At 42.9% G+C, this 60,736-nt stretch overlaps 1 protein-coding gene across 2 annotated transcripts; it reads left to right on the top strand.

Annotated features, from left to right (window-relative positions):
• The first annotated feature begins 20,296 nt into the window (after positions 1 to 20,296).
• CLK4 (CDC like kinase 4) lies at positions 20,297 to 49,026 on the top strand. 2 transcript variants are annotated; one of them, XM_077746360.1, is made up of 13 exons: positions 20,297 to 20,360; positions 29,281 to 29,441; positions 34,215 to 34,437; positions 35,528 to 35,618; positions 36,016 to 36,082; positions 39,004 to 39,120; positions 39,210 to 39,376; positions 39,574 to 39,668; positions 39,924 to 40,053; positions 43,347 to 43,429; positions 47,383 to 47,462; positions 48,182 to 48,272; positions 48,357 to 49,026. In XM_077746360.1, exons 2-13 carry the CDS (start codon positions 29,281 to 29,283, stop codon positions 48,495 to 48,497), a joined length of 1,446 nt encoding a protein of 481 aa, XP_077602486.1. In that variant the 5' UTR covers positions 20,297 to 20,360; the 3' UTR covers positions 48,498 to 49,026. The 2 variants fall into 2 exon arrangements, with proteins under 2 accessions (XP_077602486.1, XP_077602485.1); XM_077746359.1 differs by lacking the exon at positions 20,297 to 20,360 and adding an exon at positions 24,297 to 24,444.
• Positions 49,027 to 60,736: the final 11,710 nt, after the last annotated feature.

The following is a 60,736-nucleotide window of genomic DNA, read 5'->3' as shown; positions in this document are numbered from 1 at the left end:
AAACAGAACCAATATAGATGTAGATTTGTGGAAAAAGATTTACTAGAGAGATTGTCTCGCACAATTATAGAGGCTAAGGATTCCCGTACCAGCAAGCTGGAGCCCAGGAAAACTTGTGGGGTCTTTCTAGTCCAAATCCAAAGCCCTAAGAACCATGAGAGCCAAGAGCTTAAGTCCCAGTACAAGTCTGAAGACCCAAGAACCAGAAGTGCCAAAGTCCCAGGGCAAGAGAAAATGGATATCCCAGCCCTTACACAGAGAGAAAATTCAACCTTCTCTACCTTTCTGTTCTAGTCGGAGCCCCAATGAAATGGATGATGCCCAATCACACTGGGGAGGGTGATCTTTAATCAGGCTCCTGGTTAGAATGCAAATCTCTTGGGGCGCCTGGGTGGCTCAGCCAGTTAAGGGTCTGATTCTTCATTTCAGCCCAGGTCACGATCTCACGGGTCATGAGTTGGAGCCCCACATCGAGCTCTGCATTGACAGTGTGGAGACTGTTCAGGGATTCTCTCTCTTTCTCTCTGACTCTCTCTCTCTGCCTCTACTCCACTTGCTCTCTCTTTCAAAATAAATAAACTTTAAAAATGTTTAAAAAAGAAAGCAAATCTCTTCCAGAGACATTCTCACAGGCACACCAGTAGTAAAGTGTTACCAGCTATCTGGGCATCCCTCAGCCAGCCCAATTGACAAATAAAATTAACCGTCACATTCATTCATGACAGTATTGGCAGATGAGGACAGGAATATATATTCTTCAAAAGTATGCCTTAACATATGCAAAACAAAATTTGTGAACATTAAGAAGAATAGAAAAACCACAGTCACACTGGAAAACTTTAAACACGCTTCGGGGCGCCTGGGTGGCTTAGTTGGTTAAGCGTCCGACTTTCACTTAGGTCATGATCTCGTGGTTCGTGGGTTCGAGCCCCGCGTCGGGCTCTGTGCTGACTGCCAGCTCAGAGCCTGGAGCCTGTTTCAGTCTGTGACTCCCTCTCTCTCTGACCCTCCCCTGCTCACGCTGTCTCTCTCTCTCTCTCCTAGAAATTAAAAAGAAAAGAAAAGAAAAGAAAACTTTAAACACACTTCTTACAATAGCGGATAGAAAAAAAAAAAAGTCAGGATATAGAACATCCGAAACACAGGATTAATAAATTTAACCTATTTAACAAATATAGAACAACTCCCCCATATTATCATACTATTTTGTATATCAAATTTTATTTACCAGTATTGGCCTCATGATGCTAGGTCACACAGCAAGCTTCAAAATATTTCAAAGGCTTAAAACCATTCAGTAGACGTCCTTTGAAAGATAGAAACCATCAATAAAATATGAAAATATTGAACTGCTTGGGTATTAAGCAATATATCTCTCTATAAATTTTGAAATAGAGCAATAAACTTTCACTTGGGTTTAAGAAGTTATTACAGTAGAAATTAGAAAGTCTTCTGAACTGAATTACAGTACAGATATATCAACTATACAGTCTTAGAAGTCTGTACCACTCAATTTGTATGTTAGAAAAGGAGACAAGGTGAAAATAAAGGATTTGAGATTCATCTTGAGACATTAAGGAAAAAAGCTTAGCACAAACTCAAACACAGCCAGGTAGGAAGAAACAAAAGGATGAAGAAATAAAACACAAGAACAACTTTTCAATAAAGCCAAAGTGAACAGTTTCACTTTGTGAAAAACTTAGAGTTCTGCCCAGCAATACTAAGCAAGAAAAGAGAGAAGATACAATTTCCCAATGAAGATGAGGCTAGTGATCTGAAGACAAAGCGCGTAAGAAGAGGATTTATTCTTAGGAGAGGCAATCCCCTCGGGGCCCCAGTAGCCCCTGCATGCTGGGTGTGCCATGAACGCAAAGGTTGTAATTTCTCTTTAGTCTTGCCATTCTCCACAAGTGTGTTTACAGCAAGCATTCTTGGTGGCTGAGGTAACATCTACCCTTGCACATAGAAAAGGCTTGTTTCTGCTCACTCTAGAAGCAATGAATCCATCAAATCCAGTGTTCTTCTTGTAACAGAATCTACTATGAGTGCAGGCATCCATCATGAGCCCTCTGCATCACCCCAAGATGACGGGCAGGGTGTATGGGGATTCACCAAAGGCACCATGCTGACACTCTGGCTACTGTGGTTTCTATGTAGTCAATTGTCTCTGACCCAGGAGTCTTGTGTCTTCTGCTAGCATCCATGAACAGTAATTGGCCAACTCGTTATCTTACAAGTAGTTGAAATCCAAGACCCCTCTTAATTTTCGACAGTATTGTCAAAGGAGGACAAGATGCTGGCAGAGATCTGGCTTTCTAGAAACCAAGGGACAAAAGGCCCATGTGGACCACCTTAGGAGAGATCAGAGGATCCCTGGGATCGAGTAGTGCATGCTCTCAGCCAAGTCAAGGGGAGGAGTACGGGTCCTCCTTGGTCTTGATTCTTAAAGACTGTAGAGGCTGAGTGGCAAGAGGTAGGATTGACACAAGCCATCCAAATGGTGCTTTAGTTGTGCTTCCATTGGGGGTGGTGTAACAGGACTTAACTTGAAGCAAGTCAACACACTTCACACTTGCTGATCTAAGTCTCTGGATCCATAGCAGACTACCGGCCTTGAGGAGTGAAGGACCAGAACTTTCCCAGACCACAGAGGACAGCTGTCTGTTTGAAGCCACTTGGGCGTTTTGATTAGCCTAGCAATTTTTTTTAGCAAAATGCTTTTCTTTTTTAGGTCACACAAGGATTTTCACTACCCCCCACCCTGTGTATCTATAGACCTTGCCCTCTTGTGCAGAAGGAACAGGGGACTCCTGCACACAATGAAACAAGAACCGGACCCCCCGATCACTTAGAAAACCTTTATAGTTGGCACCATTGTGTCCATACGTAGTCCAGAAATGTTTCAGGCCAGTGCACTCCCTTTACTGATTACCCTAAACTACTTTAAAAACCCCTGGGCCAGGCAGAAGCCTCTGAGTTGGCTTTTAGACAAGAGTTTGCCTTGTCTTCAGATGGCTGGCCTCCTAAATAATGCTCAAATTCCTTTCCAATCAAAACTCATCTCTTGCGTAATGATCTTTCAACAGGGAGCCAAACTTGGGTTCCGTAACAGGAGGAGGAAGGAAAGTGATCATGGAAATGGGGTAGCAAGTCAGTGGGCTCAGCCAAAAGGTGACGTGGCCGTAGCTGACCACCAAAGTTGAAAAAAGTAGTCTCAGCAATATGGATTCCACAGCTTTGTGCAGATTGAACATGGAAGTTCATGTGTGAAGCCGAAGCAAACGGCACCAAAATGGGGTCAGTGCGAAGGTCTTGCCTGCTGGTACACAGTGGCTCTCATCCCTCCCTGAGGCTCCCTCCTCTGTGCCTGATCAAAGCTGCTTTAAGAAACGAGCCAAATATTACACTGGGGGAGGTCGGGGAAAGGCAGGACTCACAATTCTAGTGATACAGGCAGGCGAGGTCCGAGGACCCAGAGGTGGTCCCATGGGATCAGCCAACAGGGTCCTTGAGGTCTCACAGGTTAGAAATCAAACACAAGACAAGAGGAAGTGAGAGCAGAGTTTATTTAAGATATAGAGAGAGTTCAGGTACAGAGAGAGCATCTGGGAGACTCAGAAAGAAGAGGGAGTCTCATCTTTGTTTGGGGTCTGGGGTTTTTACAGATGATTGTGTTGGGTGTGTGCATCCTCTCAGGCATCTGGGAACTGGTTAGAACAAGGACAGGATCCAGGTGTCCTTCACGAGTCACTTATTCCCTGAAGCCAGGGGATCTAGGCAGCAAGATGTCTAGCACCAGTGCTCTGGAATATACACATGATGGCCTTGCCCAGTCATTTCCTGCCCCATTTCTCCTTAGATGTTACCTATTGTGCTAGAAGGCTCCAAAGAAAGTATTAACTTTCTTGTAAGAGACAAGGACGTACATTAAGGCACCTATATGGTCCTAACAAGAATAGAAGCAGGAAGGGCAGCTGGGTGGCTCAGTCAGTTAAGTGCTTTGGCTCAGGTCATGATTTCACAGTTTGTGAGTTCAACCCCCGCATCGGGCTCCGTGCTGATCGCTCAGAACCTGGAGCCTACTTGGACTCTGTGTCTCCTTCTCTATCCACCCTCCCCTACTCATGCTCAGTCTCTCTCTCTCAAAAATAAATAAAAATTAAAAAAAAAAAAACCAGAAGCAGGAAAAGGAGAGAAGAAAACAGTTTTTATCATGGAGTCCCTTCAGTTTCCCTGTCTCAGTAGCTCTGTTGCACACAGGTGCCCAAGTCACCATTCTCCCTGGTCCTGAGTGGGAGAGGGTGTCAGGTACAGGGGTGGTCAGGCAAGGTACCCAGGAGAACAGGTGGAATCAGGGTGGAATGTGACAGCACAGAGGAAAGAGGGTGGGGAGCCTAAAGGCCCACAGAAGAGGAGGTAGCATTGACCTTGGATTGAAGAACCAAATTGGGAAGAGAAACCAACCCCCATTCATGCTGTCCCCCTTGGGTCACCTCCCTTATCCCCTGCATTTCCTGGTCACCTGAGCTCTCTGAAACTCCTGACCAGCATGTGTTAAACCTCTTGGTCTCTGTTTCCATAAAGAAATAAACTTAAAACAAAGAGAATCCCAAGCAGGCTTTGCACTGTCAGCATAGAGCCCAACATGGGGCTCGAACCCACTAACCAAGAGATCATGACCTGAGCTGAAACCAAGAGTCAGTCACTTAACTCACTGAGTCACCCAGGTGCCCCCCACATCTTAATAAAATAATTTACTAATATTTAACACCCATGATTAATTTTAAAATACTTCTTAGAAAACTACAAATACAAGAAAATTTAATCAGACTCATCTACAAAAATGCACAGCAAGTGCTATCCCTAGGTGAACTGTTAAAAGCTTCTCAGGGCACCTGGGTGGCTCAGTCGGTTGCGCGTCCAACTTTGGGTCAGGTCATGATCTCACGGTTCGTGGGTTCGAGCCCCATGTCAGGTTCTGTGCTGACAGCTCAGAGCCTGGAGCCTGCTTCAGATTCTGTCTCCCTCCCTCTCTGACCCTCCCCTACTCATTCTGTCTCTCTCTCTCTCTCAGGAAAAAGAAAAAAAAAAAAAGCTTCTTAGCACTTGGTGGGGGCACCTGACCCAGGCACAGGGAGTTCAGCACAGCATGTGTTGACACCAGGGTGGGGTCCTTGGACCCAGCAACGATGGGAACAGGGCTGGACCCAAAATTTAAAGGCACAGGCAAGGCATTATTGGGGCAATAGGTGCAGTTGAAGGGAGATACAGTCGTGACAAAGGTGTCAGATGGGCTCCCCAACAATGGCCAGGGAAGATTTTAAAGGGGATGAAGTGGAAACTGAATAACGTCTAAGCATGTTGGGGGCAGGGAATCCCAGGAACCTGGGGTGCAGGTGAGGTTGACAGAAGTTACTGTGTAGATTTCCTTTGCATGTTAAGTCTCCACGTCTAGGGTGTGGTTTTTAGCAATAAAATGAGGGAAAGGTAGGTGAAAGGTCAGATTTGATTCTGTTGGTGTCTGGGATGGTCTATGCTCCTTGGCTGGTGCCTTGCTTTGCAAAGAAAGTGATACCAGCCAGCAGGGAGTGTCCCCTGTGCATAGGGACTTGTTCCCCAGGGCCCTGACTCGCTCAATGAGCCCTGACAAAGACTGGAGGTAGGGCAGGAGGAGTGTGGAGCCTGGGGTTGGACTTCCCTGAGACTGTGGACTCTGCAATATTCGGAGAGAGGGGACAGGGACGGCTTCGGTTTCTGGAACCTTCCAACTGCTTCCGCGCCCTGCTGAAAGTTGGCCAGGATGTTGGTCAGAGATGCCCTCAAAGGGCCTAAGGTTGGAGGAAGCCTCCTGGGCTTATCCCCAAGCCCCCAGGAGGAAACCTGGAGATCCCCACAAATGCTTCAAGAAGGCTCTAATGGGGTTCCAGGGTTGTTTCAGCTGGTGGGTGTTTAGGGCTCCCAACATCTGGGGAATTGAGGTGCTTCCTCTTTGTACTTTGAGGCCTGGAGCCAGCAGGGGAGAAGGAACCAAAGGCAATAGGGCCCAGCCGCCTCTCCTCAGACACGTCTGGAAAGCATCCTTCTAGGTAGCCCCAAAGCAGCGCTTCTCGACTGGGGTACTTCGTACCCCAGGGAACATTTAGCAATGTCTAGAGATGTATTTGGTTGTCACAATGGAGGGGGGCCTACTGAAGAGGGACCGGGTGCCGGCGAACATTCTAACATGACAGCCTCTACAGCAAGGAGGTGGCTGGCGCAAACACCAGTAGTGCGGAGACTGAGAAAACAGCCCTAAGGGAAGGGGCTTTATTTGGCAAGCCCAGCGCAGAGCTAGGAATCTGGAGGCGGGCCCTACCCATCTGTCCCCTTCCCGTCTGAGCTGTCCTGTCCTGGAGACAGCCATATCTTCTCTCCTGGCCTCTCTTCGCTACTTGTTTCCTATCACACGCACTCTCTACACAGCGGCTCTCGGGTATTTACTCCTGGCCACGGCCAGAGTGTTAACGGACCTCTGGCTAAGACAAGATCAGGGCAGTGACATGGACAGAGGGTCCATGATAACCTAAGGCATCTCCATGTGCCACCTCTATCCCCTCTGTTTTCCCTTCTCAGGTGCCTAGGCCTCCCTCTTCCCAAGCACCAGCTCCAAGATTGGGGCATCCGTGCTCCTCCCCCAGGGGCTGTGATGGGCCCTCCCCCTGAGGAGCTACACTGAGGACGCTCAGGCCCCAGGATGGGTGCTCTGGACTGTGAGTCCTCTGTGGTCACCTCCACACTTGTTTCCTGCATCTCTCCAGCCAGGCCGCTCTTCCTAGCAGCACTGGTTGGACCGCAGAACAGTGAACCAGATACAGAACCAACACACTGTTTTGACTTTGGTCCCCAAGTCCAGTTGAAAGAAAATGAAGGTCATGGTTCTAAATACTAATGACTTGTTCTCCTGTCCACAAACCCAGTAAATACAGTCATCACACACACACAAAAAAGTGTCAAAACCAGGTAGATGTGCATTACAGTGACCAGTGGTATTTTATTTCTTTTTAATGTTTGTTTATTTTTGAGAGAGAGAGAGACAGACAGACAGACAGGGTATGAGTGGGGGAGGGGCAGAGAGAGAGAGGAAGACACAGAATCTGAAGCAGGCTCCATCCAGGCTCTGAGCTGTCAGCACAGAGCCCGACATGAAGCTTGAACCCACAAACCGGAAGATAACGACCAGAGCCAAAGTCAGCTGCTTAACTGACTGAACCACCCAGGCGCCCCTTGCCAGGAGTATTTTAGTTATAAGCAACAGAAATGGGGGATCTTATTATCGCAAGAATCAAGGGGACCGCACTGACGGTCCCAGGGCCCTGCTGTGGAGCAGCAGGAAGAGGTGAACAACCCAGAAAGGAGGAGGTGGGGCCCTTCCCGGCTGCATTCCAGGGGCCCCACTTCAGTAGAGACTCCCCTGCAGGTGATGGCCTCCTTTCCTGGGGGGCACTGGGCCTCGGCTGTTGCACGAAGGGGAAGGTTTCTGCCACTAAGGTCTGGGGCTCCCGCTAGTTCAGGGATATTCGCTTCCTGTACTGGGAAATACAGCTAAAAACAAGATCTCCTACCAATCGGACAGTCTCTCCACAAAGGTAGAAATTAAACAAGTTTTATATTGTCATTTTTTAGAGGAGAACACGTGCATGTGAGGGGGGCACAAAGGGGGAAAGAAGGGGAGAGAGACAGAGAGAATCTACAGGAGGCTCTACGCTCAGCACAGAGCCCGACACAGGTCTCGATCCCATGACCCTGGGATTAAGACCTGAGCCGAAATTGGGAGTTGGACACTCAACCAACTGAGCCACCCAGGCGCCCTTAAACAAGTTTTTAAAAACTGAGTAAGCATTAAACCAGATCGTGGTACCCATCACAGACTATCCACTGATGAGATCACAGAGACAGAAGGAAACTCACCCTTTCCTACAGCCAGTCAGTGACAATGCAGAAAATCACATACTCCACATAAACCGCAACGAGTCCTCAAGAAGGCTTGACGGCACCATTTGTCACACATAGTCCACCTTCAGTTTACCTGGTCATTGGGGTTGCTACTTGTTTCCTAGTTGCCTTTACCCAAAGGAAAAACCTAGTATTACAAGAGGTTGGTTTGGAACTTAGAGCCACTCACCTGCTGAAGTCGCTTCCTACCTTCCTAGGGAGACTGGGGGTTAGAAGATCCACCTTCCTCCACGATCGCATTTCACAAAGAGGACTCGCAGGTCCTGGGGAAAGCACTCTTGCTCTTTGGAAAGCTAGCAGGAGAGTTATCAGCTTTTTAACTCTCCTCGCCCACAGAGCAGTTCTGACGATAGGCCTGTGACTCCATGTACCTGGCCCTCCGTCTTTGCCCAGAGTCCTGGTGACAGGAAGGAGAACAAGGCCCCTTCTGAAGGCAAATCACATTCCCCAAAACAAAGAGTGAGCCCTTCCAGGCCAGGAATGCTTAGCTAAAATCCTTTCGTTCTGGCAGTTTTCAGATTTCATTATTCGTTACTGAACTTGGACAATATCCAGACCCACAGAAGCTTCCCCAAACATGCCTCAGTACAGGGATCAGACGTTACTTCTGCCGGTGATGCTGGTTCCTGACCTTTCAAGGATTTAGCATCTCCCACCAGCTGCCATAAAGGTATGTGTGGGCCCCCCCAGTGCAGAAGGAGGGTCCCTGACAACCACTCAGATACACAGAGTCATGCCAAGGTGTGTCCACATTTCTCTGTCCCTTCCAGGCCAGTTCCTGGAAAGATCAGGAAATCGAGAGTTCCCTACACGAATGGGGAATCCTAGGAAGGGAGTTTCATCTGGAGTCAAGGAAGAGGAATCACATCCTGACAAAGACAATTCCTTTGCGCCCAGGACCATAAAGAAGAGCTGGCGACATTGTCCCCAAATGCTGAGGAGTTTGCAGGACTTATATTGGACTATATAGGAGGCCAACAAATGAATCCTGGCCCGCCTTTATGGGGAAGCCATGCAACAGACCCTGGGCCAGAACTGGGAGGAACTGATCTCCTCAGGTAGGGTTCTTCTGTGTTCTATTTTATGGCCCTTAAGGGACCAACACGGGCTGGCCCATTCCATCACTGTGCCCTAGCATAGTAGGGAATTAGGAGACAGGCCTCTGCCTTATTTACAGTGGTCATGGCAAGTCCAGAGGCAGTCACCCAAAGAGAAGGTCTGGGCCACCTAACCCACCCCTGAAGGGATCTGTTCCACTTGGCTCTTGCCTGCCTATGCACACCACCGCCTCTCACTTCCCAGAACCAGCTCCAAGCCTGGCCCATCCATGTTCTCAAGGGTCAAGCTCTGCCCCCACCCCCACCCCAGAGCCCAGTGAACCATACTGAGAACACCCAAGTGCTAGGATGGGTTCTGGGAACCTTGGGTCCTGCCTGATCATCTCTGTGCCCATTTTCTGTACTTCTGCTGGCAGACCTCAGGCCCCAGCAGTAGGATTGAACCTCTGCAGACTCTGAACCAGGCCTTGAACTTAGATAATCTGAATGTGATCCCTTTTGCACTTTAGACAGGGGACTACCACAGATCCAAATACTCTGAACTTTTCTTGCCCAAACCCAATGTCATGAAATAAAATGGACATTGAAGATGGTCCTACTCTCTTTCATCCTGGTGACAGTGGCTTGGATGGGACTCAGAAAATATAGAGGAAATGACAGGTCAAGGTGCTGGGTGGGAGCTTAGGTTCTAGGTGTCTGGAGATCTGCCATCCCTCCCCTCCCCACTCTCATGTTCATTCTTAGTGCCCAGGGGCCCCTTGACAAAAAGGAGAAAGCTTGTGCATTCAGAGAAGACAGGCATTCATCAACCCTACCTTCAGCATTTTCTAGCGTTGTCTAGTCATTGACCAGTACCACAACTCACCCTACTAAAACTAACCTGAAGTTTCTTAATAGTCAGACTTGGGGGAATATTTTCTGTGTAGTATATGCAGATGTATACCCATATACAGGGTCACTCAGCCATATCTTTCTCTACATTTCTTGGAAGTGTATGGATTTTTTTTCTCCCAGTATATAGATCCCAGCTTAGTCTTTGTCTTGAAAATCTTCCCTTACTTAACGGAGGACCGTGGGGGAGAAGAAGGGGAAAAATAGTGGAGGAGACGGATGGAGGCAAACCATGAGAGACTCTTGAATGCTGAGAACAAACTGAGAGCAGATGGGGTAGGGGAAGGGGGGAGATGGGCACGGAGGAAGGCACTTGTAGGGATGAGCACTGGGTGTTATATGGAAACCAACTTGACACTAAACTAAAAAAAAAAAAAAAAAAGAAAAAAGAAAATCTTTCCTTATTCTTACATACAATTCATCACTCTCCAATTACTAGTGAGAGTAGTCAAAATAGTTAGGATTTCAGTCTTTTGATGAATCTCACCTTCCATGGAGAGAATAGAAGCTTTAAGAGAACTGAGATGGGTAACTGGTCACTAGAGGCCACATTTCCAAAACTAAACCTCAGGGAGCAGACCCTCCGACTTGTACGTCAAAGCCCAGGTAGAGGGACTCTGCCAGGGAATGAGGGGGTGGGCAATCCACCCACAGATTAGCCAGAGACCTGTGTGGGCACAATCATCCTGTCTTGGAGCCCCCTCTCCCTCCTGGGGCATCTCATGCAGTTGGAGGCCTTCATACCTGAACTCGACTGGGCCTGGGTTCTAGGTCCTCGCCTTCTAAGTGCTCTCCTTCAAGGCACAGAAAAGCAGCAACACCCCCAGGCCCCCTAGGGCCCATGTTCCCCTCTCTTGGCTGATGAAGGATGTCTTGTAATGTGGCTGTAGACTGGATACACCCCAACGCAGCCACCCAGAGGCCTCCAGAGACAATGCGCTGCCCTCAGATTTCAGGAAGCATCCAAGGAGACAGGGCTGAACGTGAGGAGCGTCTGACCAGGCTCAGATCTAGATGACCCAGCAGTCAGGGCCACCTGGTCCCCACTCTCCCCTCTGGAACCCGCAGGAGGTACCAGTGACCACCAGGGGGCACCAGAGACACCAAAAGGCTGGAGGGTCTATAGCGGGGGAGGCAGCTCCCCTAAGTGGGGTGGGGGGTGGTTCCTGTCTGTGTCTGAGCCCCCTGTCCCAAGCCTGAGTCTTCATCTTAGCGACTTGTCGGCCTCTCATCATGCGCTTGGGTTAAAATGGCCTCTAACATCCCTTTAGTGTGTTCTCTGCTCCAGTCTCTTCTGTAGTCTCTCAAAATATAATTTTCTTCATGCCATCCAGGAACTCAGACACTCTACCTCTGCAAACACTTCTGACTCACCTCAGAAACTGTCCTGGCCTCACCCAGGCACCCACAGTTCTGACCTGTGAAGACCTCCCTGCAGGAAGACCTAGGATGTCCATCCACGTCAAGGACTTTTACCTGTAAGATATGAACACAGTGCCCCCCCTCCCCCCCATTTCTTACATTCAGCTGAACTACTTCAAATTTACCCAGGAAGTGTTTTTAGTTGAAATACTTTCACTGATTTCAATTTAACTGAAATTTCACTGATAAGCCTGCTTTACATTGAACTATGGAAACCATTTCCCTTACGTTGAGGATTTTTCTCTAAGCTTTGAAGCTGAACACCCCACTTCCTCACTCGTCCTCTAGAAGACAGATTGCCCTAAAGACATTTGAAAAAGATTCTCGAATCCACACAGCCCTCCAGAGTCAATCTCAAGGAGAGGTTCCAGGTCAGGCTCTGGTCCTCTGCCCCAAGCAGAAAACCCCCAGGGGTTTTCATACATCTCTCAAGTTCTCCAAGAAATAAACCAAACCTGGCCCATTCGGACTCTCTTCACGCTCAGTTTCTCCACCCTGCCTGTGCATCAGAACCACTTGGAACATTCTGAATCCCTGAGGTCCGGACCCACCTGGATCATTACATGAGAATTTCTGGAAAAAGGACTCTCACCATGTTGTGAATGCCTCTCTGGATAGCCTTTATTTTTATTTATTTTTTTTTTTGATGTGGACAGCGTTTTTTATTCATTCAAATAAATACCACAAAGTACAGTTGCTGGATTATAGTAAGTATGTTTAGTTTTGTAAAAAAAAAAAAACAAACCCAAAATGTCTTTCAAAGTGGCTGTACTACTTTGCATTCCCACCATGGATAGCCTTTAAAAAAAATTTTTTTTTGTTTTTAAATGGAGACAGAGCATGTGTGCGAGCAGGGGAGGGGCAGAGACAGAGGGAGACAGGGGGACACAATGAGCTCCACGCTCACCGCAGAGAGCCTGATCTGGGGCTTGAACCCATGAACCATGAGATCATGACCAGAGCTGAAAGCTTAACTGACTGAGCCACTTACGCTTCCTTCCCCATTTTAAATGTTTTTTTTGAGAAAGAGAGAGCATGAGCGAGGGAGGAGCAGAGAAGGAGACAGAGGATCTGAAGCAGGCTCGGTGCTGACAGCAGAGAGCCGATGGGGGGGCTCACAAGCTGGGAGATCATGACCTGAGCTGGCACCCCCTTCTGGGTAGTTTTTATTTTATTTTTGTATTTATTTTTGAGAGAGAGAGAGAGAGACTGCGAGTGGGAGAGAGGGCAGAGAGAGAGAGGGAGACACAGAATCCAGAGCAGCTCCAGCCGGTGAGATCATGACCTGAGCCAAAGTTGGACGCTTAATTGACTAAGCCACCCAGGCGCCCTTTCTGGTTAGTTCTAATATGCAGCCAGGGTGTGACTCCGTTACCAAAGTCTCCACCTCCCTGGAGCATGGGGAGGTGGGAAAGCGCCTAGGAGGCCCTGCTCTCAGGTGTAGCTGGTGGTCAAGTGCACGATGTTCCTCTGAGGGAGTAGGGCTCCACCCAGGCTGTATGTTTGAGTAAGCTAGACCACTTTACAAAGTTGTGGGCCTCAGCAGGTCTTCCCTGAGCGTAGAGACTAATGGGAAAGCTAGACTTGACCAAGGACTTAGATAAGCCATGCTAGTTGTCTAGTTTCAGGACTGAATAATGGGCAGGGCCTAGAAGCAGTCCAAGACCACCTCTGACTCAGATCCAAAGACTGAACCTTACATTTAGCCTGGTTCCCAGGCCTATTTGAGAGACAAGGGAGGTCAGGAGTCCTTCTCTTCCTCAAGCCCAATGGAATTGAAGTAAAATGTGGAATGAACTGGAGGATCCTCTAGCTTGGCCATGTGGCCAGGGCTTGGAGGGACCCAAGAAAGCAGGAAGAGCCAAGGGGCAGAGAGGGAGCTCAGTTTCTGGATATGTAAACCCTCTGGTTAAAAAAAATACTTTTTCAAGAATCAGGGGTGGGCATTCGAGAAGAGACAACTTAGTTTGCAGTTGAGAGTCTAAGGCCCAGAATCTTTTGAAATCACTGCCTTAGTCGAGGCCAGGCACACCCTCTCCCAGTTAGCCGAGCAAATGCTAGTTTAGGTGCAGAGATTTAGCAGGTGTTATCAATGTCCCAGTCCTTCAGGGAGTCACCAGGGCTGAACTCTGGAGGAGCCTGTCTCAATCACAGGGAAGACTTAAGTCCCCTCCTCCTCTCCCTTCTCAATGAAAGACACTAGGACTCCCAGAGAACGTAGGATGCACCCACGATCACAGAGGCAGTGGGAGTGCTGGGGCTCCGTACTTCCGTGGAAAACCAGGGCTTGGTACCTAGTTACTCACTGTGGGTGGAGGCCAGTTCCTGCCCGAGGGCCTCTGGGTTCCCTCCCCCACCTTGTCAATGACCCCTTTGCCCTCCACTCCCCCCTTCTTCCCTACTCCATCCACCACTTCCCTCAAGGTTTGGGTAATAGAGTCAAAATCTGTATTCTCTCTACTCATGATTCGGGTTTCCTGACATCTTGATGTCCTAATTGTTACTAAAGCCCTTCCACAACCCCGTTAGCTTCAGATGCAGCCCTTCTCCTTCCAGCCCAGAGCTCAGCAGAAACACCTGGTGCATCCCACGCACACCCACGGTTTCCAGCCTTTTCTCTAACCTTGTTGACAACCATTTCCTCCCAGGCACACGCGATCACTACTTATCTGCTGAAAGCCCAATTTTACTCACATCCCTCTCTATTCCTTCCAGGTTACTTAGAACTCCCAATTTTTGGCTGGGAGAGTTTAAGTTGTATTTCATGTTGGTATTGACAAAGAAGAATTTAATTGGGGACTGTGTCAGCTTACAAGTCCCCCTTTCCTTAAAGTTAGAAAAATCAGGGGCGCCTGGGTGGCTTCGTCGGTTAAGCGACCGACTTTCGCTTAGGTCATGATCTCGTAGTTTGTGGGTTTGAGCCCTGCGTCGGGCTCTGGGCTGACTGCCAGCTCAGAGCCTGGAGCCTATTTCAGAGTCTGTATCTCCCTCTCTCTCTGGCCCTCCCCTGCTCACGCTGTCTCGCTCTCCTAGAAATAAAAATATTTTTAAAAAAAGTTAGAAAAATCAGTTCTGGATCACAAGGAGATGCACTTCCCTTTATAAGACTCCTGTTGACTTTTAAGGGGGAAAAGTCAGGGGTCAGGGTGGGAATCTGTCCCATGTTTAGGGGGTAGCCCCACAGAGAATCCTGGGCTGTTAATGGAAGGTGCACAGCTCTTCCCGGTTTTCTCGATTTTGCAGGTCCTGATGGTTAAGGGAAGGACTTTAAGGTCAGCCTGGCCCATTGTGCCCTGAGCGGAGCAGAGGATTCGGAGCCAGGCCAGCCCATACGTTCCCTCTGCACGGCAGGAAGAGGTACTGGTCTTTCTGGCACAGCCCCTGCTTCTGTTTGCTCCTCAGTAACTGGTAGACACAGTAGTGCATTTGAGGGACACTGTCCTGGCCTCAAAGTGGACATGGCCTCTTCATGAAGACCGATGTCTCAGAGACATGATGCCCTCCTGAAATCTGTTCTCGATCTCCGCTCTCTGCTCACTCCCTCTCCACCCCACCCCAACTGGTCTCAATACCAGTGGGCATGGTGATGTGTAGGTGTCCCTCTTACCTCCTGTCTCCCTCTTACGTACTTCAGCTTCTCAGGACACCGTTAGGTAAGAATCAGCATAGATTCTCTCCCATGTTTTCCTTATTTGCTGAAGTTCCCTTATTTCATGAAGATTTGAGTTTTTTTCAGCATTTTTGACAGAGCACTAGCAGGGGAGGGGTAGAGAGGGGAAGACACAGAATCTGTAGCAGACTCCAGGCTCTGAGCTGTCAGCACAGAACCTGACGCAGCTTGAACCCACAAACCGTGAGATCATGACCTGAGCCGAAGTCGGACGCTTAACCAATTGAGCCACCCAGGTGCCCCTCATGTTTATTTTTAAGAGAAGGAATGGGCAGAGAGAGGGAGAGGGAGAATTCCAAGCAGGATCTGCACTGTCAGCACAGAACCTGGCTCAGGGTTCCATCCCATAAATGGGGAGATCATGATCTGAGCCAAAATCAAAAGTCAGACGCTCCACCCTATCAGGTGTTCTATGATGCAGCAACACCAACCATCTCTTTACACTCGCCTCACCTTCTTAGCTTAACTACCTTCCCTCCCATAGTCTGTCCCAACAAGAAGATGCCCTGCTTGGGCAAGAATTCACCCTAAAAACATCATTTTTTTAAACAGTGAAATCTAGAAACCGTTTCCCCTAAATTAGAAGATTTTTCTCCCAAGGCTTAGGACTCAGTACCTATGTTTCCACGTCCATGGGAAGGCAAGAAGCCCTAAAACAGGAGGCATAACTTCTTTGAAATCCACATGTCCCTCTGGGATAAGTTTCAAGTCTCAGGAAGGCTTCCTAGATCAAGCCCGAGTCTTCTGCCCCAAAGAGGTTCTGAGAGCGTCCATCTTTTCCTCCGAGAAAAAGCAGACTGTCTCAGCCCATCCGACTTTTTAAAGAGGAGCTTCTCTGCCCCGATTGTGCATGAGAACCACCTGAGACCTTACTAGAGCCTCGGCCCCACTTGGGGCCCTGGGAGGTGGGAAGGACCACGGAAGCCTTGCTCTCAGGTGCAGCTCATGGCCGAGTGCACCATGTTCCTCTAGGGGGCAGCAGATCTCAGCCCAGGTTGCGCCTTGAGACTCCCCCAGAGCGCTCTTCACAAACACGGTGCTGGGACCCAGCCCAGGATGATTAAGCTCTAACCACAGGGACTGACCTTTGAAATGCCTTCCAGCTGATTCCATTGCAGAATCAAGCCTGGGAAGCTGTTTTGCAGCTGCATTCACTTGCAGTCACGATCCATGATTTTGCTGAATTTATAGACTAGCGATGGAGCTAGACTTGACCAGGGAGTTGCGTAAACTGTACAGAGTGGGGGCGCCTAGGCGGCTGAGTCGGTTGAGCCTCTGAATCTTCATTTTGGCTCAGGTCATGATCTCGTGATTCCGGAGTTCGAACCCCGAGTCACGCTCTGCGCTGACAGTCCTTGGGATTTTCTCTTTCATTCTCTCTCTGCCTCCCCCCACAAATAAATAAATTAACTTTAAAGAATTGTACAGAGTGTTAGTCAAAGACAGAATAACAGAGAAGTTACGGGTGGGTGGAGCCTAGATATCAGGAGGAAATTCAGCCTGACCTGAAGCTGTCAAGTGAACATGGAGTGAAGCAGGTCCCGAACAGCCACAGAACACGCTGGCTGCACACTGAGAGAAATAGAAGCAGGATCGCCCTTTAGTCTGTTGTCCATGGAAATCCCCTTAGTGCCTGGATTATTTTAATTCCAATGTTGGGGAAAAAAACAACAGTTAATGGCACATATATTTAGAAGATAGGACCTGGATAATTTGTTTGAGAAGAGCTGTCGTTCTGGTGATAAAAGGAATCTAGGAACTGTTTCTGCATTTCCGCTGTGGAAACAGCCCGGAAGCAGCCACCATTTAGGCAAAGGGAGGGGCCCCAGACAGGGTTTACCTTGAGGGTGATGCTGGGAACAGACGTGAAGGGGTCCTGAAGCTTGTATTTATTTGCCTGCTGTATAACAAGGTGACCTGGAGAGGGAAACCTGGTTTTTATTAGCATCTGGGGAAAGGATAGGGGTGACACTGTTGGGTTTTTGTCTAACATGGTCCTTTAGGCAATCGGCTGGGGGTGGGAGGAGGGTATAGGACGGTAGGAACAGTGTCCCATTAGGGGATTCCCTGGGCATATGGGCGTCCGGAAATGGAGGCCTGAAATCTGTCCATGGAAATGAAGGGACTGTGATGTGTTTTTGTTTTGTTTGTTTTTTAATTTTAGAGAAAGAGAGAGTATGTGTGTGAGAGCAGGGGACAGAGGCAGAGAGAGAGAGAGAGAGAGAGAGAGAGAGAGAGAGAGAGAGAGAGAATCTTAAGCAGGCTCTACGCTCAGCATGGAGCCCAACTCAGGGCTCAATCCCAGAACCCTGGCGTCACGACCTGAGCTGAAATCAAGGGTCAGATGCTCAACTGGCTGACCCAGCCAGGTGCTCCAGGACTGTGGGGTTTTGTTTGTTTGTTTGCCTGTTTAAAGGATTCCTCCTGAGCCAACAGACACTGAGCCTGAGTTGACTGAAGAAGCTACCACTCACTGTAAAGCCCCCTTCCCTGCCTTCTCAGACACCATTGTGAAATGAATGCCATAAATCTGAAGGATTCAGTAGCATGGGGTGGATGGTCGCCAAGACTTGAGTTTTATTTTTACAGCCATTAAATACGAGCCCTGCAATTTTTCTCTGAACTTTTCAAATATTAAACTCATTCAATTCTCAAGGTGTGTGTTATGGAAGGTGTTACTATACTCATTCGGCAGTGCAGGGTGGTACGTGCCTGGACCAGCTGCACTTCTCAGAGCTGGGAACGGATACCCAACCCTGTGGCTCCATGCACATGACACCATTAATGCTGCTTCTGAAACATTTCCTGGAACAGTCCTTCAACATTTCTGATTTGAATGGGATGATGCGTCTACTTTGATTTTTTTTTTAAAGCTCATTTATTTATTTTGAAGGGTGAGGGGCAGAGACAGATTGGGGGAGAGAGAGAATCCCTAGCAAGCTCTAGCTGTCAGCGCAGCTATCCATGCAGGGCTCAAACTGTGAGATCATAACGTGGGCTAGAATTGGATGTTTAACCAACTGAGCCCCACCCAGGTGTCCCTGGCTAACTGTTGTAAAAGTCTTGAAGAAGGAACTTGGCAAGGTCAGTCAACTGTCAACTTAAGGCAGAGTGTAGAGTCAGGGTCCTCCTACAGCCACAGGGAAGAGAGTGTTGAAAAGAAGACTCATTTGGGGCGCTTGGGTGGCTCAGTTGGTTAAGCAGCCGACTTTGGCTCAGGTCATTATCTCCCGGTTCATGAGTTTGAGCCCCGTGTCAGGCTCTGGGCTGACAGCCTGGAGCCTGCTTCAGATTCTGTCTTCCTCTCTCTGTGCTCTTTCCTTGCTTGTTCTCTGTCTCTCTCAAAAATAAACAAACATTAAAAAAAATATAAGACTCAGGATCTAATTTTAGGGGGAGCAAAGCTGCAAAGCAAACTCACTGCAAAGCTGCAAAGCCTAAACTCACAGCTTCAATGCTCTCCAATGGTAAAGTTCAGAACTCTGAGAAGCAACTTCTCTAGCGCATTTAATATTGTCCTGGGGCTCCTGCGTGACTCTGACGGTTAAGTATCTGACTCTTGATCTCGGCTCAGGTCATGATCTCACAGTTTGTGAAATCAAGCCCTGTGTTGGACTCTGCACTGAGCAGGGAGCCTACTCGGGATTCTCCTCTCCTTAACTCTCTCTCTGCCCCTCCCCTGCTCACGTTAGCTCTCTCTCTCTCTCTCAAAATAAACTAAAAAGTTTTCAGTCTACCCCAAGTGAGCAAATAAGTCACTTATTTAAATATATGCATATCCTTGAAAACAGGTACCTTAGTTGTGGTTTTTTAAAAACGACAAAAATGACATTTTGTTATAAATCACATTTTCTCTTTTACTCAACTTAAGTTTTCAGGTCTATATTGCTATATGTCAAATTAGTTCATTGGTTTTAATGGATGTGTAGGCTACAGTTGACTCTTGAAAACGCTGGTCTGAACTTGCATAGGTCTATCTATACATGGATTTTTTTCAATAAATAAGTACTGTATACTGTATATACTGTACAGTATATACACGTGTTTTCCTTATGATTTTCTTGACATTTTTGTGCTACCTTATTTTATTGTAAGAATATAGTATATAATATAGATACAAGATATGTTAGTTGTTTATGTTATTGGTAAGGCATCTGGTCAACAGTAGGCTATTAGCAGTTAAATTCTGGAGGGAGTCAAAAGTCACACGCAGATTTTCAAATGTGCAGTGGAGGTTAGCACCCCTAACCCCTGCGTTGTTCAACCCCTGCATTTTACTTATCCGCTCCCCTAGTGGGAGTGGAACATCTACACGGTAATTTTTCTTCCTATCACAAAATGTCAAAGACTCTCCTCACACACGTTTCCTCATGGGGTGAAATGAGACTTCCAGGGGGCTTTCGTTCCATTCTTCAAGTGGCCACCTCCTTTCCCTTCGGCCCTGCTTGTCATATCTGCCAAGAGTCTTCCTACCTAAAGACCACCCTCCTCGGTTATTATTTCAGTCCCCACTTCATTTCCTTCATAGCATATATAAAAAGTTGAAGTGTTTCATTCTATTTTCTTTCTCTCTCACCCACTGGATCTAAGCTTTACGAAGGCAGATACTTTGTCCTGTATCCTTAGCACCTAGGACCGCTTAAGTCCATGAAATAGGACCTTGACAATGATCCATTAATAAAAGGGTAATCCCAGAAGATTTGGGATTACATATCATATATTACATATTTTCATGCTTTTAAGTCGGGGTCTGCAATGCTCATGGGAAATTAACGATTTAGATAAATATATTTTCCCTTCAAATGTTTCCCTGGATGTCTGATAGTTGAGGCTGTTGGTAAGTGGGGGTTGAGAAACTAATGTACTAACCTGGCTCCACAGCCTATCCCATACCCTCCAGAACCTCTGAATTACATAAATCACTTCCAGCACCCTTTTACTCCACTGCTCATATATATGCTCATACACTGCAAAGTGCCTTGTGTATCACAGAGCTCTTCTAGCGTTGTCTTGTGGGACTGAACCTATATAATAACCCTGTGCTGTGTTACTCTCCTCACAAGCAGTCAGGAAACACTGGAGGAGCCTGGGATGTTATTCACCTCGGGCAGTGTGGCATGATGGGAATCCTTTGTGACTTGCTGTTGAATGAAGCCACTGGGATCTTTGATGACCTTGATGTACTGGAGATAAGCTGTCCCATTGTTTCATCATGAGGAACCATGGGTGGTACCTCACCTTGGAGAGCAGGTTGTTGTTTTAAGACAGACTCTTTCCAAGGTTGCTGAAAGATGGACTCAGCCTGTTTTCCATGACACCTAAGTAAAGTAAGTTGCTATGAAACTTTGCTCTATGAGTTGAAGCCGTCGGTCGAATGGTGACACACAAGCACTCCAGAGCCAGTAAGGCCCAAGATTGAACCTTGGTTCTGGAACTTGATAACTGTGACCTAGAGCAAGTAACCAAAGACCACTTTATAGTGTTGTTTAAATTATTAAATGAGGAGATAATGTATATGCAGTGGTTAGCACATAATGGATATTAAATTGATTGCTAAAAACAATTAAAAAGCTAATTGAATACAGATTGGTAATTCCCAGTAATAGGCAACTTACAACAGAGGTTATAACTCTGTAAAAGTTTGTTTACACCTTTGTAAAGTTTTCTCTATCTAGAGAAAGTTTTTGTTAAAAATTAATTTACTGGATGGGGTGCCTTGCTGGCTCAGTCAGTGGAGCATGTAACTCTTGATCTTGGGGTTGTGAGTTTGAGCCCCATGGTGGATGTAGAGATTACTTAAAATTAAAAAAGTCTGGGGCACCTGGGTGGCTCAGTCGGTTGAGCCTCCAACTTTGGCTCAGGTCATGATCTCCTAGTTTGTGGGTTTGAGCCCCACATCATTGGGATCTCTGCTGCCAGCGCCAAGCCGGCCTCAGATCCTCTGTGTCCCTCTCTCTGCCCCTCACCTGCTAGTGGTCTCTCTCTCAAAAGTAAAAAATAAACATTAAAAAGAAATAAACAAATAAATCTGGGGCAGCTGGGTGGCTCATCAGTTAAGTGTCTGACTCTTGATTTTGGCTCAGGTCATCTCACCGTCTGTGGGTTCAAGCCCCGCATCTGGCTCTGTGCTGACAGCATGGAACCTGCTTGGGATTCTCTGTCTCTTTCTTTCTCTGTTCCTCCCTCCTCTCAAAATAAATAAATACTAAAAAATAATTTAAACATCTTAAAAAATATAGTCTGGACAATTTAGGCTTTTTCTCTGGAACTCTGCTCTCAAAGATGACTGTTTTCTATGACTGAAGTTAAGCCTGTAGAATATCTGTCTAGTTCCATGATAAGAATATTCCTCAGGTTGCTCTTCAGAACTAAGATTTTCTTTAAATATGGTTTAACATAAGGGTTTTTTTGTTTTTTTGACATATGTGTTCTTGAGTAGAAATGAAGCTACTGGATTAGGCAGTTTTCCCTGTGCTGGGAGTGGATTCTCAGATATTTAGATAAACTGGGGCATCCTGGTGGCTCAGTGAGTTAAGCATCTGACTTTGCTCAGGTCATGATCTCACAGTTCATGAGTTCAAGCCTGGAGCCTGCTTTGGATTCTGTGTCTCCCTCTCTCCCCTTCACCTACTTATGCTCTGTCTCTCTCTCTCTCTAAAAAATAAACATTAAAAAATTTAAAAACAAAGAAATTTAGACAGACTTCCTCATTAAATCTTCTGACCAAAGATGTTCATTTTCTAGGTAACTGACTTAATAGCAACTTACTTAATGGAAAGGGTTGAGGTGCTATGTAAGATTGTTACACTAACTGGCACAGGGATTCTGGGAGTAAATTCCTACCTTTTATTTAATCCAACTTAAAGCAGCTGGGCAAAATGGCCAAAATAACTAACCTACAAATAGGTCCTGGGTTTGGGGCACTGAGATACCAAAGGCCATATAAATCAGGTCCTTGTCTCCAGTGACAAAGCATGTAAGCCAGAGAGAGCAATTGGGAACACTGAAGTGCTGTGTTACATGTAATAGAGACACGACTCAGTCTTGACCTCCATCTGATCACTACACAGTTTCAAGTATTGGTTCCCTTAGTGTGGCACACTTAAGTATAATATGCAAAATGCCACTAAAACACAATAGCAGCAACTCCAAAGCAGACCCTACTATTGGGTGACACTATTCTGTGATGGCTGTAAATGCCTCTGTAGGTGGCCTTTACACTTGGCTGCCTTTTAACGTTGCATTGCTTGTTTATGCATCTACATATGCAGCAAGCTGAGCCTCACTTTACCCTGCAAGAGAGCCCAATCCACTCGGTTCAACATTCCATCTGACGTCCCCAAAACAGTATGTGTATTCCATTGCAGAACCAGTCATTTTCACTTATTGGGCACAATTGATTGACGTATCTTGGTGGCTCCAGGCACAACGGTATGCCTTGGCAACCCGCTTCAGGACCGCATCTCTAACTGGAGGAGTCAAGAGCAGGGTCATGGCTGGGAACTGATATAGTCAGGGACAGCATCTTAGAGATGGACCTGGTAGGATGGGCGTTATTTAAATTTGTAGATACAGATGTGTTGGCTATTCCAGATGAGAATATTGTCTGTTTTGTTGTATAGCATAAAGAATTTTCACTTCCAATTTTCCAATTATCTTTTCAACTTCACTTCTTTGCTTCTCGAAGTGTGGCACAATCTCCACGACAATTCAATTTATCCAAAGTAGGTGGCACAAGTTTGTAAGGATGTCAATAACTAAATTACAGTGACTTCCTTTCACCCAACAGTATACACGCATTTTCAGGTCATCCGCCTGCTTTTGGGTTTATGCTCATAACCATCCAACCCTGTCCTCCCAAACTTGATTTCTGGCTTTCCCTTTTATCCAGGGAATCCTTCTCAGGATATAGAATCCCCTTGACACTTATTTTTTAAGTGTTTAACTTTAGCAGGGGCAGAAAGAGGAGAGAGAGAATCCCAAGCAGGCTCCTTGTGTCAGTGTGGGGTTTTGATGCTGAGCTTGAACTTGGGAACTGTGAGATGATGCCCTGAGCCCAAGCCAAGAGTCACACACTTAACCACCTGAGTCACAAAGGTGTCCCCGACCCTTTGCACTACTAAGGATACCTGACCCCCTCCCAGCATTTGGCACTGGCAGCTTTTCCGTGGTCATGTAAGCCCTTCTCCCCCTTCCTTTCTCTGACATCATACTCTTGGTTCTCTTATGATCATTCCTTCTCAGGCTGTTTTCTTCTGTCTCTTAAAAGTGTTTCCTAGGGCTCAGACTGGTTCTCTTTTCTCACTTTACACACTCTCAATGGAGAACTGTCTAGGGATTCTTGGTACTGCAAACTACCTTAGTTGAGATCAGCAAGCCTCTTAATAGATGCTCACTATCTCAGACATCACTCTGCCTGCCTCGGTTTAACAAAACTCACATACAGCAGACAAAAAATGGGAGCTTTGTTAGGGAAATTTCCAGCTATCCTCTGCTGAGGAGAGACCCTCAGGAAGAACACTGTAAGGAGTCTCAATTGAAACTTCCTCATTTTTTGTTGTGTTCTTCTGATTAGGAGCACAGGACTTAAAAAGGTAAGCAACCCCGAGCTTGTTTTCTGAGACATCCTCTTTATTTATCCCACTCCATTTTAGACCAGAAGCTCCACGCGGTCGGGTCTACCCGTGTCCTGTTCACTGAGCCGCCCCAGAACCGGGGTTTGGGGTCTTTGCTGTTGCTTGCTGGCACTCTGTAAAGACGAGGGCCTGGGGCGCCTGGGTGGCTTAGTCGGTTAAGCGTCCGACTTTCGCTTAGGTCATGATCTCGCGGATCGTGGGTTCGAGCCCCGCGTCGGGCTCTGTGCTGACTGCCAGCTCAGAGCCTGGAGCCTATTTCAGAGTCTGTACCTCCCTCTCTCTGACCCTCCCCTCCCCTGCTCACGCTGTCTCTCTCTCTCTCTCTCCTAGAAATAAATAAAAATATTAAAAAAAAAAAAGACGAAGGCCTAAGGGGTCCCAAGGGACAGCCGCCCAAGGGCCATGGTGCTGTTCACTTTAGCGGGAGAGCAGGAAACAGGGCCCCCGCTGGCTCTGCCGAGGGGTGCCGCACTTAACTCCATCTGAAGGTGCAGACGCGTGCCACAGGGTGACGGCAGGCCACAGGTAATTCCTCCGGAGTTGATCCCGACCCGCAACAACAACCTCAAGGAGCCCTTCTCCNGGGGGGCGGGGGCGTGAGAGCCTCTGTCACGCAGGCGCGTTCGCGCGGCGTAGGTGGCGCTAGAGGCCGCTTGGGGGGTTGTAAGGAGACGGCGCTGCCGCCATTTTGTAGGGTGTTTGTCGCAGCCGGTGGAGAGAGAAGACGGCGGTTTGGCGACGTTTCTCGGCCAGAGGGCCTTTTGCTTTTGCGGAGGTAAGGTTTTGGGTTGGCTGGGCTGGGCCGTTTCCAGTCTTCTAAGTCTCAAAGCCAGATGTCGGAGAAACGACCCGGATCAGGGCCTTGGCGACCGGGGTTATCTTCGGAGCACAGCTCGCTTGGTGGCCTCCAGAACCTAAAGTAGCTCAGGGGCCGTGGTAGATTTAAAGTCTTGGGGCGGACAGGCCCCGATTCTGCCGCTGAGTCTGCCCCGAGGGCCCTGGCCGCCTGCGTCGTGGCTTCAGAGGCCCTGGCTCATGCCGCCGGCGAGAGCGAGGAGGACCTGTCGGCACGATCCTTCGAGAGCCGTCCTTGGGGTTTGTGTTGTCTGAGATCAAGCTGTCCCCTGGACGTCAGCTCTCTGCTGTTTGTAGCATTTGATGGGGGTGGGAGGTTTCCAGAGTCCAAACATCTGGCCCCGTCTGTGAGTGCGCCAAAGGCCCTGGCCGGGTGCCCTGGGGCGCGGGCGGGGGGGGAGGTGAGAAGGAGAGGGCGGGGACCGGGCGTCCGGGAAAGCGCAGGTCTGCTCCAGTCCAGGTGGCGGAACGGAGCTCGCGTCAAGAGGTAGAGAGACCGGGAGGTTCGTCCCTTGTGCCACACTCGATCCCCCCTGAGGTGGAACATACCATTGTGGCGCTCGTCTGCATTTCGGTACTTTTGCGGCACGTTTTCCTGGCTTACCGAAGTAGCCGGTCCGGCCGACCCGGCCACCCACCTGGCCTTGCTTTGGTATCCGCCCCTTTAAGGCTGTGCTCCGTTAACACCCGCCTACCTGCAGGCTTCTCGGTACCCATCAAGTGCAGTCCTTCCGGAGCCGTGTCTGTAATCATGGCTTTAACCTGTTTCGAATTTTTTTAAGCCACATACATACGATAAAACTGTCGGGCATGAAAGGGCAGGGGGAGAATCTGATTTCTAAGGCGGACATACACCAGCGGATACATTGTATCCGATGTTTGGATGAAAGATAATGTGGGGATTCTGGCATGGAGGATTATTCTCTAATTAAAGCTAGTGTGATAATTCTAGATGGGTTTTCTTGTGGATGTGCAGGAGCTTTATCTGCTAAATGTGGGTCTGGGATTCTTTTCGCGTCCTGAGACCGTGTTTCTGAACATGATGAGTAGGGAGAAAAGATTTCTAACAGGCGGATTAGATTTAAAATACTGAACTTAACTAGAGAGGGGGAAAAATCATTGGCCCTCCCAAGATGCTCATTCTTATTTTAATGTTTTGAGTATTGATAACTTTGGTTATTTGAGAATTCAGCCTTGTTTGTTAGAGGTGAGCTGGTTTTGGCCGACAGGAAAAAAAAAAGCTAAAGCAGACACAGATTTTGCAAAAACTGTATACTAATGGTTAGTTATAAATAATCCTCAGTCATCAAATGTTGTAATTTTGCTGGCTGTGATTTAAGAATGCTTAACCAGTCTATTTTAAAGAGTTACTAATGTGGTTGGGGTAATTGAAGGAAGGGTTGGAAGAATTCTACTAGAAATACAATGTTTGATGGCTTGTGTGATGGCCTTTGCCTCAAGTTAATTTGTAGTGTCATTTCAGTTTCCCATTTTGTAGTGACTGTCAAAGCAGAATGCTTGATCATTTCCAGTGAGAATCCTTTTTCAAAATTTTTTAATTTTTTTAATTTTTAAAAATTTATTTTATAAGTTTACATCCAAATTAGTTAGCATATGATTTGTAGCAAGTGCAAGAATGATTTCAAGAGTAGATTCCTTAATGCCCCTTACCCATTTAGCCTATCCCCCCTCCCACAGCCCCTCCAGTAACCCTGTGTTTGTTCTCCATATTTAAGAGTCGAATGTTTTTGTCCCCCTCCCTGTTTTTATATTATTTTTGCTTTTCCCTTCCCTTATGTGCATTTGTTTTGTATCTTTAAGTCCTCATATGAGTGAAGTCATATGATATTTGTTTTTCTCAGACTGACTAATCTCGCTTAGCATAATACCTTCTCGTTCCATCCACGTAGTTGGAAATCGCAAGATTTCATTCTTTTTGATTGCTGAGTAATACTCCGTTGTATGTATATATGCCACATCTTTATCCATTCGTCCATCGATGGACATTTGGGCTCTTGGACATATTTTGGCTATTGTTGATAAAAAAATGTTTAATTTTAGAGAGCAAAAGAATGTGTGGAAGCCGGGGGGAGGGGAGGTGGATAGAGAAGAAGAGAATCTTAAGCCAGCTCCACACTCAGTGCCAAGCTGGATGTGGGGTGGATGCGGGACTCGATCCCACAACCCTGGGATTATGACCTGACCCGAAATCAGGAGTTGGACACTCAACTGACTGAGCCACCCAGGCGCCCCTCCAATGAGAATTCTAACAAGTTTTAGGATTTTTTATTTACCTGACCAATGCATCCTTATCCCCTTTTTTAAGCAAAAGGTATGATACAAATATTTTCTTAGGGAATACTTCCCAGGAGAAATCACAGCTGCCTCATTTCAAGTCTTTTTTAAAATCCGTGTGAAGTCATTTAAATTTTTACTTGAATTCATTTGCTTGTTACTAAGCCATTTGGCCAAGCTAAAGGCAGTTAACTATGCTAGATTTGCTCCATTTTATCTTTTTTCAACTCTTTCCTTGAGCTATGAAACTCACCCTTTCCAGCACCTTGGATATCATGGATAAAAACTGCATTGTAAAAGAATTAAAATGGGGAGCAGCAGATAGGGATTCCATTGTTAGAGCCTAGAGGGAATTTATGCTTTAGAGGTTGTAAATGGAGGCAGGAAATAGAATTGTCACTGTCGTCATCCAATTTCACTGTGACCATGTGATTCCTTGTAGGTTGATTTTTTTTTCAGTCACCCCAGATCTACAACAAATCTGTTTTCATTTTAAGACTAATTGCACAATGACCTGAAAATATATTGGATAGAGAAAATGAGTTTATAAAATAATCTTTTGTTTTGCTTTTCAGTTTCTCTGTTGGAATACTGTGTTCCACTCACCTCCTAGTTTTTTCCCCAAAGCTTGGAGTCATCCTCAGATTTAGAAAAAGGAGCTCTCTCTAGTGTTTGAGAAAAAGAAGCTTCATTATTGGCTCTTTACCATTAAAACAACGTCATCCCCTATATTTAGTATCCCTAAGTGTTTATCTGACTTCAGTTGTTTGTATTACAGAATTCTGCCAAAGCTGTGAGACACTTAAGGATATTTCTCTCTCTCTCTCTTTTTTTTTTTTAGTTTATTTTGTGAGTGAGTGTGCACCAGGGACAAAGGGGCAGGGAGAGAGAGAATCTCAAGTAGGCTGTAGACATAGGGACTCCATTGCAGGAATCCTGAGAGCATGACCTGAGTTGAAACCAAAAGTTGGGTGCTTAACCAACTGAGCCACCCAGGTACCCCATGATATTTCTCTTTAAAATAGCTCATATATTTTTTCAGTCTTTTAAAGTTTTTATTTATTTAGAGAGAGCATGTGCGGGAGGGGCAGAGAAAGAGAAAGGAATCCCAGGTAGGACTCAAACTCACAAATTGTGAGATCATGATCTGAGCCAAAACCAGGAGACAGAGGCTTAAGCTACTGAGCCACCCAGGCTCACCTAAAATAGCTCATATTTTAAAGAGAACATTTTTTTCGGGTTATGTGTCCAGGTCATTATCTCATGGTTGGTGAGATGAAGCCTCAAGTTGGGCTCTGCACTGACAGCATGGAGCTACTTGGGATTATCTCTGTCCTCCTCTCTCTGTCCCTCCCTGCTCCTTCTCTCCCACCCTTTCCCTCTCCCTCTCCCTCTCTCTCAATAAATAAATAAATACTAAAAAAATAAACATTTTTTAAGAGTGCCTGGGTGGCTTAGTCGGTTAAGTGGCTGACTTAGGCTCAGGTCCTGATGTTGCAGCTCGTGAGTTCAAGCCCAGCATCAGGCTCTGTGCTGACAGCTCAGAACCTGGAATCTCCCTCAGATTCTGTGTCTCCCTCTCTCTCTGCCCCTCCCCTGCTCTTTCTCTGTCTTTCTTTCAAATATAAATAAATGTTAAAAAAAAAAAATTAAAAAATCCTTTTTAAAAAAACATTTTTTAAAGAAATGATATCAGTAATTTAAAAGGAGATCATTGACTATAAAAAAAAGGTAAGAGGTGCCTAGCTAGCTCAGTTGTTGGAGTGTGCGACTTTTTTTTTTAACGTCTGTTCATTTTTGAGACAGAGCACGAGTGGGGGAGGGGCAGAGAGAGAAGGAGACACAGAATCCGAATCAGGCTCCAGGCTCTGAGCTGTCAGCACAGAACCTCATGTGGGGCTTGAACTCAGAGACTGCGAGATCACGACCTGAGCCGAAGTTGGACGCTGAGCCACTTAGGCACCCCATGGAGTGTGAGACTATTGATCTCTGGGTTGTGAGTTCGAGCCCCGCTGTTGTTGATGTAAAGATTACTTAAAATATTTTTTTAAAGATAATAAAAATCAATTAAAACCCCCCAAATTATTTCTAGCTGGAATTTTGTCTACTGGAGGTTCTGAGTCTGAATCCTGGTTCTTTTTACTGTTTTTACAATGGCAGTTAGCAAGGGGTGGCTGAAGATAAACACTAAACTGATAATTAATCCAGAAGAATTGAAAGAGAATGTATTATTAAGGTCTCACAGTGTTATGCATCATTTAATACTAGGTCTGTGTGCTGCTTACAGTCATCTGACACACCGTGGAATGGTGTCGCATACCTTGGGACACATCTACAAAGATTTTAGAACATGTGTGACCCCATATGCTGAGTGTTTATATTTAAATAATGTGTAATGTTTTATTTACTGAACATAGCCATCTATAACCTCCACAACTTAACTTTTTGTTTGCATTAACAGATGCGGCATTCCAAAAGAACTCACTGCCCTGATTGGGATAGCAGAGAAAGCTGGGGACATGAAAGCTACAGTGGAAGTCACAAACGGAAGAGGAGGTCCCACAGTAGTACGCAAGAGAACAGACACTGTAAACCACATCACCAGTTTAAAGATTCTGATTGGTAAATTGCTCTTGAATCAGTAACGTTTTACCACTAGTAGTTTTAATGATTTCTCCTTAGCTTATGTAGCTTTATTCTGTCAGATTGTTTTATACTTAAGTCCACAAATATTCAGATAGTGTTTATTGATTTCCTGTTACAGGCTAAGTGCTGTATAGGTGCCAAGGCTACCTCTGTGAATTAAACCGTTCTTGCCTTTACTTGTCTACGTCCATCCGGGAGTGGTGGGAGATAGTGAGTCCCAGCTGCCAGTAGTGTCGGGGTGGTGACACACTGACAGCTACGTGATAGTGATGATGGGGGCCCAGTATGTGCCTTTAACTTGTATGTAGGAGGAGATGCTTATTTTGGGGAGCCTGTTTAGGTTCCACAAATGAGAGATAATGAGGAGTAGGGAGAGTTCAACCAAATGAGGAAATCAGCATGTACTATTTAGGAACGGTAAAGTGCACAGAGGATTTGTCGCTTACACTGTTCCATAGGTTATATTGGTAGGTGAGGCCGGTGGATGTGTGTAGGGGTTTTAGAAGCTTGGTTATTATAAGAACTAGTAATTGAGGGAAAAGCCTCAGTAAAAATCTTTCAATAGCGTGTGTCCCACTTAATTTTACTCTTCCTGTATAAAATTTGGAGATAATACATTTACAGAGAAGTACAGGAATTTTAAAGTGCCTAAATGATTAAAGAAAGGCTAGGTGAGTAGCATTTCTTTCAGTCTGTCTTCCATTAACTCCCCTTTCTCATTTGTTTTGTTGGTCTATGTTTTCTTGTTTTGTACAGATGTTCCATTGAGACTGTTGGCCAGATTGCTTTCTAAATTAGCCAGCCGGGGTTACTTTAGAAAACAGTATGTAGTTTTTTCCTTCTCCATGCTAAAACAGACTCGTTGTGCAGAACAGTGAGTGTGTGGGCAGTCACCACAGACTAATCTGTCTTCGTCACACACTGTTACATGGGGAAGAGGGAGGGTTGCAATGACCTGAGCTACTTAATGCACTGCAGAGAAACATCTGTACCCTTTCATTAATAAATGCAGAATGTCCTGTAAAGTCTTAAAATTAACATCATAGTACTAATGATAGATTTGTTATGCAGGAAGGAAGTGATTTGAGTGATGAACAGTTTTTGTTCATAATTAACTACATAAACATACTGTGTCAGTCCAGGTAAACTGCAGGCCAACAGCTTCTTCGACGCTGTCACCAGAGGTGTCTAATGGTAATTGCTCTCCATAATGCAGAATATTCTAATATCTGACAGTCTTGGGAGATGAAAAACTTTACAGTAGTGTTTTTACAAAGTTATTGGAAAAAAATGAGAACTGCCATAAACTGTAAAGAAGGTAACCTTGGTAGGATGCTAGACCCCCATTATTCTCTTTGTTCTTAAAAAATCTTTCTATAGGAGTCTTTGCCTCTGATTATTTCCTGACAATAGGTTCTAAGAAGGGACATTTTTAAATTAAAGGGTGTGAACTCTTACAAAGCTCTTGTTGCATATTGATGTCTTTTCTAGAAAGTTTATACTAAGTGTACAATATGTTCTTTCTTGCTCTTACCAGTCTTGGCATTTTGAAATGTCAAGAATAGTGTTTTAATTTGAATTTTTACATTTTTAGTGAGTTTGTCTTTGTCCATACCTGTTTTTTTCCTCTTACAGAGTATTTTACTGATTTATAAGAGTTTTTAATATATATCAATTTTTTAACCTTTTTTTGTATGTATTGCAAAGTGTCTTTTCTTTCTGATTTGTCTTTTGGCAGTAGCCTGTGAATTGGTCTCCTTTGCTACAGGCTTAATTAGTGCTGTACTAATTCTAGTTCTGTATCAGGAAGACTGATGTGGCATCAAATAACACCTTTATTTATTGTGGTAATAGGTGTTAAGTGCCATCTTATGTAACGTAGAGTATCACGTCTTAAACCAATGATTCTCAAACTTTAGTGTGAACAGAATTACCTAGAGGTGTGTTTAAAATGCATATTGGCTTATATAGACAGAGTTAGTCTGACCTGGGGCTGAGCGGTCTTCATTTTTAATAATTCCATATTTTGATATCATTGATAAACAGACCACCCTTTGAGAAACACTGTTTTTTTAAAAAAACATTTTTAATGTTTTATTTATTTCTGAAAGAGAGACAGCGTGAGCTGGGAAGGGTCAGAGAGAGAGGGAGACACAGAATCTGAAACAGGCTCCGAGCTTTGAGCTGTCAGCACAGAGCCCAACACGGGGCTCAAACCCACGAACCGTGAGATCATGACCTGAGCCGAAGTCGGACACTTAACCGACTGAGCCACCCAGGCACCCCGAGAAACACTATTTTAAATGCCTTACCCTGGCATGCAAGATTTTGCATGATCTGTTCCCAGCTTATTTATTTGCTTCTGTTCATTCCCATGTGTGAAAATTGGTCTCGCTCTATTTGTTCACGCGCTGTTTCCCAAGTGATACGTAGACCACCCATCTCCAAGCCGTTGTGGCTACAGGTGATCTGTAAGTGTGAGATGGTCATATGCTATTCTGTCCTCGCATTTCTTCTACTTTCCGCCCGGTCCAAATCTTGACTTCCCTTTAAGATGCAACTCTGCTTTTTTATGAAGTCTTCCCTCACCATTTTAAGCAGTTTGAGTTTTGTCCCCCTCTATGATTCTAAGCACTCCTGCAGCCTTTCAGCATTTCCTGCATTGTTGAGTTCTGTTTTTATGTGAGTGATCTCAAATTGTTCATTATTTGTTGGGAGAGATTTTGCCTCATATATATTTTTTTATCTTCCACAGGGCCTGTGTGGAAATAAAAACGAATGCCTGTAGCCTCATTAGTCTTGGCTATTTTGAAGGACTGCAGTAAAATATTCACTGGTATTCAGTGAATATTTTGGAATTTAAATCAATCTGTTCATCTTGTCCACTCTATCCATGCATGGCCTTTAAATAATTCTGTAGACTTTGTTTTTGTAATCTCTAAGGCTTGGTTGGTACAGATCGAAGAGGTCCCTCATCTGTATGGTTTATCCTCATGGCTTTACTTCACCTCAGAGCTTGTTAGTCTGTAGATTGTTTATGGATTATCTGCAGCTCTAATTTTATGCACTGTTCCAGCTAAAGATTACTTGTATTAGTTTTTTTTCTGATAGATTTTTGACTTTTATAGAAAGGACGCCTTACAGAATTGAAAAGGATACCCTTGAGAGTATGGTAATTCCTAGGCTGATGTATTATAGCTCTCTCCCTGACAGGCCCAAGCCAAGTCGTCAGATCCCTGACTTAGATTCAGAGCCTTACCCTGATATCCCGAGTTGTTTCTCCAATGGTTAGGACTTAAGATTGACACTGGGGAAAGGGAGAAGGGGGTTTCTGCATTTCCTCAGCCTGGATAGCTGGCCAGCCCTATTGAGTAGCAGTTTAGAGATGCTTTCCCTTTATTTCTGCCTATACCAGCCCCTGGGAAAATGAACCACAGCATATTCTGGGGAGAGAATGAAGTTGTTGAGGGCAGTCTAGTCAACATCCGTCACTCCATTGCTTGTCAGGATTCTTTTAGCCGATTTGTCTGACTGGGCAGGTGTCCCCTCTCTCCCTCAGTGCTCCATGTGCATCCCTCTTGAAGCTTCGCACTCTGTTGAAGAGGACACCATCCCAGGTAGAGAGGGGGACGGGAAACTGGGCCAATTGAATCTATGTCCTTTTCTTTCCATCAGGTCAAGGATACTTAACTGGGATCCATTGACTTCCTGAGGTCCGTGACCTCTGTGAAATTCCTCACCAAGTTTTGTTTATGCATTGGTGCATTTCTTAAGCGAGAGGGTCCATAGCTTTCATCAGATTTTTAAAGGGATCTGTGTGTGAATTCAGAAGTTTAAGCACTATGGCACTAGATGCTGCGGTTTCCCATGTAGAATTTTTGAGTACTTTGCAAGCAAGAATGACAGGAAGTTAGAAATGCAAAGGGAAGTAGGGTGGTTGGGCGGGTCTGTTGTAATCCTAGGCAAGCAATTACAAGATCCTTTTCTCATTCGTGGGGGACGTCGTTTAATACCTTTGGCACATGAAGCAGCCTTCAAAAGCTATGTTGTCTGTTTCTCAAAGAGGAATAACAGGAAGCTAGGAATACTAAGAGGAGGAGAGGAGGTGGCGTAGGTGGTGATGTGTAATAAAATTGGCCCTTAGAATAGGAATTAGAGTGCTCTACAGCCATGGCAAATCATTGTCCTTCTTGGGATCTTAATTTGGTCAACGGTAAAATGAAAAGTCTGGAATACATGTAAGAGCACTTCTAGCTCCAGTACACCTTTATGTGAAAGAATTCTGTGTGTGCCGGGGAGATCTAAAATTCCCTTAACATTAAAAGAGAAAGGAATCCTGTTTTGCCTGCCTCTGATTGTGTGTGGCTCTGTGAGAAAAGAAAGCTTAGTTACAGTTGTATATACTGTAAGACTGATCAATTTTTTGCTGTTAACTTTCTCCAAAAGGTACAGGGACACTTAATCGAGTAAACACTGAGCAAACGTAATTGACTCAAGCTTTGTTCCTCGATGTGAGGTGTTTGATAGCAGTCTATCTGATGGAGAATATGAACTCACTTGCTTGTTGGTTAAAGTAAAATTATGTCTTAAGTTTGTGAGATAAGTATAAATTCTGTTCATCAATTTGAGGTTTTTTCTTTTTATCTAGTTAGCTGTTTAAACCTGGAATTCTTGTGAGAATGTTTTGTTTGAACCACAGTTGTTCCAGGATGAAGAGAATAATTTGAAATCCTTTAAATGTGTTTGCAGTCATTATTTAGAAGCGAGGTCCTTGAATGAGAGAGATTATCGGGACCGGAGATACGTTGATGAATATAGAAATGACTACTGCGAAGGCTATGTTCCTAGACATTATCACAGAGACGTTGAAAGCAGTTATCGAATCCACTGCAGTAAATCTTCAGTCCGAAGCAGGAGAAGCAGTCCTAAAAGGAAGCGTAATAGACACTGTTCAAGTCCTCAGTCACGTTCGGTATGATTGATTTTGTTTTTATTTTGGGTGGATGCTTATTTGTGTGTAAAAGCTCTTAATGAGCTAGTAAGTTTGAAAAAGTTTTTTATATATATGTAATATTATTTGGATATATTATAAATGTGTTTGTATTACTTGAATCCTTAAACATCTAAGTTTTCATAGCTAATGGTATTTATTAGGTAGATTTCATTTGCCCATATTGACTCATTTTCTGCAGTCCAGATCATGAGTTCTTGATTTTAATATTAAAAATATTTTTATGTTTTGTAATTTAATCTTATGAAAAAATGAAGCACCCATCCTTCCTTTTATCGTAAATAATTTTTTTTAACTTTAAAAGAAGCCCGCTTCCTGATGATTGGAAACAACTCTAGAACATTGCACTGGTGGATACTTAACTGTTTATATGTAGCATAGTCCCAGAGCACAGTGCATCATTGTCTGCAGCTAGCTCCCTTGAAATTCTGAAATGGGTGCTGAATGGAAAGTGCATTATCCAAACAGTCTGCTGTTTTTTACACTCAGACATCTTCACCTGTTTTAATCAGTAAACTTTGAATGAATTGTTTCCTTCCCCAAGTTTTCTTTGATTACTTTGAACATGGAAATTTACTAGCTAATTTATTTCCCCCATTAATTATGTATGTTTTAAAATATTGCTAAATAAACAATTTCAACTGATCTTGACATTTTAAAACCTTCTCCCGACAAACTAGACATCTCAATTCACAGCATATGCTATTTTATAGCAAGAGATTAGTAGATCATGACATTGCATTCTTTAAATTTCAGACTTCAATTAAATCAGTATTTTAAAGAGACAATTGTGTTGTTTTTTTTCTATTGCCACTTTAAGTATCTTATCTGAAAATCTGTTCCTTGCCATGTTTTTCTTCTGTAACATAAACTGTGCCCTGTGAATTTCTGGGGACTGAATTTGAAATTGCTCCTGCCAACTGTTCGTGGCCTGGTGCTTATCTGAATGCCTGAATATCTCCCCGCTGAATGAATTGCGTATTCTGCCCTGAATTCACTCTGATATATTGATTGGCTGGACGATCTTGGTGCTGCCCACTTGCCGTTCCAGAAGAGCCACCGAAGGAAAAGATCCAGGAGTATAGAGGATGATGAGGAGGGTCACCTGATCTGTCAAAGTGGAGACGTTCTAAGAGCAAGATGTATAGAATATTTTTCAACACTTTTTTAACTTTGCAGACAGAATAATCTTTTTAAGAATAGTTGTCAGCGGGGGGCTAAAGAACTCTTCATTGCTTTTTTGTTTTGTTTTTTGTGGGTTTGTTTGTTCTTTTGTATTTCTTCTTTTCTATAGAATTTAAATATTTCTACTCTAAAGTTCCAAAATAATCAGTGGAATTTGAGCTTAGAGCAAGAAAGATAGCTCTATCTAATTGTTTTTGTAGCAGCTGAAAATAAAATAATTTGAGTGCTGAAACCTTAGTTATGCTTTGATAGACATCATTTGAAAATATTCCACACTTAAGTATTCATTGTTTGAATAACTAGATAATTTATATTATCTCAAGTACTTACTCCCTTTTTCCTCCCTTACTTTAGATGAAATCGTGGACACTTTGGGTGAAGGGGCCTTTGGCAAAGTCGTAGAGTGCATTGATCATGGCATGTAAGTTTTTGCTTTTTTGAACAGTCTGATATTTTTGGGTGGGGAAGGATCTATAATTTAAATGAAATGGTATCTTAAGAGGTAGCCACTTGTTTTCCTGGGGGGTATAAATACCCCAAATTTCTTGAACTATGTCTGGTTATTAATCATGGGTGTGGATTTTGATCAAGAATGCTGATGGATTTCAGGTTCCTGGCTGGCTCTGTCAATGGAGCATGTGACTCTTGATTTCAGGGTTGTGTGTTTGAGCCCCACGTTGGGTATAGAAATTACTTAAAAATAAAATCTAAAAAATAAAACCTGACAAATTCTGTCAGATGGTGTTTGTTGAAATTAAAGTGAGTCTTCAAGTAAAGTAGTTTCCCAGAACACAGGCTTTGGCCCTTATATGAGATTTAGAGTGCTTTGCTTTTGTTTTGAGTAGCAGAGACAATAAAACCGTTCTAATCTTGGTCAAAAACGTTATTTCTGATCTGAAAATTGCATAGTAGAAGAAATGGCTTAGTAAAAAATAATCTGTCCTGTAATGTAGAAGGGTGCATCTTCCATTTAATAGGTTTAAGAACCTTTTACCTTTATTTTGGAATAACCCTGATTATCATTGGAAAAGAAGTCATCTGCTATAAAGTACTAGCTATTACTAGAAGAATTTTATTTTATCAATTTTTCAGTTGTGCTCTGTATCATGCAGATTTTGTACACTGTTTCTTCAGACTTCAGGAAATAAGTTTCTATGGCAACAAAATAAAACAAAAACCTTCATTCCCAAAGGATGATATTTGCATTCTTAGGGTTAGCTTCTTAAACTACGAAGAAATTCTGTTACTTAAAACCTACAGAATAAAGTCCAGATTCTTTAATGACTTACTAAAAATTGGGGTTTGACCCTATGTCTCATTTTAACATTTGCCTCCAGGACCTCTGTTCTGTAGTTTACCAACTTTTTAGTAAGTAAACCTCTCTTTGAACAGTTTATTTCAACTGCATATTTCTAAATTGACATCTAAAATTTTTCATCCTAAAATAGTTGGAGAAGATTGTAATTTCCAGCTTATTTAAAAAAAAAACTTTCCGTAAATATATTTGAGAGAGTCTGTTACAGCAACTTGATAGCTACTGTTATTTATGAACCAACCCTTGAATGCTTAAACGTGTTTTATTCCTTAGCATAATTTCATTCCATATTTCATGAAGTATATCAAGTATCTTTTATTGTCACTCTTTTATCCAATGAAAATGTGAAGTCACATTTTGTTAATATTATTTTGAGAGAGAGAGAGAGAGCACGCGCACATGAACAGGGGAGGGCAGAGAGAGAATGCCACACAGGCTCTGTGCTGTCCATGTAGAGCCCGATGCAGGGCTCAATCCTTTAAACTGAGATCCTGACCTGAGCCGAAACCAAGAGTTGGATGCTTAACCAGCAAACCCAGGTGCCCCATGAAGTGAAATTTTGAAATATTTTCAGACTCCTAGAATTTTCTGGAATAGCTGAAAAAATTCCCATATATCCTTCACCCAGATTCCTCATGTTAACATTTTACAGTAGTTTTTAAATCATTCTCTGTATACACACGTGTTATATTTTCAAATTTTGCCAGCTGATCTATAGATCTTGCTCAGACTTTTACCAGTTGACCTATTAATAATGTCTTCTTAAAAGTTGAGATTCCAACAGTGAATATTTGAGATATTCCAGTATTCAGTTGATCAGGTATAAAACTATTGCAAATTTTGATACTTATTGGACCTAACTATAACATTTAACTGGAAACGTGTCTTCTTTTGGGTTGGTTGTGACTTGTAAAGAGTACAAGTATTCATAAATGTCTGAAGTGCTTTAGCATTAAATGTGTTTCCTTTTTTTTTTTGAGATAACAGTTAATTGTAACATGTAACATTGTGTAAGTTTAAGGTATACAACTATACATTGCAGTGGAATTACTGTAGTGATGTAGGGAGTTTTGGCACAGTGGTTTCATAGCAACCTTGAGATATATGCCTTATGTCTTAGGCANGCTCTGTGCTGACAGCTCAGAGCCTGGAGCCTGCTTCAGATTCTCTGTCTGCCTCTCTCTCTGCTCCTCTGCTGCTTGTGTTCTGTCTCTCTCACTCGAAAATATACAAACATTAAAAAATTCAAGAAGAGAAGATCAAAGCAACTTGAGAATTTAGAAATCCATTTTCTCAAAATCATTCGTTGCTTGAAGTATTATAGGTAACTAATCTAAGGCTTATGCCCTATACTACCTATTTCTACCTACTTGCATCAGTGAATGTGCTAATAAGCATTTTCTTGGCTTCATGACTTACTGATGTGGTCTCCTTTACCTGAATATGTTTCCTTTTCCTCCCAAATCTTATAGTCTGAAAGCTGTCTTTCAGGGCTTAGTAGTGTGTCACCTTTTCTCTGAATAAGTTAGAACTCCCTCTAACTCCCTAATTGTTAGGCTCTCCTACCTCTTTGTAGTAGCTCATACCAAGCACTTATTTTTGAGAGAGAGAGAGAGAGCCAGAGTGCAAGCAGGGGAGAGGAAGAGAGAGAGAGGGAGACACAGAATCTAGAGCAGGTGCCAGGCTCTGAGCTGTCAGCCTGGGGCTCAGACAGCAAGGAAGTTGGATGCTTAACTGAGCTACCCAGGGCCCCCTTTTTTTTTTGGTATAAAATCTATGTAAACTTAAAATTCTGGAAACAAACATTAAGCATTGTCAGTATTAAGGGAATTATCTCTCCGTAGAAAGTGTGTTTTGCCAGACTTGTGAAAAAATGTTACATGGAATCTGGTATAAGATGCTCTGAAAGATTATTTTAGAGAAATAGCATAGAGTAGTTAATACTCAGTAAGATGATGCTTAAGGGGACACATATTTTCAACCTTCTCCTGAACATCTACCTTTTTCATTTTCATTTTGTTTTTAAGGGATGGCATACATGTAGCAGTAAAAATTGTAAAAAATGTAGGTCGATACCGTGAAGCAGCTCGTTCAGAAATCCAAGTATTGGAGCATTTAAATAGTACTGATCCCAATAGTGTCTTGTAAGTATAAACCTGAATTGTGACCCATCATCTTACCTAAAATAATCAGAATTTTGTGAACTGACTCATTTTTATTTGATCTCTTTTAGCCGATGTGTCCAGATGCTAGAATGGTTTGATCATCATGGTCATGTTTGTATTGTGTTTGAACTGCTGGGACTTAGTACCTATGATTTCATTAAAGAAAATAGCTTTCTGCCATTTCAAATTGACCACATCAGGCAGATGGCATATCAGATCTGCCAATCAATAAATTGTAAGTATACTTGATAAATTTTTAAACACCAGAAAATTAAAAGTTTTTATTATACAAGCAACATGTCAAAACATTGTCACTAAAAATCCACGTTACAGGTAATGGTGAAATCCCTATATCCACTACTGATCCTCCTTGTTCCCAATACAGATGAAATATGTAGGTGAAACTAATAATTTCTTTATGTTCTCTTGTAGTTTTGCATCATAATAAATTAACCCATACAGATCTGAAGCCTGAAAATATTTTATTTGTGAAGTCAGACTATGTAGTCAAATATAATTCTAAAATGGTAAGTTAAAGACTTGTTTTAATTTTGGTGGTGGTTTTAAAAATTAATTTAGCTTGGTGACCTTTGGATGAGTTGATTTTGACTTCTAAGACTGGTTATATCCTGAGGTTTAACCTAAAAGGATCATCCTTCTTTACCTTTCGCATGGAGTTATATTGAAAATCAAAAAGATTATTCATATGCAAGTCTTTTGAAGTGTGTAAAGTTTTTCATGTCTTTACTGATCTTCATGTTGACTCAACTTCACTTCTCTAGAAACGTGATGAACGCACACTGAAAAACACAGATATCAAAGTTGTTGACTTTGGAAGTGCAACATATGATGATGAGCATCATAGTACTTTGGTGTCTACGCGGCATTACAGAGCTCCAGAGGTCATTTTGGGTCAGTAAGACACCACCCTTCCTGTTGCTGTAATTAAAGACGAGATTTTGGGTGTGATTATCTTAACAGTGTACAGAAACTATTACCTGTCTTAAAAATTGGACATTGCTGTAAATATTCTTCCTGAGTGGGAAAAATGTGATACCATTTGTAAAGATATTCCAGGTGGTTATTTTTTCAACATGCTAATCTTAACAAGATATAAAAGGGCAATTTCTGTTGGCTAAGTACATCACAGCAATGTGATTTTGAAGTGATGTGGGTTTCCTATTTTCATGTCACAAAAGCATGGTGCTGTAAAAATACTCAAGGTATGTTTGGCAGTCGTCTGAGTAAAGAGCCAGGAGGAGGTCAGGAAGAAAGAGGGGCTAGTCTAAGAGGAGAGCTTCTTTGATAATCATTGACCTGAAAAAGGTTAAAGAAGAAAATGACTTAAGGTGCAGAGTTTGGAAATAAAAGGGAATTCAGTAAGGGAGTGTGTATCTTATGTCTTAAAATGTCACATACTAGGTCTTGTTTATAGAGTGAAGGAGAGGAGGTTGGGGCTCAGAGACAGTGGGAGAAGTTCAGATCAGGTGCTCTTGGAAGATAGTTACATGGAATAAGCTTATTAGTCAAAAGTAAGGTCCAGCTGAGGTTGGCTAGTTGAAATTTTATAGAATCAGTTTCCAGTTTTCACCTTTTTATGTGCCCGATAGCTGGTAGTTAAGAATAAGAGTAGGAAAGCACACTAACAGTTTTTACCTAGGGTGGGGGATTGGTAAAGGCATAAGGAAATTGAGATTAGGGAATGCTTGTCAGTAGAACTTTCCATATGATGGAAGCCTTCTATGTCTGCAATGTCCGGTATGGTAGCCGTTAGCCACATGTGGGCTTCTGTGTACTTGCAGTGTGGCCAGTGTGACTGAGGAGAACTGAATTCTAAATTTTATGTGAATTTAAATGTTAGATATAAAACAGCCTCATGTGGCCACTGGCTACCATGTTGGACAGCCCAGTTTTCGAGCTTGTCTTTGAAATGAACGATCATAACATTTCTGCTTAGTATGATCTGAAAGGAGCTGTTGTGTTTCAATAGTTTAGGAACGGAATGTGGGAAGAGTTTGTGGACATAGAGGCATTCTCAGAGTTTAAAAAGATACAACTTTGTGTGTTGTCAATTTCAAGAGGTTGATTACCTCCACATTTTAACATGGAGCTCAGCAGAGCAAAACCAAGCAACAACAACAAAACATGAGGCACAACATAAAATAATTGGCATTTTTTTCTTTGTTATTGGCACATAAAACAGTCAAGCATCTTACTGGCCTCCTAGATTGGATAAAATATAGCACTTCTTAGTAATGACAATAACGCAGTTTCAAGTATGGCCAGGCTAGATAGATCAATCATATAAATCCCAAATAAATTGGGGTTATTGGCCTTGAGGAGAAGAGATTGGGAGATTAGGAAGGGTCCTTTTTGTTTTTGTGGGGTGTTAATTCTGAGGATTGAGGCAGAATTAGGTTGGGAGGAAGGTGTAGTCATGCAGTTGGTCTCCTGTCTTGGGTATTGGTAGTAAAGACATGAAGTTTTTGGTAGAAGCGAACCATAGGCAATTCCAGAGTACGAGGACGGACTTCTCAGAGAACGGGATGATTTAGAATGATGGGTGGCAGAAGGTTGCAGTCACCTGGGAAGAAGCTGGATAGGAATGGCTGGAGAAGAGATGGTCATTTTGGGTCCAAGATCTATCAATTGCAGATTCTGTTATGTGTCACTGTAGACTCCTGCTCAGTTACCCATTTGTTCAAATGATGGCATTGTGAGGGTTACGTAAAAGGACTAAATTTTTAAAAAGTGAATAAATAAAATGACCAAATCACAGTCAAGGTTTTTGTTTATTTTGTGTATTCCTTCTTCTTTAAAATTCAGTGATGTTACTGAAAGTAAAATGTCTTTTAAAGTAGGTTTTATTGGGGCACTTGGTGGCTGGCTCAGTCGATTAAGCAACTCTCGATTTCAGGTCAGGTCATGATCTCCCGATTCATGGGATCTAGCCCCGAGTCAGGTTCCATCCATGCTGACAGCACAGAGGCTGCCTGGGATTCACTGTCACCTTCTCTCTTCTCTGCACGCACACGTGCGTGTGTCTCTCTGTCTCTCAAAATAAACTAAAAAAAAAAGTAGGTTTTATGTATACATAATTGTTTTACTAAATTTTTGGCCTTTAAAATATTAAAACATCTGTATGATTTACTCTTCTCCTTTCCAATTGAGTACAGGCTTAAGACTAGGTATTTTATTCTTTCCTGAAGAGGATTCTATTGAGCATTGTGAAGGAGAAAGTATATGTAATCATGTACAGACCGCCTGAAGAGTACATATATAAGTAGATCCTTCTGTGATTTAAATGGCTCTATAATTTTGCTTATAATGAAACTGCTTGTAATTCCCTTTTATAACCCTTTTATTGTTTATCTAAAACCATAGTTCTTTGTGTTTTTGAGAGCTCAAGGAGGAGACAGGCAGAGAGAGAGAATCTTAAGCAGCCTCCATGCCCAGCATGGAGCCCAAGGGAAGGGCTTGAACTCATGACCATGAGATTATGACCCGTTCCTTTTTTTGTTGTTTGTTTTGTTTATTCTTGAGAGAGGGCACACAAATGTGTGAGTGGGGGAGTGGCTGAGATGGAGGGATACAAGATCCCAAGCCGACTCCATGCTGTCAGCACAGAGCCCAGTGTGGGGCTTGATCTCATGAACCAAAGTCCAAGATCATGACCTGAGCCAAAATTAGGAGTTAATAACACTTAACCCCACTGAACCACCTAGGCACCCCCCACCCCGTTTTGTTGTTGTTTTTAATGTAAGGAGTAAACTCCAGCGTTGAGCTGATAAATTGAAAAGTGGTTAGTAATTACATTCTGAGGTTAATTGTCCACCTGTATTTACTATAATAAAATGTAAAATTTCCCAGAACAACCAAGAACTGGGGGTAACAATGCACCCCATTGCATACAGTTCAGAGAATACGGAGTATTTGCACAAATTGGTAGTTATACTTGGAAAATATTTGCTAATCCCTCTTTTATTTTACATAAAATGCCTACTCCCCAGATTAAAACACTAATTTGATGTAGAGATATGGAGAGTTGTGAGAGCATACTGAGCAACATTTTATATAAAACTAAAATGTAAACCCTGAGTGTACCATTTTATTTGTGTAAAGAGAGCACCCATGTAGGGAAGGGATGTGGTGTATTGGCAGTAAAAACTTGCTGCATATAAAAGTGTGTGCTTTTGTTTTTACAGCTTTAGGTTGGTCTCAACCTTGTGATGTTTGGAGCATAGGCTGCATTCTTATCGAATATTACCTTGGTTTCACAGTCTTCCAGGTATGTAGTAAATGCCATTTCATAATTTTCAGTGTTAAGAGCATGTTAAAGTGTTGGCTTCCATTTTGAAAAGTTCCTGTAGTGTTAAGATTAAAACTTCTGTAAAATGGGATGGCTGGATGGCTCGGTTTATTGAGCGCCTGACTCCTGATTTTGGCTCAGGTCCTGATCCCAGGGTTGTGGGACTGAGCCCCCGTGTCGGGCTCTGTGCTGAGTGTGGAGCTTGCTTGGGATGCTCCCTCTCTTTCTCTTTACCTCTGCCCCTCCCCCCCACTTGTATGCTCTCTCTCTAAAATAAAAAAACGAAAAACCGTTATATATGCAGAATGGTCCTTTTTCTCTAAAACCATAGTTGGATGAAATACTACTCTTGGTGAATGGTCATAATTCTGTTTTCCATGTGATTGGAGTTTTTATCACATGGTTTAATATTGTCTTGTGTTCTCATTTTTTTGTTGAACTCTTGCAGCATAAATTTATGTTAGTGTTACTGTGGCCAATTATAATTCTGTTCTGGTTATATTGACTGTCAACACAGCCTGTGAGCAAGTCACTCCTTTTTATAAAATAATTCAGGAACGATAAGTTGTATTTTACTTTGTGACACTCTAGGCACATTTTAAGGCACTAAGTGTATAAAGATAAAAAGAACATCTCTGTCTTCCAAGAAGTCATGCAAAAGATAGATGTGGGAAAGCTTACAGTGCACTGTGGTATTTGCTGTTGTGGAACAATGTAGAAAGTGTAGTGGGGGGCCGCCTGGGTGGCTTAGTCGGTTAAGCATCCGACTTTCGCTTAGGTCATGATCTTGTGGTTCGTGGGTTCGAGCCCCGCGTCAGGCTCTGTGCTGACTGCCAGCTCAGAGCCTGGAGCCTATTTCAGAGTCTGTGTCTCCCACTCTCTCTGACCCTCCCCTGCTCATGCTGTCTCTCTTTCCCCTAGAAATAAATAAAAGTATTTTAAAAAAAAAAAGTGTAGTGGGAACCCAGGAAAGATGGACTGTTAAATTTCCTCAGAGAAAGTGTCCCTGAGGAGGTACAGAAATGAAGCCAGTGCCAGAAGGTAGACTAGAGTTTTGTTTTTAAATTTTTTTAATGTTTTATTTCTGAGAGAGAGACNGCACTTAACCAACTGAGCCACCCAGGTGCCCCTGAAGATTGGAGGTTTTTCAGAAAACAGAGAGTGGTGGCCAGCGCTGGAAGAAGATCTTGTACCCATAAGTATGGAGAGTCACGAAAGAGTGGTCTCTAGTCAGGGGACGGGAGATAGTGCTGTCAGACTGTCTTGCATGATGGGGAAGTGAGGTCAGTAGGCAAGGACTGACTCATCGTGAACTTGTTTGGATAGAAAGGTACTTACTTCCCAGAAGTTCATGGTTTCCAGAATGTGGACTAATCCAAGTGAAAATGATTTTGTAAGTTTGTCATTCTGGCATTTAATTAGAGATGATCCCTCCAACCCTTTTGTTTGTTTTGGGTACTAAAATGCCCCTTTTATGGAATGATGATAATAGTTGTCGGTAATTGGGTTTTTAAAATTAAAGTCCTTATTTGGCAAAACAAAAAATAAATATTTTTTAAGTCTCTGATTTTTTTCCTTTAAAGTTTTCCTTACAACTGACATCTAACAGTCTTGGAAGATCTAAGTCGTGCAACCATTAAAGAGCTTGAAGTAGGGTTGTAATGTGATCAGAGTGTTGTGATTTGTTTTGGGAGTTGGGGGTGCAGATTTGGTGGGTTCTGGCTTCTGCTGTTGAGGTTGATTTGAAGTTGGGGGCAGTACAGGGTGGAGAGGAAGCTATGAGGAGTAAGAGTCACTTAGGTGGTGGCTATTGTAGAATGTGTGTTCACTGCCTGAGGGGCCCGTCACCAGACTTCTCCTGTTTCTAATCCATAGAGATCCTGTTAAAAGTACTCTGACTTCATAGACAAGTTTGATACCTAGAACATGGTGACTACTCAGTTCTTGGAGGTAGTGTCTGGTCTGTAAGCAGAGGGTCAAGGAAAAGTTGAGCAGAATGCACAATTTCTTCATCTGACACACAAAATAGTTGCTTCATATGATCTGTGATTGTAAATCACTCTGAGGTCTTGAGTGCAGATTATTAACATTGGTTTGAGATAAGGTTTTTATTTTGAATTCCCCCCTCCAAAATACTCTTCAACTAAGGAACTTCTTAAAAATGCGGAACTAGCCCTTTGCTGCAACTACTGTGAGAATGAAGACATTCTCGACAGTCACACTGTCGACATTCCAGAAAATGTCGACACCACTCTGAGGGGATGCGCTGTTAATGTGAACGGCCCCAAAGGAACCCTGCGAAGGGACTTCAGTCATCTCAACGTACTCCGTCTCCTGGGAAAGAAAAAGGAGGCTCTAGGTTGACAAATGGCGGGGAAATAGTGAACAGTAGCCAGTTCTTTTCTGTCTCTACAGACCACGATCAAGGATATTACGCTGGCTTCCATTAGAAGATGAGGTCCGTGTATGCTCGTTTCCCCATCATCGTTATTATTCAGCAGAATGATTTCTCTTGTTGAAATCCAAAATTTCTTGGGTGAGAAATACAGTGGCAGGGTTCACTTGTTGAGTATCTCCCAAGCCCAGAAAGAGGAGTTCTTGAAGGAAATGACATTGAACTTGTATCAAACTCAGTTGCTCTGATTGAGCAAGCCATAGCAGTTATAAACAAAGAGATCAGAACAGTTTGGGGTGGTTTCTGTGTTTCTGTAAAAGGGACTATTCGGCAGGCTTATGAATAAGATGTAAGTTGTCCAGCTGTGGATTGACAAGAGGCTGAATGGTTTTTCAGACTTCTTTTTGATATATATTTTTAAAAACTTAATTTATTTATTTTGAGATAGCATGAGTGGGGTAGGGGCAGAGAGGGAGAGAGAGAGAACTCCCAAGCTGCACTGCACTGACAGCACAGAGCGCAATGCAGGACTCGAACTCACAAACTGTGAGACCGTGATCTGACCCAAAGTTGGACACTTAACGGACTCAGCCACCCAGGCGCCCCTTATTAGTGATATTTTAAAGAAGGAATAAAAGCTGTATTGGTTTGGAAAATAAAAAAATAAGTGCAGAGCTAGTATTACTTCTGTTCTGAATTAGGGACTTAACGTTTTGGAAGCAATGTGCTAGGAACAGTAGTTTGATAGAATTTAAAAAGCATCTGCTCTGCAGATGGAGGAGTTGGTGGATGATACTCTGCCTGGATGCCTGCTTTTAAACAAAAAAATACATGACAGAGACCATTTATAACCAGCCAGGCCTAAAATACTACCGTTTGGACCTTTACAAAAGTTTGCCAACCTTTGATCTAGGAGCATACTGTTCAGCTTTAAGTGTGCCAGTTTTCTCTCTTCCACTTGAGCCAAAGCTCTGTTCCTGTATGACTGAAGAAGATAAATTTTGACTTAGATCCGTAGCTCACCTTTTCTCATTTATGAGCTGTGTGACCTTGGGCTAGTATCTTAACTCCTTTGAAAGTCATGTGCCCACGTACCGAGCTCAGGATTGTTGTGAGAATTATTACAACTCTATTTTTATTGCTCAGTAGTAAATGTTAACATACGCTCTTCATTGGTGACTGGAAGTCAGTTTGGGGTCAGCAACTGATTAAATGAGGAGACTGTTTTTCTGGTACTGATCCCTAGTCAGTCTTCAGTGAACAGTGTAAGAAATGAAAATACCAAGGAAATTGTTTAGTTTCACATTAAATTGTCTATCTGCTTGCTATACAGAACCTTACTGTTGGATATCAGACTTTAGTTTTATTGGTGTATACCTCACTCAGTATTGTTTCATCTCTGAAGTTAGAGTGTGATATAAACTACGCAGCTGTCTAAATCTGGTCCTTTTGTGTCAGCTCTGTTTTCTTGTATTTTCCTTTACTGTGCATGTAAGGGAGGGAAAAGTGCTAAATTTCTTTTTCCTTTGTGTTTTAGACTCATGATAGTAAAGAGCACCTGGCAATGATGGAACGAATATTAGGACCCATACCAACACACATGATTCAGAAGACAAGGTATGCTATAAGATTAAAGCCTTTTTGGGTCCAGGCAGTGGCCTGTATTCAAATTACAGAAAACCCAACTTTGTGGTTATTGCTTGTTCCAGGACTTCAGATTTTGAATNTGATGAACACTTAGGCTCTTTCCATGTTTTAGCTATTGTGGAGAGTGCTGCTATGAACCATAAAGTCAGATTTTTAAAAAGTAACGCAGTATTTACCTTGTGATCTACTAATAGTGTCTTTTTACACTCGAGTTCAACTTTGCAGAAATGTTTTCCTCACTTGCTATAAACATAATACATAGAGTAGTAAAAAGGTTGATTTTGGAGTCCTAGCCATGTCTGTTTGTATTCCATACTATCACTAGCTAGCTGTGTGCCTTTGAACAGGATACTAGAGTGGTTGGCAAACACAGCTTCCCCCCACTCCAGATCTCGTGAAATCCACATTTATGGGAATGGGTCCATAAGCTGTCACTGTTCCATGTGTGGTATTTCTGAACCACTTAGGTAGGGCATGGGAACCTTAGGGGGCACAAGATTAGGGAAGATGGGTTACACAGTATGTTTGATCCAGTATGTCATTGCTGGATTTTAAAAAATCGTATGCGTGTGTGTGTGTGCGTGCGTCAGCGTAGATAGACTATGTTCGTGCTTCCATGTGTTCTGGTGAGATTAGGATAAATGTGTAGCTCTTTTGTTGTTTCTGATTCAGACTTCTTTTTCTTACAGAAAACGCAAGTACTTTCATCATAACCAGCTAGATTGGGATGAGCATAGTTCTGCGGGTAGATACGTTAGGAGACGCTGCAAACCATTAAAGGTAAAAAAGATTAGAAAGGTTATAAAAGGTTTTTAAAAACTATTTTTAAATCTCTTCCTTAAACAAAAATATTTCTTTCCCCAGGAATTTATGCTTTCCCATGACGAAGAACATGAGAAACTGTTTGATCTGGTACGAAGAATGTTAGAATATGATCCAGTGAAAAGAATTACCTTGGATGAAGCCTTGCAGCATCCTTTCTTTGACTTATTAAAAAAGAAATGAAACGGAAATCAGTGGTCTTACTATATACTTCTCTAGAAGAGATTACTTAAGACTGTGTCAGTCAACTCTAAACATTCTAATATTTTTGTAAACATTAAATTATTTTGTACAGTTAAGTGTAAATACTGTATGTTTTGTATCAATAGCATAATTACCTTGTTAAGCAAGTATGGTCTTGATAATGAACTATACAAGTTAAAGTTAATTTTTCTTTTTGGGATTAATTACCATTTTTAAAGACCTTTGGAATATTCTTTGTGTCCAGTGATAAATGTGATTGATCCTGTCTTTTGTACATGGAGGTCAATTCTTTGAAGTGATTTTTTTGAGTAAAAGGAAATCTTGACTACTTTATTCTTAATGAATATTCTTTATATACCTCAAATTCAGAACTTTTCTTAACTTTAAAGTTTTTCTGTAATTGTTAAACAGGTAATAAGTATTATTAACTCCTGATAGGCAGGTATTGGAAACCAAAACCCATAGGAAATGTTTACTGTTGGAATATCATTAAATTTTAAGAATTGTGTTTTGTCTCCTTGGGTGATGTCAGTAGGGAGAAGTAGCATTCAGAGAAAAGCACCCAGTTTGTCGGTCGTGACCGGTTGGTTAAGAAAAGCACATACACACTTCATTTAAGAGTAAAGTCTAACCGGAAAGTTGCAAACTTTGAAATAGGAATCTGATGCATGAGGATTAATTTTTAATACCAAATCGTGAGTTTTGAAATTGTCTAGCCTCAGTTTCCATATCAAATGAAGTAAATAACTTAAAGTTCACTCCGCCTATGAGAATTAGGTTGTTAAGCAGTTTATGTTTGTGTTAATCTTTACTGGAGCAAAAGAATGACTTGATTGGAAAACACTTTGGGAAGAAACCTTTGCAGAAATTTCCAGACCATAATTGGTTAGTTAACATGGTAGTTTTTGTTTGCCTATAGGTGTTTTTTCTAACTTACCTGTTTTCACGTTAGGAACTATACATAAGGGTACCTGGGTGGCTCACTGGGTTAAGGTTCCAACTTTGGCTCGGGCCAAGAAGTCATGATCTCATAGTTTGTGTGTTTGAGCCTTCATCAGGCTCTCTGCTGTCAGCAGAGCCAGCTTTGGATCCTCTGTCCCCCCCTCTTTCTGTCCCTCCCCAGTGTGTGCACTGGTGCTCGCTCTAAAAATAAACATTAAAAAAGAGGAAGAAACTACATAGTAAATGTTACTTAATATAGTAAATAACAACTGCCAGGTAGAAATACTATTTGTTATAGAATCCATAATTGATTGATACAAGTTGGCTTTTTTGTCAAAAGTATTGCCATTTTATAAGTGCATTACACTAAGGTTTGAGTTGTCTGTATATTAAACAGAACACATGGAATTTTCTTGTATGACAAACCGAAACCAGGCTGGGTTCCCGACATTATTCACAGGTGGCATTGGCCAGTGTAACAATGCTTATGTTCCTGAATTTGACTAGAAATTTAAGAAAGCTAAAATTTTACCATAGGATCACTGCATAAATTAATGCTTATGCCTCTGATGCAGTACACATACGGTAAATGTGCCCTCATAAAATAGTTGGACTATATTCTATGTGTTAAGGGTTTTGTTTTCTCCCCAAGCTTTTATCTAAGTTCCAGTTAACATACAGTGTAATACTAGTTTCAGGTATAGAATTTTGACTCAGAACTGAACAATATATAGTGCTCATCACAAGGGCAGTCCTTAGGGGCACCTGGGTGGCTCAGTCGGTTAAGCGTCCAACTTCGGCTCAGGTCATGATCTCACGGTTTGGGAGTTTGAGCCCCGCATCGGGCTCTGTGCTGACAGCTCAGAGCCTGGAGCCTGCTTCGGATTCTGTGTGTCTTTCTCTGCCCCTGCCCCCCTAACACACACCCTCTCTCTCTCTCTCTCTCTCTCTCAAAAATGAACATTTAACAGGCCCACTCTTTAATCTCCGTCACCTATATAACTCATCTCTCCTACCTACCTCCCCTCTGGGTAACCCATCAATTGTCTCTAGTTAAGAGTCTGTTTCTTGGTTTTCCTCTTTTTTTTTTTTTTTTAACCGCCTATGTTCGGTTTCTTAAAATCCACATATGGTATTTGTCTTTGACGTATTTCACTTAGCATAATACTCTAGCTCCATCCGTGTTGCAAATGGCAAGATTTCATTGTTTTGTATGGCTGAGTAACATTCCATTTGAGTGTGTGTACACACCTTTCTTTTGTTGGTTTTGTTGGTTTTTTTGAGAGTCCATGCATGCACAGCAGGGAGGGGTGAAAAGGGAGGGAATCCCTAGCAGGCTCTGTGCTGTCAGTACAGAGTCCAACATTGGGCTCAATCTCACGAACCATGAGATCATGACCTGAGTGGAAATCAAGAGTGAGACACTTAACCACGCAGGCACCCCTTACATCTTTATTCGTTCATCAGTTGACAGACATTTTGGCTCTTTTCCATAATTTGTTGACAGTGTGCTGTAAACATCAGGGTGCATGTGTCCTTTCAAATCTGTATTTTTTTAATCTTTTGGGTAAATACCTAGCAGGAGATAGTTCTATTTTTAACTTTTTGAGGACTCCATCCCGTTCTCCAGAGTGGCTGCACCAGTTTGCGTCCCCACCGGCAGTGTAAGAGGACTCCTTTCTCCACATCCTCACCAGCACCTGTTGTTTCCTGAGTTGGTAATTTTAGCCATTCTGACAGGTGTGACGTAATAGCTTATTGTAGTTTTGATTTGTATTTCCCTGACCGTAAGTGACAAGGTTTTTTAAAGGAGTGTTTGATGTAAAAAAAAAAAAAAGGTTTTCCCTGACCCTAGCAATGTTGCTGTGGAGAGAAAAGGTGTCTGCCAACCTTGATTTTCCCCTCTTTCCATTTTACCAGTGCTGCCGTATTATCTAAGCCTCTGGCCCTTTCCCTGCAAGTGCTTCAAATTTCCAAATTAATGTTTACTTTCTCCATCAGAAATTAACTGTCTCAGAGTAGCTGAACTTAAGATGTTTTTCTTCCGAAAAAATGTCCACACCATTTCTAAGAAGTTAATGATTGCTAACCCACATTGTCTTCTCAAAAGTATTTACATTCTTCACAGAGCGTGTTTGCTAATACCTTGGTATAATTTCTAGAAATTTGGAAATTAAAGTGAAATTTCATTAAAGATAGAAGAAATATTTTAGTAGTTCAGGTGGTACCTCTGGGATCATTATCTATTGCCAATCTTCCTTCCTGTGAGCTCTGAGATTCCTAAGGCTTTAGCCTTGTGCTTCTGAACTCATTTCTTTTTTAAGTATACTTTGAGAGTGCTTACATGAGTGGGGGAGGGGCAGAGAGAGGGACAGAATTGCAAGCAGCCTCCGTACTGTCCAGAGCCTGCCATGGGGCTTGAACCACTGAACTGGGAAATCATTACCTGAGCCGGAATCAAGAATTGGACGCCCAACTGCCTGAGCCACCCAGGCCCTTCTGAACTCATTTTCTGAAAGCACTAGATTTTTGCCTGAGAAAACATTTAGGGGCACCTGTGTGATTCAGTCGGTTAAGTGTCTGACTCTTGATCTCGGCTTTGGTCATAACCTCATGGTTCATGAGATTGAGCCCCGAGTGGGACTCTGTGCTGACAGTGTGGAGCCTGCTTGGGATTCTCTCCCTCTCTCTCTCTCTCTCTCTCTCTCTCTCTCTCTCTCTCNAGTGCTGTGTTTGAGTCTCTCTCTCTCTCTCTCTCTCTCTCTCTCTCTCTCTCTCTCTCTCTCTCTCCTCTCTCTCTCCCTCCCTCCTCCCCTCTCAATATAAATATTTTTAAGAAATTTTAATTAAGGTATAATTGACATGTTAGTTTTAGGTGTACATTTTTTGTATATATTGCCAAGTCTAGTTAACATCCATCAGTTAAAATGTTTTCTTGTGATGAGAACTTTGAAGATTTACTCTTTCAGCAACTTTCAAATACGCAATACAGTATTACTGACCATAGTCGTCATGTTGTACACCATGTCCCCATGCCATAACTAAAAATTGTACCTTTTGACCCCTTTTCACAACCATTTTGCCCACCCCCTGGCATCCCCTCCCCCTACCTCTTGCAACCACCATCAATCTGAGTTTTTTGGGAGGATTTTTGTTTGTTTTTTTGAAATGCTTATTTACTTTGAGAGAGAGTGGGCTCACTAGCAGGAGAAGGGCAGAGAGAAAGGGATAGAGAGAATCTGAAGCAGGTGCTCAGCGAAGAGCCCAACTAGGAGCTTGATCACATGACCTTTGCATCCTGACCTGAACCGAAATCAAGAGTCAGATGCTCAATGGACTGAGCCACCCTGGCACCTCAGGCTTTTTTGTTTTATTTTGTTTTTTCTTTGTGGTGGTTTTTGTTTATTTTAGATCCCACATATAAGAGAGATCACATAGTATTTGTTTTTTTTCTCTCTGGCTTCTTAGCATAATGCCTCAAGGTCCAACCGTGTTTTGTTTGCCATTGCAAACAAAATGACAGGATTTTATTCTTTTTCAATAGCTGATAGAGTGTGTGCACACATGTATCATGTTTTCTTTATCCACTTAGGTTTTCATATCTTGGCTATTGTAAATAATGCTGCAGTGAACATGGGGGGTGGCATATGTATCTTTTCAGCTAGTGTTTTCTTTTTCCTTAGATAACTCAGATGTGGCATTGCTGGAGCATATGGCAGTTCTATTTTAATTATTTGAGAAGCCTCCATACTGTTGTCCATAGTGGCTGTACCGACTTACGTTCTCACCAACAGCGCACAAGTGTTCCCTTTTCTCCACTTGCTGGCCAACACTTACTTCTTGTCTTTGATAATAGTCATTCTAACAGATTGTGAGGTGATATTGTGGTTTTGATTTCCATTTTCTTGATGACTTATGATGTTGAACATCTCTTTAGGTGTCTGTTGGCCATCTGTATGTCATCTTGGGGCAAATATACAAGCTAAAGTTTTGTTTGGTTGTGTAATGGGTGTTGTTTCAGATCCTGTGCCCATTTTTAAATCAGACTATTTTCCTTTGAGTGGTAAGAATTCTTCATATATTGGATATTAACCCCTTCTCCACTATATGGTTTGCTAGTATTTTCATCCATTCAGTAGGTTGCCTTTACATTTTGTTGGTGGTTTCCTTTCCTGTGCAAAAACTTAGTATGATGTAGTCCCACTTGTTTATTGCTTTTGTTGCAAAAAAAATCCAAAATATTACCGCCAAGAACTGTCAAGGACCACCTGTGTTTACTTCTGGGCGTTTTATGGGTTCAGTTCCTACATTCCAATCTAGTCCATTTTGAGAACTTGGATTTTATGAGGCATTTTGAAAACTGCAGCTAAAAGGGTTATTTGCAATGTTTTCTGCTACTGCATATTTATCAGGTATTCTCTCATGCATCCAAGCATTCATCAGAATTTTCAGGGTAGGTGAATAAAATTGACTCTTGCTGTTACTCAATTGATAGCAAATTACCTTATGAAGTTGAATACTTCATAAAAATGAAAAGTAGGGGCGCCTGGGTGGCTCAGTCGGTTGAGTGTCTGACTCTTGATTTCGGTGCATGTCACAATCCCAGGGTCATAGGACTGAGCTCCGCGTAGGGCTCCCCACTCAACGTGGAGCCTGCTTGAGATTCCCTTCCTCCCCCTCTGACCCTCTCCCCCACTCGTGTGTGCTCACACTCTCTCTAAAACAAAAGTTTTTTTTTTTTTTTAATTGAAAACTATCCCTCTGAGTAACCTTGAGCTAGATGCTAAAAACATGGGAAGTGGTTTAAGTCTCTTCAATTGTGTCTACACTGTGACTTCAACTCAGGTTTCCTAAATTCCAGAACTGTGCTTAAAGCATACTTCATTGAATCAAGAACCATCAGTTTGATTTTTGTTCACAGTTCTACTGTGAAATGACCCAGGATGAAATGGAAAGTGATAGTTAATAGGAAGTTTTACATTTGGATTCCATTCATTTTTCTTCAGTAGTTGGTATGTAGCTTCAACCACCACATAGTTAAATGGCATGGTCATTTGAAAACGTATTATGTTTTAGGGTGCCTGGGTGGCTCAGTTGGTTAAGTGTCCGATTTCAGTTCTGGTCATGATCTCATGGTGCATGAGTTCGAGCCCCAGATCTGGCTCTGTGCTGACAGCTCAGAGCCTGAAGACTGCTTTGGATTCTGTCTCCCTGTCTCTGCGTGCGCCTCCCCCACCCCCACTAACTCTCACTCTGTTTCTCTCTCAAAAATAAACATTAAATAAAAAGTTTTAAAAATAAACAGTAAAAAGTTTTTAATTAAAAAATGCATTCTGTTTTAAGTAGGTAGGCACACACCAGTATTTAAAGCTTATCTTGACATGAATGAGTGAATGAATGAAGACACACTTTGTCAGATAGGTAGACTGAGTTTTTAAATTCTTTCCAATTTAAAATTTGTGATTCCCACAAAACTTGGTGCAAAGAAAACATTTTACATTTAAACATCCAGTGCTGCTTAACAAGCTACATTTTTTTTTACACTTTTAATGTTTATTTTTGATAGAAAGAGCGTGAGAGGGGGAGGAGCAGAGAGACAGGGAGACACAGAATCCGAAGCAGACTTCCGGCTCTGACCTGTCAGCACAGAGCCCGATGCGGGGCTTGAACTCAGGAACCATGAGATCATGACCTGAGCCAAAGTCAAACACTTAACCAACTGAGCCACCCAGGCACCCCAACAGGCTACATTTTCAAATATTATGGTCAGAAGAATTCATTACAAATAATAGTATCAATAATGGTGTAATTTTCGGCTTAGTAGACTGAACTTTTGCAAATAAACAGGTCGAAACAATTTTAATTCTTAAAAGAGTTGATCATTTTACCTTTTTTTAAAAGTTCATTTATTTTTAGAGTGCGCATGAAGGAGAGGCAGAGAGGAAGAGAGAATCCCAAGCCCTGATCATTTTACCAATTTTAAGAGGTTGCTATCTGCCACTAAATCCATAAGCTAAAGTTTTGTTTGGTTAGGTAATTGGTTTTGTTTCTTGTTGTTGATAGAGGGAATGTAAAGTTAAAGACCGATTAGTTAAAAAAAAAAAGATCAGTTAGTTTTGGGGCGTCTGGGTGGCTCAGTCAACCCAGCCTTTTGGGATATAGATAATATGAATACACTTAATTTGAGTCATTTAGGGAAAGCTGGCTAGTTCTATGTTGGTAATTAAAAACTTTTTTTTTTTTTTAATTTGAGAGAGAGTGTGTGCAAGCAGGGGAAGGGCAGAGAGCGGAGGGTGGGGGGGAGGGGGAGAGAATCTTAAGCAGGCCCCATGCTCTCTCAGGACAGAGCCCAATGCGAGACTTGATCCCACAGCCCTGGAATCATGACCTGGGCCAAAATCAAGAGTTGGAGGCTCAACTGACTGAGCCACGCAGGTGCCCCTATATTGGTAATTTTAAAAAATATAATGTAGAAGTATAATAATGAACTTCTAAGTGCATATAGCCCAGCTTCAAAAATTAAAAACATTTAAAAACATTTAAGTTAAAAACATTCATTGCAGAAGTTTTAACAAGTTTGACTGTAGGACCTCCTGGATGGTTTAGTTGGTTGAGCATCTGACTTTGGCTTAGGTCATCATCTCGAGGTTCATGAGTTCAAGCCCCACATCAGGCTCACTGCTGTCAGGGTGGAGCCTGCTTTGGAACCTCTGTCCCCCACCCACCCCGGCTCTCTCTGCCCTTCCCCTGCTTGCAGTCTCTCAAAAATAAAACATTAAAGAAAAAATTAAAACATTCTGCAAATTTTGTTTCATCTTTCTCAACCTATTTTCTTCATGTGTTTAAATACAAATGCCAGATCCCATACCATTTCACTCATAATATTTCTGTATGCCTTTTATTTTTTTTTAATTTTTAAAAATGTTTTATTTATTTCTAGGAGAGAGAGAGACAGCGTGAGCAGGCGAGGGTCAGAGAGAGAGGGAGTCACAGACTGAAACAGGCTCCAGGCTCTGAGCTGGCAGTCAGCACAGAGCCTGACGCGGGGCTTGAACCCACGAACTGCGAGATCATGACCTAAGCGAAAGTCGGACGCTCAACCGACTAAGCCACCCAGGCGCCCTTAATGTTTTATTTATTTTTGAGAGAGAGAGAGACAGCATGGGCAGGGGAGGGTCAGAGAGAGAGGGAGACACAGAATCTGAAACAGACTCCAGGCTCTGACTAGAGGTCAGCACAGAGCCCGATGCGGGGCTCAAACCCACGAACTGTGAGATCATGACCTGAGCTGAAGTTGGATGCTTAACCGACTGAGCCACCCAGGCACCCCTGTATACCTTTTAGTTTTTAAAAATATGCCATTATTATACCTAATGAAATAATTCCTTATCTGACGTTGAGTCTATATTTAAAGTTTGTCTTTAAAAAAATATCATTTTATAGTTGCTTGGTTTGAATCAGGACCCAGTCAGGGTCCACACATTACCAATGTGTGGTCTCTCAGAATTACAATCTGTGTCTTTTGCCCCTCACATTCTGTTTCTTTGCTAATGAAACTGGGTCATTTGTCTTAAAAGGATTTCCCACATCCAATATTTCACCACTGGTATCTATTTCTCTAGTCCTTACTGATCCTGTAAACTGATGGTTGATGAAGGGAAATTTTTTAAAGAGAATTCCTTCTGGTGAACACAGAAGAGATGTTAGAAAGGCACTATGTTATAACTCTTAATGAAATAATGGATCCAGGGGCGCCTGGGTGGCTCAGTTGGTTAAGCGTCCAACTTGGGCTCAGGTCATGATCTCATGGTTTGACTTTGAGCCCCCGCGTCGGGCTCTGTGCTGACAGCTCAGAGACCCTGCTTCGGATTCTGTGTGTGTGTCTCTCATCCCCTTCCCTGCTTGTTCTCTCAAAAATAAGTAAATAAACATTAAAAAGAAGAAAGAATGGATCCAGGCACCATTCACCACTGAAAGTTGAAAACATCAGTGGAGGTTAAAACGTCAATGGAGGAAAGTTGACAGAGAATTTTATAAGGAAGGGATCAAGCTGATAACGTGAACTCAGGGATCAATCTGAACCTCAGATTGACAAGCAGATGATGTGTTGATCTGCTTCTAGGGTGATACAATAGAAAATACACAGCACCTGTAAAGTATCACTGCCTTAAAAACAAAACAAAACAAAACAAAACAAAAACCTAGTTCTAATCAAGCCTCCATGTTGAAATTCCTAATGTAAAGAAGCTTCCAGCCCTTTGAGTCCTTCATTTCTCACCTATCAGCTAATTCCTTGGGGGTAGGAGTTCAGTGAATTGGAAGAGCTCAGATTTCCTTTTTTTTTTTTTTTTTTTGAGAGAAAGAGAGAGCGTGTACAAGTGAGGGAGAGAGAATCTCAAGCAGGCAGCATGCTCAGCACAGAGCCTGATGTGGGGCTCCATACCACCACCATGATAACATGACCTGAGCTGAAATCAAGAGTCCGATGCTCAACCAACTGAGCCACCCAGGCACTGCAAGGGCTCAGATTTCTTACCGGTATGGTTGCAGTGTCAGTCTCGGTCTGCTCTGTGTTTGGAGAGTAACTGATTTAAAGTAACTTTACTACTTTGCTCCTTGGAATTTCTTGGGGGTAATATCTATGCTATCGGATGATTAAAAACATCTGGGGGGCACCTGGGTGGCTCGTCGGTTAAGCATCCGACTTCGGCTCAGGTCATGATCTCACGGTTCTATGGGTTCAAGCCCCGCGTCAGGCTCTGTGCTGACAGCTCAGAGCCTGGAGCCTGCTTCAGATTCTGTGTGTCTCTCTCTCTCTGCCCTGCCCCTGCTCATGCTGTCTCTCTCTCTCTCAAAAATAAATGAAACATTAAAAAAAAATTTTTTTTTTAAAAAGAACATCTAGGGGCACCTGGGTGGCTCCATCAGTTAAGCGTCTGACTTCAGCTCAGGTCCTGATCTTGTGGTTCATGAGTTCTGGCTCCACATCGGACTCTCTGCTGACATCTCAGAGCCTGGAGCCTGCTTTGGATTCTGTGTCTCCCTCTCTCTCTGTGCCTCCCCTGCTCGTGCTCTGTCTCTCAACAATAAATAAGTGTTAAAAAAAAAAAACTTTAAAAAAATCTAGCAGATTACCTGGCATTTAGTGATTCCACTAATAGCAGTTTCTCTATTTTCCATAAATGTTTTAACCCAGATGCCTCCCTCTCCCCACTTTAAAAAAAATGTTTAACAATGTTAATTGTTCCTCTTTATGGCATCAGAAAGTACTAAGCTACCAAGAATTCTATTTTTGACCCTCTAAAATTGTAGATTTTACTGTGACATTTCACTGAAATGTCATGGGAAACAGGATTTTCCAAGAAATTTTGTTTTGTTTACCAGTCAAGAATGTCTACTGTTCAGATACATTTTCTTCGATTTACCCCTTTCCTGGATTTGGTTTGGTTTTAATTATTGCAGTTTGGGGGGAAATCATACATAATTAAAAGACCAAGACAGACTTAATTATGAAGATTTGAAACCACCTTAAATATCGGTTGAGATAAGCCTCTCTTAGGCTTACTTCTTTCAGATACTGTTAGCAGCAGTTACATGTAATGAGATGAATTAAAGATTAATTGTTAATTCTATTCCCATTAGAAGTATAAATGAAAATTACTGGGGTGCCTGGGTGGCTCAGTCAGTTAAGTATCTGACTTTGGCTCAGGTCATGGTCTCCTGGTTCAGGAGTTTGAGCCCCATTTTGGGCTCTGTGCTGACAGACAGCTCAGAGCCTGGAGCCTGCCTCAGATTCTGTGTCTCCCTCTTTCTCTCTCCCCAGCTCACACCCTCTCATTCTCTCTCTCTCTCTCAGGAAATGAATAAACATGAAAATTAAAGAAAGAAATATAAATGAAAATTACTTTTTTTAAACTTAGAAAATCCCATGCTTTTAAAAGCTGCTGATTTACTCTTCATTAAAGGCAACATGGGCAAGTATGATTTTGAATGAATGACATGAACAGGCCTAAATGACATTTAGAGTATGCCATCAGTAGAGGAATTTAATTTGGAAAGATCTTACTATTTATTTTTTATAGAGTTTTTTTAACTTTTTAAATGTGTTTTTATTAAAATTTTTTGATGTTTATTTATTTTGAGAGAGAGAGAATGCAAATGGGAGAGAAGCACAGAGAGAGGGAGACCCAGAATCTGAAGCAGGCTCTAGGGTTTGAGCTGCCAGCACAGAGCCCGACGCGGGGCTCGAACCCAAAGACTGTGAGATCATGACCTGAGCCGAAGTCTGACACTCAACCCCCTGAGCCACATAGGGACCCTGTGTTCTATTTTTGAGAGAGAGAGACAGAGCATGAGCAGGGGAGGGGCAGGGAGAGAGGGAGACACAGAATCTGAAGCAGGGTCCAGGCTCTGAGATGTCAGCACAGAGCCCGATGCGGGACTTGAACCCACGAACGCAGTATCACAACCTGAGCCAAAGTCAGGCGCTTAGCTGACTGAGCCACCTAGGCACCCCTCACACTGCCTCTTCTATGCAAAAGTTTCCTCAGGTAATTGAAGCTTAGCCCTTTAAGCCTCATGGCTTAATTTAAATAATTTTTACTGGTAATTAAAAAAATGAGTAAGTACCCTGTCTTCTTAAACAACATTTTGAACACATGAGAATGTTTTCATGATTAACGTTACTTATGATCATCTGCAGTGGTTATCAACCCTATCTGACCTAAATGATTCTTTTCAAAATTATTATTTTTAATATACATTTTCTTATTATTTATTTTTGGGAGAGAGAGGCAGACTGTGAGCAGAGAAAGGGCAGAGGGAGAGGGAGACAGAATGGGAAGCAGGCTCCTGGCTCTGAGCTGTCAGCACAGAGCCCGTCTCGGGGCTCTAACTCACGGGCTGTGAGATCATGTCCTGAGCTGAAGCCAGACGCTTAACTGAGCCACCCAGGAGCCCTTACTATTATTTTTATAAAGTTTATTTATTTTTGATAGAGGGAGAGGGAGAGAGAGAGAGAGAGAGAGAGAGAGAGAGGAGAGACTCCCAAGCAGGCTCCATGCTCAGCACAGAGCCTGACTTGGGGCTTGATCCCACAAAATGTGACATCATGACTTGAACCAAAACCAAGAGTCAGGTGCTTAATGGACTGAGCCACCCAGGGCCCCCAATAATTTTTTAATAAAGTATAACACCCCCTTTCCTCTCACACATCTGAGGCCTTGTCAAACAGCAGGCTGTATTGCTGCACCACTGTTCACGGCCACAAAGAGGCG

The sequence above is a fragment of the Crocuta crocuta genome, unplaced genomic scaffold (assembly GCF_008692635.1).
Source record: "Crocuta crocuta isolate KB4526 unplaced genomic scaffold, BGI_CrCroc_1.0 scaffold218, whole genome shotgun sequence".
NCBI lineage: Eukaryota > Metazoa > Chordata > Mammalia > Carnivora > Hyaenidae > Crocuta > Crocuta crocuta.
This window is presented reverse-complemented; position numbering and strand designations above follow the sequence as displayed.

What these genes read in the sequence shown, in the direction of transcription:
- CLK4 (XM_077746360.1), top strand. Translation starts at nt 29,281, where the DNA reads ATGCGGCATTCCAAAAGAACTCACTGCCCTGATTGGGATAGCAGAGAA. An exon ending in CAAGTCCTCAGTCACGTTCG is followed by an intron (nt 34,438 to 35,527) that starts GTATGATTGATT and finishes TTGCCGTTCCAG; the next exon opens with AAGAGCCACCGAAGGAAAAG. An exon ending in AGACGTTCTAAGAGCAAGAT is followed by an intron (nt 35,619 to 36,015) that starts GTATAGAATATT and finishes CCCTTACTTTAG; the next exon opens with ATGAAATCGTGGACACTTTG.